The sequence below is a fragment of the Nansenia antarctica genome (assembly GCF_963989245.1).
Source record: "Nansenia antarctica genome assembly, chromosome: 9".
In the NCBI taxonomy this organism is placed as follows: domain Eukaryota; kingdom Metazoa; phylum Chordata; class Actinopteri; order Argentiniformes; family Microstomatidae; genus Nansenia; species Nansenia antarctica.
In genome coordinates, this window is record NC_137679.1 from 25252730 (window position 1) to 25313677 (window position 60948).

Consider the following 60948-nt stretch of genomic DNA (forward strand, 5'->3'; position numbering starts at 1 on the left):
GGGGGGAAACATTTTAGCAAAATAGACTTGAAACAAGCTTACCTACAGCTATCTGTTGAGGAGACATCCAGACCGTACTTGACCATAAACACGCACAAGGGCTTGTATAGATATAACAGGCTTGTATTTGGTATTGCATCCAGTGTTTCCTCCAGGAATTTTTACCATGGTGGCGGGTAGTGCTGACCGCGCGCGCGATTTTTTCGCGCGCACGCGCATAAAACGCGCACGCGCGCTCAAAACAACGACGTAATTTCAGCCAAAACTCGAGGATGGCCCCAAAAAATAAAATGTTTTCCTGTACTTCTCTCTTATTGTCTGTGTCTGCATGTTTTTCCAGCATGTAATTCCGTTGTCAATAAAAAAATCGTCTCCCCTTCTTTTCATTATCATTATGGAGGCTTTATGGTTGTTGTAACTATTATTATTTTAATGATACAAAAAAATCTTGAATCAGAATCTGAATTTATTTTACAGTACACAATACAAATCTTTGGCTGTGGTTCTTCAACATTAGCTCTGCAGCAAGGTACATAATCACAACAATACCATCATCACAATAATCACAAGTAAATAAGTAAATTAAGTAATGATAAGGAATAAAGTGATAAGTGATGGTAGTCGCACTACAGCAGAATTAAAGTGCAATCAATAGTGTAACATGCTGTGCAAAGTTCAACAAGATGAAAATGAAAGTGTTCAGGTATTTCTCAAGTAGTCAGGTAGTGTGCAATTCCTGTGTCCTAATGTTTTCAACATTAGCATTGCAGCAAGGTACATAATCACAATAATTGTACATGAGTAAAGTAAGTAATGCAGTTTTCTGGTAGAGGTGGATTTTTCTTAGGTGGAAAAACAGGGGAGGGTCATGCTTTTTTTGGAGGGGGGGGGCCTTAGTGGCAAAGTGTGCAGCCTGGCTGAGAGCACTTTATTTTTCTTTTCTTTTCGAAGAAGAGCTCTAAGGCTCTGTCATAAGGGAACTCGGTTATTGGCGGCCCGTTGATGCTCAGTATCATGCAGGCGGCCAGATGGTCCCCCTGCAGTCTGTTTCTCAGGTCAGTCTTCACCTGCAAATAGAAACAATGACAAAAATAAGATAAGTGGTATGTGGGAAGGTGAGAGAAATCAAACAATATCAGATTTAGATTACTTAGTAAATTACCCTATTCATTGTGGAAAAGTCCCTCTCACAGTTCACACTGGAGATGGGAACTGTGAGGGCAATGGCAGCCAGCTGACTCAGACATGGGTAGAGCTGTCCCCATTCATCGTGCTGGGATGACAGTTTACCCATCATAGTGAGCTGGTCCATGTTCTGAAACACATAACACAGTGAGACAACATTATTCTGGGGTCCTCAATTATCTTTCTGCAGAACTATTAATTGTGACTTTCAGATTTTACCTGGAATGCTCCAATCAGCACATGCTGCTTATAAGAAGGCCATTCTTGCAGTACCGGTACATTTCCTCCAGACTGCTGCAGGAATTTTGCAGACAGGGAGGTAAGATGTGCAATGTTGACGGCATCATCCTCCTTGGCTGCTTGGGGTCCCAGAACATGAAATGCCCCCATGATGTCCAGGTTCTGGAACCTTCTGTCCAGGCTATCCTGGAGGCCATCCAGATAGGGCTCCATTACCTAAACATGGCACAAATTACAGACTAGTTTGAGTGCTGGGAGTCTTTTACAGAAATGCCCTGTATAGAGGATAAACATACAATACTAGTGGAAGACTGCAAGTTTGGATAGCTTTGGAGTTTGGATAGCTTTAGTGGTTTTGCAATGAAAACTGAATGTCATGTTGTTTCCTCCAAAACACAACTGGGATGGCTACCTTAGTGCCTATCTGGTATTTTGTTTAATTTCCTCAGACTTATTATAGTACTTACTAGATTAACACTTATAGTACTAGACTAGATCAACATGTAACATCCAAAACAAATGTACCTGCGTCCTGAACCGGGACCAGAGCGCCTCCCTAGTCTGCTCCAGCTGGCCTCTGCGTCTCCTCTCCCTCTCCTCCTCATGGGTGATATTAAACGCCCCTAATCCTGCAGGGTTATCAAGCTCATTATTGAGCTGGGCCAAGAATGAGCCAGGGGGCTGTGCATCTCCTGCATCTCTGATGGTCCTCAGGCACGCCATCGTCACTGGGACCTCATAAAGGTAGTCACACAAGGGCCAGGCTTAATTTTTTTCCAGTAAGGCTATGATTAGTTCTATTGAGTTCTAGAGCAACATGTTAAAAGTGATTTGCCTTTAGGAAATACCTGCTCTTTGATGGCCAAGAAGTTGACATTTTCTTTCTGGAACATCTTGGACAGCCGAGCCAGATGTGGCAGAACATCCGCCTGCAGATAGACCGCTGCAACGAAGCGGTAGGTGCAGCAGAACCCATACAGGCCCTTGGCTATTGGGCACTTATGGTACTCTGTCTCATCAGCCAAGGCACCCAGGACTGCACTGAGGTTCCGCTGCAAAGTCATTACTGCCAGGTGCTGGGACAGCCAGCGTGTGTCCTTCACTTGCTGAAACATATTTCCGTCATGAGAGAAGACATTCAGAACACAGGAAGTGCATCTGAAGTACACAATCATGGCCAACATTACTGTTAAAAGTTAAAAGTATTTTATTATGTTTTTCTGTGATCTCACCTTCATTTTTAAGTCAGTGAGGCCCAAGGTCTGTGCTGCAGCTTTCATAACGGCCGTTCTGTTGGCGCTGTTATGAAAGTATAGATGGAGCTGCTGCAAGTGGTCCCTGAAGGTAGCCATGTAGGGGACCGCAGATGAGGCATCCCTACATGCCAGGGCGAGGCGATGGGCAGCACACGCCACTGGCAGCATCCAGGGGAAGTCGTCCTGCAGCTGCTTGGCCACACCATTCACCCGCCCTGTTACAGGAAAATAAATATAATCGAATCAAGACATGCAGATACCATTTCATGGTCAGTGTCTGAGCAACTAAAACATGCAGTAAAAATAAAAACCCATTTACAGTAATTCCACTTGCTCATGTTGTGTCTCATACCGGTCATTACAGCAGCTCCATCTGTTCCCAATCCAAATAACCTTTCGGTTGGAACCTTGTTTTTGTGCAGCACATCCTTTATGGCAGCCACTATAGTAGCTGCCTTTCCGTCAGGCACTGACACCAGATCGAGGAACTGGCTGTGGAGCTGGCCTTCATTGTCCATATATCTGAAAAGCACAAAAAGACATCCTCAACAATACAATATATGTATTACTCAGACACAATCAGTGTACTTTGATTTGAATAGTACCTGATGTGTATATCCAGCTGCTTCTGCACAGAGACGTCTGTGCTCTCATCCACCTCCAGCCCAATAGCCAAGGACGAGTGGATGTTTTGGAGGATTGGCTCCATGACCACTTTAGCCAAAATCTCCAACATTTCATCTATGATGACATGGGACCGGTAGGTGGTCTGTTTCCCTATCTAAAAATACATTTGATTATAGTTGGAATATTACATTTTGAAGATAATTTGCGAACAAGAACAAGAACAACGAACAAGAACAAGAACAACATAGCAAGCATGATCATTGTTTACCTTCAGCTTTTTGAAGTAGTCACACCCCAGCAACTTGGCAAGTTCAAGGAGAGCAGGATAATTGGTGTGGTGTGCCTGCTCTCGCTTGGTGAGGTAATAGAGGCATTTAAACCCCCCAATGATGGCCTCATGCTCTAAATTGATGACTGGGTTGAATGCAGTCACAACTGAAGAACCTATACAAAGCAGGTACAAATGGTTATTGCAACAAAAGCTGGTTATACCTGATAGTCCTTTATCAATTAAAATAGCTTCCTATATCTAAAGAAGAAAGTTTACCGTGTGCCACTGAAGCATGACACTTCACACTTTGTTTGTGGTGGTCTGTCCTCGCATGCCTGTCCAATTGATCAAGCCTATATTGTTGGCTGCCTGTCTCTATAAATGGCCGATTGGCTCCTGCTGGTCCTCCCTTTGGGGTCTGTTTATGTAGCCGACATAAGCGGCAAAACATTCCTGTAAGGACAGAGTAAATTGGCATTATTGGTCATATTGCACTGAAATATTCTGAAGTGCATGATATGGTGTAAATAGTATACTCACCACGGTCACTGTTGTACAGCCATGGGAACTTCCTGTTCTCTGCCCATTTAGGGTCCCAGCCTGAGAGTCTGTGTTTTCCTTTGTCTCCCTGCTTCTCTGCTGCTCCACTCTTCTCTGCTGCTCCACTCTTCTCTCCTCCACTCTTCTCTGCTGCTCCACTCTTCTCTCCTCCACCCTTCTCTCCTGCTACTCTTTTCTCTGCTGCTCCACTCTTCTCTCCTGCTCCAGGCTTTTTTAAAAGGCAATTTTAGCAGATTCAAAACACGAAATTCTGTGCTCACTACCTTTTCCAGTTGAACATAAACTAAACTTTTTTAAAAAACATTTTAAATGCTGCTATTGTTTGCGAAGTTACAAGATCGTTAAGGGCTCTGCACACAGCGTGCGATTTCTGTTGCGCGTCGCCGTCAACGTTCCATTTTGAAGTTTGAATGGAAGTCTATGAGAACATACAACAGAAATTGCATCGCACGCTGTGTGCAGAGCCCTTTAGCCCGCAGCGCAGAGCGCACAATGTATACGAGTTGACTCGCTGGAACGAGACAGGCCGCAAGACCACCACACACGTGCCATATCATACCGTCTCATCATAATTATTACATCGTATTTATCATCATATTTTTCACTATGTGTGGTTACCTGACCGTCTTCCTCATCTTCTGGTACTTTTCGTTTGAAATACTTTAACAAACTCATCTGAAAATGGAACCAGGAATTTATGAACACATAGCTAGCTAACATTGCTAGCTAACATTTCTGGCAATTACTTTAAGTAGTTCTAAGGTAGCGGAAACATAATTGTTTCACAAAATAGCCTGATTTAGTTGACCATGAACATCAGACTACATTACGAATGTTCATTTAAAATACTTGTATACTGAGCACTGGTATAAGAACACGAACCATAGAATGCAATAACCCACCGTCGTGCTGATGCAGTGTTGCTAATCAATCTGTAATGGATTGTAACACCTGAAGTAGTTTGTAGACTAGACGCAGCCTACCTAGATGTATTCGACCAATCACAAAACAGTTTTGCAAGCGCGTCGCTTCGCGCTTGTGGGTGTGTCTAGCGCTGTGAAGGTCTGAAAAGCGGCCTAAATCTTTTTTTTTTTTTTTGGTTGAGAAATCTGCATGGTGGCGGAGGAAATTCCATCGTGGCGGACCGCATGTAGAGGAAACACTGTGCATCAGCCCCGGCCATTTGGCAACGCACTATGGATCAGATCCTTCAGGGTATCCCAGGGACCCAATGCCTGTTGGATGACATGATCATCACTGGACAAACAGATGAGGAGCATCTGACCAACTTGGAGAATGTCCTCAGACGACTAGAGGAGTATGGACTACAGGCTAATTCGCAAAAGTGTGAGTTCTTCAAGGAGAGAATCGTTTTCTGTAATCGACAGCAGTGGACTGCACAAAACACAAGACAAGGTAGACGCTGTGGTTGGGGCACCGCAGCCATAGAATGTGACACAGCTAAGATCATTCACAGGGCTGATAAACTATTATCGGCGCTTTCTTCCCAACCTCTCCTCAGTACTGCAGCCCCTCAACCAGCTGCTGGAGAAGAACAGAAAGTGGATGTGGACAGAACAATGTGAGAAGGCTTTCAGAGAAGCAAAACAGCTCATCACATCTGAACTGGTACTGACACACTATGACCCGGAACTCCCAGTGAAACTGGCATGTGATGCCTCTCCCTTTGGTCTAGGGGCAGTGCTGTCACATGTTCTACAGGATGGATCAGAGAGGCCAGTGGCCTTTGCTTCAAGGGCATTGAATAGTGCAGAGAAGAACTATTCACAGATTGACAAGGAGGCATTGGCACTTGTCTGGGGAGTAAAGAAATTCCACACATACCTGTATGGCAGACATTTTACTCTAGTGACAAACCACCAGCCATTATTGTCCATATTTAGCCCACAGAAAGGTATTCCAGCAATGACTGCAGCCAGACTGCAGCGTTATGCACTCTTCCTATCTGGGCATAGGTATGACATTGAGTATAAACAGACAACCCAGCACACCAATGCTGATGGACTATCGAGACTGCCTTTGGCCACTGGAGAAGACGAGTCCAGGATGGACGCAGTGGAGGTTTTTCATGCCTCACAGCTGGAAGCCTTGCCGCTGACCAGCTCAGTGGTGAAACGGGAGACAAGACGAGACTCAATCTTATCTGAGGTGTACCAATATGCCATGTCCGGATGGCCTGCCACAGGCCACAAGGACCTTGCACCATACCTGCAGAGAAAAGATGAGATAACTACACACAGGGTTCGAGTTATAAGCTGATCTCTGTGGGGGTCTCCAAAATAACAGTGCGAAATGTTCTCATGCACGCGCGAGTCATGCCCACACAGCGATGGGACTTACATGTTTTAATTAGCTATAGGCAGTAGCGGATTAAGGTGGTCAGTGGCCCTAGGCTACTCCTTTGTGTGAGGACCCCCCGCCCCCATACACAAGCCTCCCCCCTCCCCAAAATATACAACTCACGAGCACCCTGCACACACACCACTCATAATGCTTTACCATAAAACACTTAAACACTTTAATAACACAATAACACAACAGTGTTAATAATGCAAAGAATAAAAAAAAAAGTTCAGTGCATTCAGTTCTGTCTCTATTGCTCTCCTCTCCCGTTGTCTCTCTGTTACTGTCCTGTTGTCCGTCTCTCTGTTGCTCCCCTCAGCTCTAAATGACAGAAATGAATTAGCTAATTAGTTGGCATGTAAACATATAGTTAGGGTTGGGTACAGTTTGGGTTTTATTCGATACCGGTGACAAATCGATACTTTAAAAACGGTACTGGTACCGAAACATCATCCTCATCCTCATCCTCCTCCTCAAATACCAACATATCCTGACGCTACAGCTGCAGGCTACTCATTTCACCACATCAACAGCCCCACATGAAACAACAGCTATAAAAGCGATAGTCACACATGTATCTCGGCCAATAATTGTGTTATTTTTGCTATACAGAAGGAGCGAAAAATACATGTACACTAGGTTAGTAAAAAGTAAAAGCCACCTTACCTTTACGGAGACAAGATAGACCTGTTTGGTCTGTTTTCAGTAGGCTGCGGTCGCGGTCCTGGAACCCATGATGCTGACGTCCGATGTCTTTTCTTTATCCAAGATTGGATGAACGGGAGAGGGTCAAAAAATGGCCTTTTTTTGGGCGGCATGGTAGCTACTGTATGTATATACTCCTGTATAGCTAATGAATGAATGTTTGCTTCTCAATAATAGGCTAGGTGCACGATCTCACTACTTCCTGAAAGGCAACTGGTATATGAACATATCCTGTCTCCCTCTATTGGTTTAATTGATTAATCAGCTGTGCACTGTGTGTTCCAACGGTTTACCGCACAGCTGATTAATCAACCTTTTGCTGTTGCACAATATTCTACTGCGCCCCATGGTGTCTTGGTGGTGAAGTGCAGGCAGTCAAAGGCCTACTGTCATTCACAGGAGATTAATGGTGCGCGTAGCTCTTTTGGAAAACGTTTATTTTACAATATTTATAATATAAATTAAATAATATTCATTACATTGACATTTTGATCAAATAATAGTTGTGGTAATGTATTATTAGCGACCCCCACAGATTTTTGATTTTACTGCCTTCATGGGAGCTCAGAGAGTCTCAGACCATCTCTATGGGAGCTCAGCTCCCATTGGCTCCCACATAACTCGAACCCTGACTACACACCAGGGATGCTTGTTGTGGGGCATGAGAGTGATTGTACCCAGTAAATGCCAGAGCCAGGTTTTGCAGCAAATTCATGAAGGCCACGTAGGGACAGTAAAAATGAAAATGCTGGCCCGTAGCCACTTCTGGTGGCCCGGAGTGGATGAACAACTAGAAACGATGACAAAGAACTGTACTGGGTGCTTAGAGAACCGCCACATGCCAGCACCAGTCCCTGTCCATCCATGGGAGTGGCCTACAGAGCCCTGGCAGAGAATACATGTGGATTATGCGGGACCTTTTGAGAAACACATGTTCTTGGTTATCGTTGATGCACACTCCAAATGGCCAGAGGTTTTTTGCACGGGAACTCAGACTTCAACCCAGACCATTGAGTGTTTGAGAACAACATTCGCTCGTTTTGGGCTTCCCCTTCAGTTAGTCAGTGACAACGCACAAACGTTTGCCAGTGAAGAATTTGCACAATTCATGGCGGTAAACGGGATCAAACACACAACCTCAGCTCCATTCCACCCAGCCACAAATGGGTTAGCAGAGAGGTTTGTACAGACCCTCAAACAGGGACTCAGAGCATCCAGACATGATGGAGGAACGCTGCAGACTAGACTGGCCCGGTTCTTGTCAGCATACCGGAACACGCCACATGCCACCACAAGTGAAAGCCCAGCGGTCTTGATGTTTGGGCGCACTCTGCGCACACGCCTAGATCTCATGAAGCCAAACAGACGCGATGAAGTCTTGAACAAACAGGCAAGGATGCTGCATGGCGGACGGGAGCGTCAAATCGCTACAGGACAGGAAGTCATGGTGAGAGACTATCGGCGGGGTGGGAAGTGGGCATGTGGGATAGTGCAAGCACAGACAGGCCCCCGAAGCTATGAAGTACAGGTGGGACCAAGCATGGTGTGGCGACGGCACATTGATCAGATGCATTCGACTGGAGAACAAACAGCACCGACAAAAACACCTGTACAGCCAACAATGGAGCAGGGACACTGCAGAACTACAGAGAAGGCAGACACAGCACAGCCGATGGGCATCCAAGAAGATACGGATGTAGGCGATGGAGATTCAGGGCATGAGACAAGGATAAGAGACGGTTCAGAGACTGTGGTACAGCCACCACAGGAGCCACCAGCGGCCTACAAGCGATATCCAGAGAGAGTACGCAACCCACCAGAAAGACTGGACTTATAAAGCCCTAAATAAAGAGGCCCTCGACTAGTTATGTTCAAGTAAAGAGGCCCTGGACTAGTTAGGTCAACCTAGTTATGTTAAAGAGAATGTGCAGAATGTATTGTGTTATTTGTCTAGATACAACTTAAATTGTAGAAGGGAGGAGTGTTATGTTCTAGGCTCCTTTAAGAGCCTACGTCATTGTGTGCGCCCGGTCGCACTCTTGTTGTTATACCGAGTCCTAACCACTAAAGCTGTAAACCAAACGTAGCACCTCTCTGTCTTTATTCTACAGTATATCATAGAAGCTAAGACACTACATGGGAAAATTAGGGTTAGGGTTAGGTGCAGTGGCGTACCGTCCGCAAAATCCCGAGGCCCCCCCGCAAGGTGTCGGCGGGGGCCCTTTCGCAACGGAGGTTAAAAAAAACGTGCGTTTTTTAGAGTCCGATGCGTTATTGACGTTGCGAAATTTCGCAATATTATGCACTCTACATTCTAAATGCTTGACTTAGCAAAAGGTACAAACAAGTGAGAGCAATAGCCTATAACTAAAACCAAATGGTAGACTACATCAGAATGTATTATAAAAATGCAAAAGGAAAAACACCCCTAGAGTCTGCGAGAGCGGGGGCGGAAGATGACTCATCGGCGGATCACACGGTAACAGACCCTGGAACGGAAATGACAACGAAGCAAATGATCAGCACGGTAGTTGACGGAGTAACAACACTGGCAGGACACAAGCTACAAAGCTGCATCTGTGGCTGGAAAAAGATAACATCAGAGAAGGGTCTCAAGATCCACCAGGGCAGGAAAAAGTGCCTAAGAGAGCTTAGCGAGGTGCCTCGCATTGACCGCTACTTCCTCAGAGGTAGGGCAAATCAGTCGAGTGAAGCCCAGTGGCAGGATATTCACCACAGTCCACAGGGTATCAGAACCCCAGACGAAGCTCAACCAAGCACAGATCCATCAATGGACATGAGTCCAGAGCCTATCCAGCCACAGACAGCAGTAGAGAGGAAGATGAATGGACGAAAGCCTCAAATCTTGTGGCCTAAAGCCTGCCAGAAAAAGGAGTGGGAAAACACAGACACAGACCTTGTCCATCTTCTAGAAGGTCTGAAAGGGGGCGTGGAAAGAAAACTGGACAAGATTGGAGAGATCATTTACAGCTATGGAGCAGAGAGATTTGGGGTGAAAAGTAAGAACCATGGGACACAGAAGGAACCATCAGCCCATCTCAAGTCCAGGAGACAACAAGAGATTGAAAGACTTGTGAAAGAAAGAAGGTGCCTGAGAAAACAGTGGAAGAAGGCCACAGAAGTTGAAAGGAAAGGACTTGAGGCACTACAGGCCGACATCAAGCAGCGTCTTGCAACACTGCGAAGAGCAGAATGCTTGAGAAAGCAACACAAGAAGAAAGAGCGAACGAGGACTGCCTTCTACAGAGATCCCTACAAGTTCGTCAAAGACCTCTTTGTCAAGGAGAAAACAGGGACCCTCAAAGTACCCATAAGGGAACTAGAGGAGCACCTGAGGAAGACCTACTCTGACAACCATAGGCATGTGCCAGCCAGCATTCCGGATGACATGCCACCAATCCAACCACCTGAGCACCAGATGGAAACAAGGCCCCCTACATGGAGCGAAGTTGAGAGCACAGTAAAACGGGCAAGAACAGCCTCAGCCCCTGGGCCCAACGGCGTTCCATACAGGCTATATAAGAACAGTCCAGGCGTCTTGAAGTACCTCTGGAAGCTAATGAAAGTGGCATGGGAAAAGGGAATCATACCAAAGGCATGGCGAAGGGCAGGAGGGATCCTGATTCCCAAAGAGAAGAATTCCTCAACCATCGACCAGTTCCGCCAGATCAGTCTACTGAATGTGGAAGGAAAGATTTTCTTCAGTGTTGTGGCCCAGAGGCTCTCAGTATTCTTGCAGAAGAACAACTTTGTCGACACCTCAGTGCAGAAGGCAGGGATAAGTGGATTCTCAGGATGCCTGGAACACACAAATGTCATCTGGCACCAGATACAAACGGCCAAGAAGGAGAAGAAAGACCTGCATGTGGTTTTCTTAGATCTTGCCAATGCCTTCGGGTCAGTGCCTCATGAGATTTTGTGGACAGCGTTCAACTTCTTCCAAGTCCCAGAGGGCATCACAAGGCTGGTCAAAGCCTACTTCCAGGACCTCCAGTTCTGTGTTACAGCACAAGCCAGTACAACTGCTTGGCAGCACCTCGAGATAGGCATAATGGCGGGCTGCACCATCTCTCCACTGGCGTTTACCATGGCAATGGAGCTCATTATTCGAGCATCCCGATGGGTTGTTGGAGGGGAACGGTTGAAGAGCGGGCTGCGTCTTCCACCAATCAGGGCGTACATGGATGACATGACGACAATAACAACAACAAACGCATGCACCAAACGCCTGCTGGATAAACTCCAGGGAAACATCAAATGGGCACGAATGGAGATTAAACCCAGTAAGTCCCGCAGTATCTCCATTGTCAAAGGCAAGCTCGCCAATGAGAGGTTCCACGTCAACAACGAGCCAATACCAACAGTTCTGGAGAAGCCCATCAAAAGCCTTGGCCGCTGGTATAGCGCAGAACTCAAAGACTCTTCGGCGTATGGGTAGTTGTTTTTCCTCTCCACTCCACCAGGCTCGGGGCCGAGGGGCTACCCTTTTACCACCCCGAGACCTGGTTGAGGGGCTCACCCGGGCTATATTTCTGGACACCCCTCCAGAAGCCACGTCATCGTCTCGTCATCTAATACCGACAGACCATGCATCCCGTTGGGTGGGTGGTACACCGGGCAATCCAGGATAATATGGTCTGCGGTTTGGTCCTCTGCGCCACACTCGCACGACGCATTTGGGGCCAAGCCCCATCTGTGCATTGATGAGCGGAAACGCCCGACGCCGGTCCGGAGACGATTGAGCCTCACCCAGGATAGCCTTGGCAAGTCCATCCCGAGGGGCTCAGCGCCGGCGACTGGGATGTGGTCGCGGAGTTTGGAGGTGTTAGCCTCCCACTCCGCGCGCCACATATAATCCGCCCATCCTGCCGCACTGATGTTGAGATCTCTGCATTGCTGCCTGAGATCCTGTGCGGCAGGCACAAATGGGTGTCTCGACTTGAGACGCCGGGAGGGCTCCGCTGTTATAGTGAGCCTATCATGGAGCAGATGGTTATTAAGCTCCGCGGCCCGGCAGGCGAGACGTGCTGTGGCTCCCATGCGGCGGAGGCCTGCGGGCTGGATGCCTGCTAGGATGGGAAGGTTGTCCACGGGGGTAGGACGCAGGCATCCTGTCACAATGCGCAAGGCTTCGTTTATAGGCGAGTCGATGAGGCGGGTGTGGGCACTGCGACACCATACTGGGGCGCAGTATTCACTAGTTGAATAAACGAGGGCTAGGGCTGCCGTGCGCAAGGTCCTTGCGCCGGCGCCCCAGCCCGAGCCAACCAGTCGCCTCATCAACGCCACACGAGCTGTTAACTTCTTGCGCAGTGACTCGAGGTGTCGGCGAAACGTGAGCGTCCTGTCCAATGTCACGCCGAGATAGATTGGCTCAGCGGAACATGGCAGGGGAGTTCCATCTAGGTGTACTCTAAGCTCACGTTTAGCCTCCCTGTTGTTAAGGTGGAAGGCAGCCGACACCGTCTTTGCCTCGCTAAGCTTCAATCTCCATTTCCGGAAGTATGCCACTAGTGTCTGCATGTCCTGGCTCAGAATCCCCTCCACAGACTGCCAATTTCCAGCAGAGTACACCACTGCGAGGTCGTCTGCGTAGGCGTACTTCCGCGAGAGTGTGTTGGGCAGGTCATAGGTATAGATATTATAGAGGAGGGGGGCCAGGACCGATCCCTGAGGGACGCCGTTCTTAAGGCGTCGAAGCCTGCTTAGCTGTCCGCGACCGGTGGTGAGGGTAAAGCTGCGGTTACGGATGAGCTCCATGATCATTCTGACCATGTGCCTGTCCGGCAGCAGGCGGAGCAGCTTGCAGGAGAGGCCGCGATGCCATACGGTATCGTAGGCAGCCGTCAGGTCTATAAAGACGGCCCCGGCCTTCTTTTTTGCCGAAAAGCAATCCTCGATGTCTTGAGTCATAAGGGTGACTTGATCTACGGTCGACCTCCCGCGTCGGAACCCGGCCTGCTCACGTGGGAGCAGCGGGTCGACAATTGGTTCGATGCGGGCGTAGATGAGACGCTCGAGGATCTTGAAGGGGATGCATAACAGAGAGATGGGACGGTAACTCTTAGGGTCCCCTTCAGGCTTATTCGGTTTAGGGATCGCAACAACTAGGGCTCTTCGCCAGATTTTGGGGATCTTGAGTTGGCGCAAACAGGAAGTGAGGAACTCAAAGACTCGAAGCAGGTGGAACAACTCAAGCAGGATACAATCAGTGGCCTCAAGCAGATCAACAACACTGCTCTCCCTGGGAAGCTGAAGCTGTGGTGCTTTCAGTTTGGACTGCTGCCCCGTCTCATGTGGCCAATTTCCATCTACGAGGTCACACTATCCCATGCCAACCGGCTGGAGAGACTGGTGAATGCACAAGTGAGGAAGTGGCTTGGACTGCCGAGAGGCCTTAGCAGCATAGGCCTGTATGGCAACGGAGCCCTCTCCCTACCAATCTCAAGCCTGGTGGAGGAGTACAAATGTGCCAAATCAAGGCTGGAAATGACTCTAACAGAATCCCGGGATCCATTCGTCAGAGGTGCTGCTCCAATCCTAGCAACGGGGAGGAAATGGAAGCCATCTGCAGCAGTTGCGGTGGCAAAGACCGCCCTCAGACACCGGGATATAGTGGGGCATGTCCAACATGGCAGAGGGGGCCTTGGCTTGGAAACAACAACACCCACATGGCAAAAGGCTACTCCAACCGAACGGCGGAAGATGGTGGTTGAGGAGGTGCGCCACCAGGAGGAAGCAGCCAGGTGCGCCAAGGCAGTCTCCCAAGCCCAGCAAGGCCGCTGGATGAAGTGGGAGAGCGTGGAGAGGAGGAAAATCACGTGGAACGAGCTGTGGAGCATGGAGTCTAATAGGCTAAGTTTCATCATCAGAGCCACATATGATGTCCTGCCCTCTCCTACCAACCTACATCTCTGGTATGGAGAGGACCCAGCCTGTCTCCAGTGTGCAGCCCCAGCAACCCTCAAACACATCTTGGTGGGTTGCAAGACCAGTCTAACTCAAGGAAGATACACCTGGCGCCACAACCAAGTGCTAAAGTGCTTGGCTGCCGAACTTGAGCACAAGAGGGTAACCACCAACGCCATGCCTCTCAATGCCCAGACTACCTTTCCACGGAAAACAACCTTCATCCGGGAAGGGGAGAAACAGCGGACCAAGCCATCACCTCCAGACTCAGGCCCACTGAACGCAGCCCGGGATTGGGAAATGCGGGTAGACCTCAGCCAGAGGCTCACCTTCCCACCCGAAATTGCAGCGACCAACCTGCGCCCAGACCTAGTCCTCTGGTCCAAGTCCTGCCGGCGTGTCTTCATCGTAGAACTGACGGTCCCATGGGAGGAGGCCATCGATGAGGCATTCGAACGGAAGAGGCTGCGGTATGCCAACTTAGCAGTCAAAGCAGAGGGGCGGGGCTGGAACGTGAAGGTGTGGCCAGTGGAGGTGGGCTGCAGAGGCTTTGTAGCCAGCTCCACCACAAGGCTCCTGAGGGCAGTAGGGATCAGAGGACAGGCCCAACGGAAGGCAATCAGAGAACTGTCCACTGCAGCAGAACGGAGCAGTCACTGGCTGTGGCTGAAACGTAGGGACCCAACATGGGCTCCCAAATGACCACGTGGTGCCACCGTGCGACACACACCCAGGCCTGATCAGCCTGTGGTGGGCCAACCTCGGCAGAGGGTGTCTTGTGATAACTGGCCGAAACACCCAATGAGGTCGGGGACCACAACTGAAGATGTGTCGTACTGGTGGCACCACGTGATCATTGCCAAATTCCACTCCACCCAAGAGGACATCTCCAACTCCACTCAATTGTTGTGCTGAATATTTAGGGATTTTAACAACCAGTCCTATTAAGAATCCTAAGTAGAAAAGTACAAGCTTTATTTCTTTTAACAAAGTGTGGTGTGCACAGCAGTGTGATATATGTAAACATACTATCTGTAGACTCTCCGCTAAGGGTTGCCAGATGGGATTGAGAATTTCCAACCTAACCAATCAAAAAACTGCTAAATCCACCAAAAACCAGCCCATCTGGCAACCCTGTCTCCGCTGCATCAGAGTCTACTTGTTGCGCATAATAGGCCAGGGTTTGTCAAATCCTTTGTTGGACATCTCGTTTCTTAAGTCCTGGTATATTGTGGCATTTCTTTACTGTTTGCCATCTGGAATACCCAGGGAGACGCAGACAGCAGAAGTAGAATAGAATAGTAGAATAGAAAAAGAAACCGCTATAACCAGCTGAATGATGTACCTGTATGATGCACTGGCAGTCTGTGACAGTGTGTGCACCTGCCCGGACCCTGCCCTTCTGCCTGAGTTTGAGTATGATGCTGCCCAAATGAATGTTATTGTTTCGTGATGCTGCCCAAATAAATGTTGTTGTTTAGTGCCGTACGCTTTCGTGGTATTATATTGTGTGAATTATCATCTGTATGTTGTTTTCTTTCACTCGAGAGTCGACTAACCGCCGAGATAATACTTGAGACATGTACTTCCGTAAGCATTAATCCAACTGTCCTGCAGTTCTAATTTGACGATGTGTCCCTATACTATATGGCGGAGTGGTCCCAACTACTATGGAGGGTGTATCATGCCGTATTTAAATACAATACAAACATCGGAATGCAATACACACATCGGAATGGAATACACGTGTAACACCAAATACAATGCAAAAATACGGAATGTTTGTGCCAAAATAAAAGCAATGTGTATTACATTTGAGCGCAGCGTATTCCATTCTATCATGTGTATTGTATTTGGTCACGAGTGTATTCCATTCTGCATGTGTATTACATTTGAGCGCTGTAGGTATTATGGCACTTGCAAATACAATGCAAATTAGTATCCGCCCATATGCAAATTAGTATCCGCCCATAGGTTCTGGGTACTCATTTGCATTGCTTTTCGATATCCGGTTACTCATTTGCATTGCTTTTCGATATCCTATGTAAATCCGATCTAATTTGCATTGTATTCCATTCCGATGTAGGTATTATGGCACCTACATCGGAATGGAATACAACCTTCCGGTTCCAGCCATAGGTTCTGCCCTTTCCGGCCATAAGTGGCGCTGTGATTCGCTATGGGAGCGGCGCTGTGATTCGCTATGGGAGCTTCAAGAGAGTATAAAAACTGTGACATCTGTAGAGTTTGCCCTTTCACCAATTGCTGCACGTGTTGCCTTTTGTGTGTCTCCAGCCTTTCCACAGCCTATAGTATAGTATTTAGTATTATAGCCTATTTAGTATTATTTATTACTATTTAGCCTATTTAGTATTATAGCCATTAAAAATGTCGACATGGCCAGATGTGCTGCGGCAGGCAGCTGATGCCTTCGAAGAGACTAGTCTCCCTCCAGCCCACCTTGCTCCCAGTCCCCGAGCACCGCCTGCTGAACAGCTGCTGATCCACCCTGGCCCTTCTAGAGCCGTAACGACAGCTCGTGGTGTTGTGCAAGGTATGATATTAGCCCCAGATAAATTGTCATGATACCCCCGAAATAACCTACGCTGTTTTTCGACGTTATTTTCCTATAACAGACTGTGTCTACCACCTCAAATGAATTAATTTATGCCCAGCCAAATCCATGTTTAGAGATAGCTAACATTACATTGATCATAGGCCTACTCGTAAGACTTTTCAAAAAAATGCTGGTCGAGAGAGCTGGCGCTGCCTGTTTTCACCACTTCTCCACCCGAAATCTAGATAGCTATACTTGCAGTATACAGAGTAGATTGTCCAACAAAGACACTTACATTTAGATTTTGTTATCTAAAAATGTATTAGACCCCTATACTTTTTTTGTTTTTGGTCCCTAAAATGCCGAATGTGAATGTCTGTTGAATGCCGAATATAAAAACAACTTTACCACGGTGTGACATACTTAATTGTACCCAAAATTACAGAGGATATATTTTAATCATGATGTTTATTGGATGTATGTGAGCTGTCACGGGTGTTTATGCCGTATCGCCGGTCAACGTCAGTTGGGAGCAGGGTTGTCCAGCGCAGACAGGAACAACCCTCAACTTACACCCACAACTTTTTCTGCCTGAGTGGCAGAAAGGACAGCCGTGTCCCTTCTGCCTATGGAAAGGAGGAACTCGTGGTGGCTGGTTTGGGCAACAGGCGCATAACGTTCCCTGGTAAAATTGATAGACAATGTAGCCTAATGTTAATTAAAATGTTTTTTGTTCTTTTTTAACGAGTAGCTTGTCTTACAGGGCTGTTTAATAACTTGTTCTTTGGACTTTTCCTAATAGTAACCTGTGTAATCTTTTAAAATATATATATATATATATATATAAAGACAAAAGGTGCAGTGCCCAGGGGTTTATGGAACAATTGACCTTGGTGTATCCCAAGCTTGAAGGCAGTGGAGGAATTGAACTACTCAGGTCACAGGGCCAGACCAGAACAAGAGCTCTGGATGTAATCCAATGTCCTGGTAGTGGTTATACTCCACTCTTTCTTTGTGGATGTCATCTGGGAACATCCACTGTTTATATCAGGCCCCTTCAGAAAGATCTGGATCTGGATCCTGTAAGTGAAGCAAGCTTTCTTAACACATCAGATTCCTCTGTTATGACATTATTCCTTCTTGATTCCCATGTCTGTGTGCTTGATGTGAGGGTTGGACACTTGCCTTTATATTATCGTGTACTGTATATTTAAATTAGTAATACACTGATTATTTCTGACTTGTACAGTAGTACCTTCATTAGTATTGGGACAAAGTGAAATTTAAGGATAAAACAGTACTTTATTGTCTGTTATTGTATCAAACTTGTAGCATATATCTGATTCGATCAGTGTTGTATTTGTCTAATTCTAGGTGCCTATGGATGTTGAACCATGTAATGGACCCATGGTGGGCTGTTTATATTGTGGTCAACGATTCCTACACTCAAATATGAATGAGCATGTGGACAGTTGTGTGTAAGTTTGACATTTTTGTTATTTCATATGCCAGTATTTATGTAACAATAGTATTGGTAATTTCAATGTAGTAACCAAATGTCTAAACATTTCTTCCTTCCGCAAGGGAAACCCCCATGCCCCCCTCCACCTCAGAGGGAACCTCCACGCGCCCCTCCACCTCAGGGAGAACCCCCATGCCCCCCTCCTCCTCAGAGGGAACCCCCATGCCCCCCTCCTCCTCAGAGGGAACCCCCATGCCCCCCTCCTCCTCAGAGGGAACCCCCATGCCCCCCTCCTCCTCAGAGGGAACCCCCATGCCCCCTCCTCCTCAGGGAGAACCCCCATGCCCCCCTCCTCCTCAGAGGGAACCCCCATGCCCCCCTCCTCCTCAGGGAGAACCCCCATGCCCCCCTCCTCCTCAGGGAGAACCCCCATGCCCCCCTCCTCCTCAGGGAGAACCTCCATGCGCCCCAACACCTCAGGGGAGGGAGCAATAGGCCACGAGCAACCTGCAATTGGTTTGTGTGTTTTTTTTTTTACTGTTCTGAGTGCAAAAAAAAAAGCAGCATCCACACACTCAAATCTGTGCAAAAATCATTGTTTATTGCGAGCTGTGTGACACAGGTGTTTTGTGCATTGGCTAATCAAGTGATGTTGTTTGAACACCTCAGCTAAGTCTGATCACGGATGAGCGGTGGTATTTTCACTATTTTGACTGTTGAAAAAAATGTATAAAATGTGATAAGAATAGTTGCTATACTAATCAGTAATACTACATTGTTATTCATGCATGAATTCCTTTTGTTACTGTTGTAAAGCATGACTTTTTAGACTTTTGAAGCTCTGGTTTTGAATGTAATTCAGTTTTGTTTTCACAGAATGGAAGACGGAGGAGAATATTGAGAGAGCAGCACTCTTATTCAGGCAGCATCTTCTGCGAAATGCTGAGCACAACCCTGTCCTCTGGGTCAGACTTGACATGAATGACGGTTCAGAAGATAAGGAGAGGAGTATTTTGGCTTTCTATAAGCAGCAGAACGTGAATTGGGCCAGTCCCCTGTTTGTTAACTTGATCGGTAATTTAATCAATCATTTAGTCTAATGTAATTTAATCTCTAGTTTCTAAATCTCTAATTTACTAGTCTACAATACATATCTCTTGTTTCAGTTACAATAAGTGTTTCGTAATGTTTAGGTGATGAAGCTGTCGGGCCGGGAGTTTCTCGGTTCTTTTTCTCAATGACAATCTCCAAACTCCAATTTGGATTTGATATCAGTCTAGGTACCTCTTTCACTTCCATATTAAATGTGCTGTTCCATTAACACAACTGATAAACTGTTGATACATTTATTTATTTAACCATGAGTATTCACACAAGGCAGTGTCATTTGCATCAGCAACTTGGTTTTCTCCCTAATTATTAACTAAATAGGCAATGACTACTGACTACATGAATTAACACAGGCCGTTTAGAATCCATTATAAGCAACCAAACAGATAAAATAATGTATTGTGCAACGTACTATGCACAGTTTTTTGTATATGTAAGCTATACATTGCCAAACTCGTAAGCCCCTCAAATTACAAATGGCAAATAGGTGTCAGATATGACAAAAAGCATGTTTTGTGCTTATTCATAAAAAACTATTGTGGATGATAAATGAAACTTGTTCTCATCTCACTCCATTTTCCAGGTGGACCAGGGAAGACCCTTTTATTTGAAGGGGAGGAAAATCATTTTGTGCCATCCACTTCCAAAGTCCTGCTTGACAGTGGGCTTTTTGTGGTTGTGGGCAAAATGATTGGCCATTCTTTTATCCACGGGGGTCCCAGGTTGACTGGACTGAGCCAGGCACTCTTTGACGACACTCAGCTGTCCTGTCTGGACTGCCCAGACATGGACATACGGGAAATGGTTGAGATTGTGAGTTCCATGTTTATTAAAAGATTTTCCCTCCATATCCTTGCTTATCATTTGCATTTGACGACAATGCTGTAATGGTGAACAACATTAATGTAGTTCGGGATAAGTGCCTGCTAGTAATTGAAATCAAGGGTCAACTGATTGTGTAACAACATGATAATATTTACATGTAACCTTTTAACAGGATTCGTGCTGCTTTGTTTGTTTTGTAATTCACAGCTTGATGGCCAGAGAAACCTCAGGGAGGACGAACAGCAAACCCTGCATGACCTGTGCCTGAACTGGGACCTGCCCCAACTCACTTCTGACAATAGGAAATGGCTGGCTGAGAAGATTCTCATCCATGCAGTAGGTTTCAGTATTTGCTGTTGAATCAATTGCCCTTTGGAGATTGCTGTTGTAATCAGGTTAGGCTCATGCCTTAACCAAGGCATTGGCCATAGAAGTGGATTCTTCTTCTAATAACTATTATAAATATTTTTCTTCTAATAACTATTATTGTAGGTCCTTGGCCGGAGAAGGGAGCAGGTGAAACAGCTGAGGAAGGGGCTGAAGGAGTGTCAGGTCCTTCACCTTTTAAAGGAAAGACCGGAGGCAGTGGAGGTTCTTCTTCCAAGATCGTCAAGCGTTAATGTGGTCCCAGAGGTATTAAAATACAGTGAGCACTCGATGCCTCACACCAGTCAATACCTGGCCTTGTCACTCCTTGCATGTCCAAGAGTACAGTATACTCACTATGTCCCATGTTATGGAAGTGTACATGACAGTTTTAACTGGTCCTATAATCCAAATATTTTGAGTAAAATCGTCTTATTTTCATAGATGATTCTAGGGCGAATTGTGTGGCCAACAGAAGAGAGCGAAGACTCGGACGACGACTACTCACCCAATATCTCGCTACTTGAAATCCAGTGTCGTGTGACTGGGTTCTTGAGGGAATATATTGAGAAAGGTAAGAAATCGATTTGTATTGCTATTTATTCTAGACCGTTGTGTACGTGAATGTTCTGTTGTCTGACTTGCAGGTAAATTGAAATGTCCAATTGTATTCGACAGAACATTTCAGGGAATGTAGTTACATTTTACAGCACTGTGGATGTCCAGTTGTCAATAGTCAGTTTGTTAAACGCGTGTCTTTTTTTCTGCAGCCACATCAGAAGAACTGAACCAGCTTTTGAAGTTCTGGGTAGGGTGGAGTGTTCTGCCAGAACAACTTCATGTTGAAGTTTGCTCGGTCCAGATGCCCACTTCAGCCACATGCTCAGAACTGTTAAAGCTACCTGGTCGCTACACATCCTTCCAGGATTTTGCAAATGATCTTGTGGCTTCTGTGTCCACAACTGACACTGGATTTGGACTTCTCTAGTCACTCCACCTGCCTGACCCCCAGCCTGTCACATTGCCACTGTGTAGATGTTAATAGGTAGGGTAGTGGTGGTCTAGTGGATAGTGAGTTGGACTTGTGATCGGAAGGTTGTGAGTTCAAATCCCGCCTGAAGCCACACCACTACTAGTGTGCCCTTGGGTAAGGCACTTAGCCCTCAGTTACTCCAGGGGGAATGTCCCTGTAATTCGTAATTGTAAGTCGCTTTGGATAAAAGCGTCTGCTAAATGGCAAAAAAAAAAAAAAAATAGAACTGTCTGTAACATTGCCACTGTTTAGATTCAAATGGCAGCTTGCCCTGATGTACCCTCATGTATGCTGTCCAAATGCGCTCACATGCACAACGATGTTTACTGCTTGAAGGATTAACGAGGGGGCACAGAAACCACAGTACTTTTCTGACCAAGTAGTGTGTATAAAGTAACTATCTGACCAGACAGGCCATTTCAGGACATCTCTTACCTCCTAGACCTAGGACAAATCTACTGTAATTCACAGAGCCATAACAGGATGGAACTCTTAACCATGTTCGCAAGGACAAACAGACTGAAGCTCAGCTTCTACCCCAGGGCCATTCAGGCCCTGAACACAGCAAAGACCTAGGTTCTAGGCCCTGGACAATCTAGACATTTGATGGCAGCTACTAGATTGAAATCAAGTGCAATACTGAAACACAACTGTGAACATTTCAAACCTGCAAACTGCGACACTTTAAATGAATGTGCAATAACACTATGTGCAATATGACAACCCTCGGGTACATAAGGTTCAGAGATAGGAAATGTTAGAATAGGTATAGCATAGAGTACAGCACAGTGTTTATTTGTATAGTATAGTATAGTGGACAGTGTACATAGCCTTTATTTATGTAAACCAGCTCTTTTCCCTTCTTGTTTTTAGTTTTCTTTCCTAGCACCAGGGGAGCCCCCCCTCCCAAATGTCGTTATTTGGTACTATATCAATGACATGTATAAATGTATTTATTCTTATTAATTTATTGTTATTATGATGTATGTTTACAATTTTTTACAAAAAAATAAATAAAATTCTCTGTTGCAGTCCTTTGTCTTCAAGTGCTCCTTTGTTCCACACGACTATCTATACTTTAGATCAGGCCTATTCAAATAGCCGCCCGTGGACAGGTGTAGGTGTGATAGAGTTGATATGGAGGGTTAGGGTCTGATAGTGTTGATATGGAGGTCTGATAGAGTTGATATGATTGATTGATTGATTGTACTTTATTGTCCCCGAGGGGAAATTTGTCTTGGGCATGGTACTTTCATGCTTCAAGTGCAACAGTGACGATACATACAACATACAGTAGACAAAGTAAACAACAGGACAGCAACAAACATTGAGTGACATTGGCAGCAGTTTCCACCTGGACATGGCATCATTTGGTATAAATATATATTGCACATAACCCTTCAAGTGGTGTTTTCGAATATTGCACATGGCCCTTCAAGTGGTGTCTAAGATAAAGTGCAGGTGCTGGTGATCATGTCCTAATCATCGTTTCTGCTTGAGAGAATTGATTAGTTTAATGGAGAATGGGACAAATGATAGTTTTAAGAGCTTATAGTTACATCTTGCCATGCGAAGCCTTCTACCTAGGGGGAGAACTTCGTATTCTGTGGAGAGCGGATGTTGGGGGTCTGCGATTATCTTGTTAGCCTTGTCCAGGACAGCTTTTTCATATAGTTTATTTAGGATCACATAGTCTCTTTCACCTACAATTTTCATGGCTGTTTTGTGAATGCTGACTAGTCTGTTTTTTTGTTGTACAGTTAAGTTGCCAAACCACACAATTATTCCATATCTGATTACACTTTCAACAATGGACTGATAGAAAATTCTCATGATCTGCTTTCTCACCCCATAAAGTCTGAGTCGCCTCAGGTGATAAAGCCTCTGCTGTAGTTTGTTACATAAGCTGTCTAAGTGTGTATTCCAGCAGAGATGGTTGACTAATTGAATACCTAAGTACTTATAAGAGGGCACCTGGATGATTGTTTGGTCTTTAACGACCACAGGCTCATGGTCAGTTACCTGCCTTGGGTCTAACACAACCTCCTGAGTTTTGGTGGGGTTTAAGATGAGATGGTTGCTGTCGCACCATTTGGAGGTCTGATATGGAGGTCTGATAGAGTTGATATGGAGGGTTAGGGTCTGATAGTGTTGATATGGAGGTCTGATAGAGTTGATATGGAGGGTTACTGTGGGGAACATGGCGCGTTCCGACCTGCAGGGGGAGCCACAGGACGGTTGGTGAAGGGATGGGGGCGCAATTGGCACCGGCTGATCACCAACCGTCCTGTGGCTCCCCCTGCAGGTCGGAACGCGCCATGTTCCCCACAGTTACGGTCTGATAGAGTTGATATGGAGGTCAGATCCTGGTGGACGTAACAGTTAGTCACTGGGTCAGATAGCTATAGCTAACATTATTACCTAGCAAGGTATTACCTAAGCTAATTAGCCAGCTTATCATTATGGAGGCTTTATGGTTGTTGTAACTATTATTCTTTTAATGATACAAAAAAGTCTTGAATCAGAAACAGAATTTATTTTAATAACATGCTGTGCAAACACAAGTAAACAAGTAATGATAAGTAATAACGTTTTGCCAGTCGTAGCATTGAACAAGCACGGTGCCATTCTCCAGGCCTACAAGCTGGGGGATGTTGCCGTGTTTCACTGGAGAGCTGTCCCTCACGACTCTAGCAATGTCATCCGAAGTCTAGCTCAACAGGGTAGTCAAGACTTCCAGTGTTTGCAAATACAAGTGCACCCCATAATCTTTCACTGTGTTATCAGGATGAGGGAGCTGGTCTAGCTCTGCCTGAGAAAGTTGCCGTGACAGTTGAATCTCAGGCACTTGAATTCCAGCAGCGTCTTCTCCAGGGTCACTGGGTCCAATCCAGTCAATGCCGTAGTTAATGTCCACCTAAACATCAGGTTAAACAGAATGGATAGGGTTATTGGTTTTGAGAGGTATCTGTATGACAGATGACGTCACAATCTCATGCTACAACCGGACACACACAGACGGACACATGTCATGTATAGAAGTGGCTGCACCACTTAAAAAGACGGTTACATTTTTAACAGCAATGTAATATGAGAATGTCAGCCTATTTCAGCATGAGTTGAAGGATCTTCCATTAGTGATCTACTGTTTCCAATAAACTCCAATGACAACTGTCTATTTTGGTATGATTTTAAAGGTATATAAAAACAGTGTATCCGCTCACTGTTTCTGTTGCTTGTTGGTTGTTATTTTATGTTGTATGTTGTATGTTTTTATAGTATAAATAAATAATAACAACATCTTTTTTTAATTAAGTGCTGCTTTTCTTGGCCAGGGCTCATTTGAAAAAGAGGCTACTGTCTCGATATGACTACCCTGGTTAAATAAAGGATTAATAAAAAAGTATAGAAACCTGCTGTAGATCTGGAGCGCCTGGGCTGTTTCGGAACCTGTGCCATAGCTGCATGGGTGACTGATTTCGGGCAGTGCGGATTCCATGGTGGTTCCACCCCTGGACAAAGAAGTCCAGGTGCATCTGAATCCTGGGCAGGAACACCCATTGAAGAGCAAAGAGGTGTGTCTCATCGTCTGGACACAAGAGTCCTTCACACTCCAAGTGCCAAAAGAGTGAGTGGAAGAGCTCTGTCACACCGATGAAGACATCCCTCCAGAGTCTCTCTATTCTGTTGGGGGATAAAATATACACCATATGTATGGTGTAAACCACAAAGAGGGATGCATATATCAAAATATACTGCATGGGTAGGCTGCTCATTAACCCTACCCATGAAATATATACAAACGCCTCAGAGTGCTTCATACCATGGTCACCATTACAATAATATGGGTAATAGGTGTTGAACAATTGTAATTGGTGTAAGGTGTTACAGAGTATTGTGAAAGAAATACCTCTGGTTATGCACACTTCTCCCAGCAATGTGGGAGTGTCTGTCGATACCTCTGTTGGCCACCATGTAGCTTGCTACATCCCAGTTCTCGCCCCCTTTATCGCTGCGAACCCTGGATGGCAAGCCGTGTGCATGGACAGCCTCAAGAAAATGGGAACAGACTGTCTCGGCACGGTTGTTGTTGGATGCTTTCAGAAACACAACCATTCTGCTGAAACCATCTATCCCTCCATGGATAATGATGCGCCACCTTCAGAAAACATAAGAAATGAGACACATTTATGATGAATATGATTTTGTTTTTCTCAATTACTTGTTATTCATCACTTCTGACCAATATTATCTATGGATACCTGATAAGCTTATGATTCCCATCAATGTGCCACAAGCAGTTTGGTGCGGGGACACTGTACACCCTTCTTCTTATTGTGTTCAGACGTAATGTACGCTCCAATACTCCCTCTGGGTCAATGCGTCTCATTGCTTGTTGGACTCGGAGACCTATGATCATAATATCCAATAACAGTGATCATTAATACAATTTAAAAGGACAATATGGTTACAAAATACATCACATAACCTTGTTTTGTGGGATTTGGAGCTTTGTATACTGTTCTGCACTAACAACACAAGCTACTTTCCAAATCCCCCTCCCTCAATACACTGTATACAGTCATGCTTGAAAGTCGTCATCAGACTATGGGACTCATATGAAGATCAAATAAAAGCATAAAATGTGTGGAAATTCCAACAGGGTTCACAAGCGTTCAAGCATGATATACGGATCCTGCTGTGGACTCATTTTCACCATCGACCTTTTTCAATGATTGTCCATTGGATGTAAACATGATTTAAACTTTCTTGATGGCAAATGTATTCATGTGATAAAACCTTTGGTGCCAAGATAGCTGTAGGTTTGCCAAACTCTGAATCAGACTACATACTCTGAACCCTGATGCCTCTCCCTTGAAGATGTCCTCGCACCATCTTGTACCCACAGTTGGGAAACATATGCTGGATATCAGAAATAATGGTGTCCAGGTGCTCATCTTCCACATCAGAATAGAAATCTGATACCCTATTGTGAAAAAAAGATATATTGTAATATTTATGACATACTTATATGACGTTACATACAGTTTACAGTGATGTCTGTGTGTGTCCGTTCGTAGGATTGATTGGACAAGAGGCATTCCATGACTGCTGATCAGATTTCCAGAGCGAATTTACGAACGCAGCCGAGTACCCAAGTACCCACTCGATATAATAAACAGCAGTTTAACGATCACAAAATACTCATACTTTGTGGATACGTTCGTTTGGGGCTGTGTGATCATCTAATTATGTGTAGTTATGTGTTTCTAGCATGTCGATGTTCTATCAGAATGTTGTGATGTTATCAAAATTAAGAAGATGAATGGCTGAAATGGCGCAAAGCGGGGAAAAACAGATACGACATCTAAAGTCTGGATGGAACGATTATATTTCAAAACAAACTTTAACTCCCCGAGGGCTCCGACTACTGCCAAGTCTATCTGGGTTTATTTGCAAGGACCTTCGCCTGTAGGCCTACAGTGTTATGGAAAACGAAGGTTTCTGCCGAATGCTGCAACACTGGAACCACGATATTACATACCAGTTAACACAGATATCTGCAAAATCATGCAATGCCTACCAAATACTGACATGTCAATCCGGACGGTAATATAATTATCAGAGTTTGGTTTTAGTTTTAGTATTCAGTTCAATGTGTGACTGACCTCATGTCGTTTTGCTCCATTCTTCTTCTGATCGTCCTCAGCGAAACATTGAGTATACCGGCAACATCTGTCGCTGATATGCCCAAGCTGACGTAGAACTCAATTAAACTGAACGGGACGTCCAATTTTGGACGGCCCGGTCGGCCAGTGGTGATGATCCCAGTCTCGGGTGCTGTTGCGTTTGGCATCGTTAATGTCACCAAATGTTCCTGTTGAATGGTAAACGATGAATTGAGAATCAAGGACCCCAATTGAAATAAGCCAGTGGCTTTCTTGGGTTTTTATCCTGTTAGTTGACCTTGTATGTAATATGTACTTTCATGTACCTACTTCAGCAAATCTTCTAATAAAGTTTTCAATCAATCAATCAATGGTCATCAAGGCGGTTACCGTTACTTGAGGAAATTCTACACCCATAGCAGCAGAGATTTGCCCCATTCTATCCAACAGCCACTCTACGCGGTAGAACACAAAATCGTTAGACACTGTGTTTTGCTCCGTCTGAAGTTGGAGGCCACGGATTTCTCGTCGTACAATCTCAAATGCGTCCATGTTGTTAACCTTATGATATGATAAAGGCTAGGCTAATACTATAAGGCTATTATAAGGAAAAGGCTCGTGGAAAGGCTGGAGACACACAACAGGCAACACGTGCAGCAATTGATGAAAGGGCAAACTCTACAGATGTCACAGTTTTTATACTCTCTTGAAGCTCCCATAGCGAATCACAGCGCCACTTATGGCCGGAAAGGGCAGAACCTATGGCTGGAACCGGAAGGTTGTATTCCATTCCGATGTAGGTGCCATAATACCTACATCGGAATGGAATACAATGCAAATTAGATCGGATTTACATAGGATATCGAAAAGCAATGCAAATGAGTAACCGGATATCGAAAAGCAATGCAAATGAGTACCCAGAACCTATGGGCGGATACTAATTTGCATATGGGCGGATACTAATTTGCATTGTATTTGCAAGTGCCTATTTGCAAGTGCCATAATACCTACAGCGCTCAAATGTAATACACATGCAGAATGGAATACACTCGTGACCAAATACAATACACATGCTAGAATGGAATACGCTGCGCTCAAATGTAATACACATTGCTTTTATTTTGGCACAAACATTCCGTATTTTTGCATTGTATTTGGTGTTACACGTGTATTCCATTCCGATGTGTGTATTGCATTCCGATGTTTGTATTGTATTTAAATACGGCATGATACACCCTCCATAAACAACTCCCAAAAGGCTTTTGACGGACGCGAAAAACGCAGAAAATCGATATTTACGAATCGAATATTACGGATTCGGTGTGCAAGCGTGATTGACACAACATGAGTTCTAATTTCTTTTTTTAACGGACGTAAAAAAACGCATTGGTGTGCAAGGGCCAGAAGCTGCATTGGGTAAAAGAAAAGATGACATTTTTCGAAGTTTCGCTGAATTTTGTTCCTTTTTATAGGAAAGTTTCAGTTTTTGCGCACCACTGAGGTATTTTCGCTTGCTCATTTTCGTGTGACGTCAAAGTCATGTTGCTATTGGATACGGCTAACTATGTTTATATTTTTAAATATAGGCCTATATATTAAAATTAAGGTTGACACAATGAAGGGCCACTTATTATTATTATTATTATTTATTTTTTAATAACAACAACAACAAAAAAGTGTGTATCCATCGCGATGTTAGGGGGCCCCCTAGTGGCTGGGGCCCCCCCGCGGTGCGTCGCTTGCGGGCCCGTCCGCTACGCCACTGGTTAGGTGCTATGTCGACTTGGTACATGCTGGCATGTCTAACCCTAACCCTAATCCTAACCCTAACCCTAACCCTACCGTAGCACCCTAGCACCTAACCCTAACTCTAGTTTTCCCACATGTACCGTATTCCCACATGTACCGTAACATATACACTACCGTTCGAAAGTTTGGGGTCACCAAGACAATTTCGTGTTTTCCATGAAAATTCACACTTTTATTTATCAAATGAGTTGCAAAAGTAATAGAAAATATAGTCAAGACTAACAAGCTTAGAAATAATGATTTTTATTTGAAATAATAATTTTGTCCTTCAAACTTTGCTTTCGTCAAAGAATGCTCCCTTTGCAGTAATTACAGCATTGCAGACCTTTGGCATTCTAGCTGTTAATTTGTTGAAGTAATCTGAAGAAATTTCACCCCAAGTTTCCTGAAGCACCTCCCACAAGTTGGATTGGCTTGATGGGCACTTCTTGCGTACCATACGGTCAAGCTGCTCCCACCACAGCTCAATGGGGTTGAGATCTGGAGACTCCGCTGGCCACTCCATTACAGACAGAATACTAGCCGCCTGCTTCTTCCTTAAATAGTTCTTGCATAATTTGGAGGTGTGCTTTGGGTCATTGTCCTGTTGTAGTGTCGTATATTTCCACACACATGCATAGATAGTATGATAGGGGGTCATGCTATTCTGTAGCCTTCATGTTTGCACCAGCGGGCACCCGGAAGGGTGACATCACAGTGACATCACAGGGGACGGCCCTCATGACCATCTAGATAAGGTGATAGGCTATGACCTGTGACTGTATTTGCATAAGAGGGCAGGGATCTAGGGGACTAGGGAAAACCAGCGAGGAAGGGGGAAAGCGGTCTCTTTTTTTCACCAGGCCCCAGGATCAACACGTGTATGTATAAATCTGTTTGTAACTCGGATTAAATCATCTTAAACTCACTAGCTGTTGTTTGATTCATAACCAATAAGAATACACAACAATGATGGCGAGCAAGCAACGGAGATAATATAGCTTAATTTACAGTATTTTGCAAACTTCAATCTAACGAAGAAGGTAGGGTTTCTGCAGAGATCTCTCTCTAGTCGATTGGTGTGTTTAAAATAGACTGTAAATCTCAGATAAGTTATAGTCAAAAGAATCTGTGTAACGGTAATCTTGTTGGAATAGAAACAAACTTTTCATAATCTTTGATGGGTGGGTGGTGAGAGCCGGACTTTGAAGCCCGTTTTTTGTAAAATATAGTGTTTGATGGTAAGGTATGTGATTTGTTTGTACGGTATTGGAATATCGTGTGTGTCTGTGTAAAATTCGGTGAGGTTGTGTTTATGTGTTGGAGTGTGGGTGGACTGGGTAGTCTGTTTTGTATTGTAGCAGTGGAGAACATGTGAGGTTCTTTGTCTGTGTGAGAGGACGCCATTGTGTGGGCGGAGCTTGGGCGCCATTTGCAGTGTACTGTCAGCGGAGCGTAGACGCCATTTGTATTGTCCTGTGTAAACGGAGCGATAACACGCACGCTCGGGCACGCGCGCAGACACGCGGACACAAAGAAGCCTAGATATCTCTGTGAAGAGACTGCATTGTAGAATATTTGAATGAGATAAATAATAGTCTAACTGGATTGAAAGATAATCGTGAAGTTGTTGTGTCGTGGATGTTGTGAGACTAATCTCTTCACAGGAGCGGTTTCCCCACAGAGCAGAAGGACAAAGACTAGCCCCTCCTTCCCCTACTCCATTTTACACGGAGGAGCTGGCGCATGTGCAATCGATACGCAAGTCGGTTGCTTGGCGCCGCCTGCTGGACAAAAAAGTTACAAGACATTTTTAAAACATTGGCTCTCTGTAAATTGATGAAATACAACCCTCCTTCATTGATGATGTTTGTAGATGATTGTTAGATATTACTTTAATTAATTTAATTAATTACTAATTGATTGAATTAATTATTCAGATCATTTCATTTTCTGTTTCACAGAACTTTGATCAATTGTTTTGTGATAATCTAATAATAACCATTTCTTTGTGTCGATAATAGTCGATTTCTTTACAGATTGTAATTAATAATTAATCATTCATTCTTTTCCAAATAACAAGTCGATTTCTTTACAGGTTATAATTAATATTTGTAATTTACATCTTTTATTTTAGTTAGGTCATTTCCACAGTGTTTGATTAAGGAATAGCAGAATAGTACATATTTGATAGTTGAGCAGTAAAAGGGTTTTTGTGGATCAGTGAATACTTAGGTGTGACCAGCCTTTGTGATTTAATAATTGTGTTGACCAGAACTGTAATTAGTATTGAATGAGTAATCAAGTGACACATATTCATAAACAATTAGGAAACACATTTAAGTATAAAGTACTTACAAAGTGATTAGATTTAAGTTAATACTGCACTGACATACACAAGAGGCAAATCTGTTGTTCTGGGTTGTAGTGGTTTTGTGTGGGCGGTTAATACAGTTATATTGGACTAGCATTTGTTTAGCAAACAAGACAAAATAAGGTGGGTTGTAAGAAGCGTACACCTTATCTAATATAGAATATTGTCAGCATATTGAGCAAAGTAGAATGGGGTCGAATTCAACGAAGCTGTTAAAAGATATTAGTGAAAAATCGTGGAATGTTGGCTACGTTATCCCCTATGGCTATAGTGGAAAAAATGAATCCTCTTGTTAGGGAAATTAGCAAAATGTCAACGAAATGGAATAGCCGTTGGGCATACATTGAACAGCCGTGGCCGAAAGAGGGCAGCCTTAATTTACAATTAATTGCAACATTGGAAATACTTATCAATGGGCACAAAGCACATCAAAGAGGAAAGATTAGATCAGAGAAACGCAAGTTAGAGTTAGCTATTTTAGATCTATTTAAGGTAGAGGGACAGAAAATAGCTCAGATGGAACCGGAAAAGAAAAAAGAATTGGCCAGAACACTGGAACAGAAATTGAACATTTCATCCCCAGACCTGTGTCCTGCCTCCAGTCCCCCTCCATATGCTAAGGCACTGGAGGATCATTCCCAGAAGAAGAAGAAGGAGCCAAGGGGAAAAGGGGACGACAGGAGTGACGAGGAAGATGACAGCGAAGATGGCAGTGAAGACTCAAGTGATGACGACAATGCAGATGGAGGCTACAACGCGCAGGTCAGGAAGATGATAGCCACAGCCGAAAGGAAAGGTGGGAGAAGACGCCCGGAGAAAGAGGGAGATTGTCACCGAATGTCATCAAATACATTAAAGAACTGTCCAGTGCTGATTCGGGGTAACAAGATGGAATATCATCCGTGGCATCATACAGATCTGTCTGAAGTGATCGAGAAACTCCCCGTTCTTCAAGAGGGAGGACATTCGTGGACGCGAGAGGTCGACGTGATACTGACAGGAACGCAGGCCGCGATGGGAGACCTGAAAAGACTCTTAGCTTTTATTGCAGGATTGGATACAATGCAGGAAATATTGATGAAGGCAGGACTTCATAGATATATCAATACATCAGTTTATGATCCAGAGCTCTTCGCAGCAAACAGAGGCAGGCTGTGGAAAGCAATCAGGGAGATCTACCCTACTCACATTCACCCAGACAATATCATTGTGAAGCCACTGGGGGGGGATGAGAATCCCAGGGGTTATGTTGCCCGTGTGCACTCTCAATGGAGAAGTGTGACAGGGAAAGACGCTGAAGATAACCCCTTAGAAAAATCCATAATCAGGGAAAAAATACAAGAAGGGCTTCCTACCCCAGTTAAGGATAAGCTAGCAGAAGTGGTGGGGCTACGACACATGAACAAAGCTGTTTATATAGACCACGTAGCTCATCAAGTTGAGTTATATCGAAAGAACATTCAGATACAGAAGGCACGAGACGAAGAATCCCTCAGAATATTGACTCATTTGCAATTGACTGAAAGCGAGAGGAACATAGAGGGAGTGCAGGCTTTAGCCCCACAGCAACAGCCACCTGGAGTGCAGACTGCTACTTACCAGTCCTACTCACAGGGGCCACAAGGGGGGTATCCTGCTACTTACCAGTCCTACCCACAGGGGCCACAAGGGGGGTATCCATACCCACAAGGACCACCAGGGGTGCAAGCGGTTCCATACCAGATGTACAACCAGCCTGGCCAAGGACCACCACCAGGGGGATGGACAGAAGCAGGGAAGAAGATGCTAGAACCGTGTTACCAATGCGACCAGAATGGACATCTAGCCTGTACCTGCTGCAACAGGCCCCAGGGGGGCGCAGGGGGGAGCCAAGGAGGAGGATATTGGCCTCCTACTATACCTGCTCCAGGAGTGATGAACCCTTACGGAGGCCCAGCAGCTGGCCTATAGGGGTGCCCGGAAGATCCGAGTGGGAGGTGCCAGCTGGTGGTGACACAGAAGCCTGAAGGCGCCACGCACCTCCCTATGTCTAGAGAATATGTGAAGACAATCGGATTTGAGGGAATTAAACAGCTGATTCCTACAACTGAGCTTGTAGACTTAGAGTACAAGGGACAGAGAGCAACTCTGTCAACATTTGTGCCAGAACACACGCCAACAGGGCTGCTAGGGAGAGATGCTCTATGCCAATTGAACTGTACAGTAAAATGCACACCTGACGGCTGTCAGGTGACGATGCCATCCGGTGCTCAGATTCCATCGACAGCCAGAGTGATTAAGCATAGAACAGACCTACAAGCTTTGCCTTTAAAGGGAGCTGATATAGAATATTGGGTTGATGGGTCTTGTTACGGGGTAGGAGAAACTTTGTGCGCTGGGTATTCCTTAGTTAAAGCACAGAATTCAAAGTTTATTGTAGAACAGGCTGAGGCAGTTCCTCAGCCTTGCTCAGCGCAGTTGGCTGAATTGATTGCCCTCACGGAAGCATGCAACTTGGGAACCGGACGGAGAGTGACAGTGTACACCGACTCTGCCTATGCACATAATGTTTGTCATTTTAATGGAGCTGTATGGAGGGGGCGGGGTTTTAAGAGAACTGATGGTACGCCTATACAGCATCACGCACAGATCATGAAGCTGTTACAAGCCATGATGAAGCCAAAGGAATTAGCCATAGTGAAGTGTGCCACACACAGGTCTGACTCATCACATGTCACACAAGGTAACAGGGCTGCAGAAGATGCAGCCAAAGCCATTACAGGAGCAGACAAGGCAGGTAAAGGTCTTCTGGTCACACATGAAAAGCAGTTACAGGGCATGGTCACACTTGAGGATTTATTGATGTTACAGAGTAGAGTAACTACGTTAGACAAGAACGTTTGGCTAGCAAGGGGGGCAAGTCAGGATGACACAGGTCTATGGAGGAATCATGAGGGGTTGGTTGTAGCACCCTCAGATTTATTAGGCATGTTAATACAGGAAGCTCATGGATTAGCACATGTGGCTAGGGGGGAGGTAAGACGCAAGATCACCAAGAAATATGGGTTTTGGAGTCCATATTTGATGGAACAGATTGACCATGCTTTAGGTCAATGTGGGGTCTGTTGGAGAAACAACATCAGAGTGGGTACACCAGTGGTGTCTGGGCATATCCCTACCCCAATAGGGCCACGGGTGGTGGACAGGGGGGTGGATGTACAGAGTAGGCAGGATGTTGTGCCAACAGGTGCCGAGGTCCCCAGAGAACCTGAGAAGGAGGAGCTACGAGGAGATGCTGTGGTGTTGCCAGAGCCAGTGGCAATGCCAGTGTTACAGCCAGTGACATTACCGGCAGTGCCTGAAACCGAGGGGACAGTGGAAAGCTGTCCAGATGCCAATGAACCAGAAATCAACGAAGCAGAGAGTGTTGACAGTCTGGAGGTCCAGCCTGGGGGTGTCCAAAGCCTGGACACCTGTGCTACTGGGGATGCTGGCGAGTGCCTGCACCATGCTTCAGATGATGCTGAGGGCGACTCCCCAGACCTTAATCAGCGTGGGAGGGGACCAGGCGGCTGCCTGAACCTCAATGACACTGACGGACGACGACCAGTTAGGAAAAGATTAAAGACTATGAATAGGGTAGTGAAGCAGCAGATCAAAGGGAACGACGGGAATGGACAGCAGATGATAGCATGGCTGGAAACGGTCTTAGGGGCATGGGAAACTTATTTTGCTAAGATAGGAGCACCTATTATAGCAGACATGATTTTTGACTTTCTTAGAAGGCAGGGCCTCATTGACTGTTTTTGGAAAATCAGTCACTCAGTCCACGTTAATGAACTTTTCAGAAGACTAGTCCTCACCTGAGGTGAAGATCTATGCATTAATGCATTCCCTTTGTCCTGTGCTTACTGTTGGGGAATTATGTGTTATGATAACTGAATGTCATTATTTGTGTATTGTTTGTTTATTTCTATATCGTATGTGATTGATGTCAGTTGAGAAGTGATGTAGTGGTTATGCAAAGATAGGAAAGAGGTTCTGTTCCTAGCGCAACGAAAATGGAAGCTGCTGACTATGAAAGTGTTATCAATCTGAGACAGCGGTAAAGGCTGTTCTCCAACTGGGTACAAGTGCTAGTAACCTCTGACCCTGACGCTTCAAGGACAAAGAAAACATCGGTCGTTGGAAGTTGCTGTATTGATTTGTGCATGATGAACTGTGTTTAGTTTAATTGTGATTGTTATTTTCAAAATTCTTTTTATTATTGGTTGTTTTCTATTTTTTGTTTATGATATCTTTGGTTCCTAATACTGGTCCTGGGTTGGTCTGTGTTATTGTGCTTCTTGTGTTGTGTGTTGGTGTAGTTTTTCTGTCTGTTGTTGTTTATTTTTTAATTTTTAATTTTATTTAAATTATTTTTTTTTTTTTTTTTTTTTTTTTTTTTTGAGTTAGTTTGTGGGGTTTTGTGTTTTTGTTTTTGTTTTGTGGTCGTTTAGTTTCGGAACACCCTCTGGGTGGTCCGAGGGGGGATGTGTCGTATATTTCCACACACATGCATAGATAGTATGATAGGGGGTCATGCTATTCTGTAGCCTTCATGTTTGCACCAGCGGGCACCCGGAAGGGTGACATCACAGTGACATCACAGGGGACGGCCCTCATGACCATCTAGATAAGGTGATAGGCTATGACCTGTGACTGTATTTGCATAAGAGGGCAGGGATCTAGGGGACTAGGGAAAACCAGCGAGGAAGGGGGAAAGCGGTCTCTTTTTTTCACCAGGCCCCAGGATCAACACGTGTATGTATAAATCTGTTTGTAACTCGGATTAAATCATCTTAAACTCACTAGCTGTTGTTTGATTCATAACCAATAAGAATACACAACAGTAGGAAGAAATTGGCTCCAATCAAGCGCTGTCCACAGGGTATGGCATGGCATTGCAAAATTGAGTGATAGCCTTCCTTATTCAAAATCCCTTTTACCTTGTACAAATCTCCCACGTTACCAGCACCAAAGCAGCCCCAGACCATCACATTACCTCCACAGATGGCGTCAGGCACTCTTCCAGCGTCTTTTCACTTGTTCTGCGTCTCACAAATGTGTGATCCAAACACCTCAAACTTCGATTTGTCTGTCCATAACACTTTTTTTCCAATCTTCCCCTGTCCAATGTCTGTGTTCTTTTATTGGCCAGTCTCAGATATGGCTTTTTCTTTTTCTTCTATGCCACTCTGCCTAGAAGGCCAGCATCCCGGAGTCACCTCTTCACTGTAGACGTTGACACTGGCGTTATTGTACCATTTAATGAAGCTGCCAGTTCAGGACCTGTGAGGCGTCTATTTCTCAAACTAGAGACTCTAATGTACTTGTCTTCTTGCTCAGTTGTGCACCGGGGCCTCCCACTTCTCTTTCTACTCTGGAGCCTGTTTGTGCTGTTCTCTGAAGGGAGTAGTACACACCGTTGTAGGAAATGTTCAGTTTCTTGGCAATTTCTCACATGGAATAGCCTTCATTTCTAAGAACAAGAATAGACTGTCGAGTTCTCTTTTTCTGGCCATTTTGAGAGTATAATCGAACCCACAAATGTGATGCTCCAGATACTCAACTAGCTCAAAGGAAGGCCATTTGTATAGCTTCTCTAACCAGCAAAACTCTTTTCAGCTGTGCTAACTTTACTGTGCTAAATTGCACAAGGGTTTTCAAGGTTTTTCTAATCATCCATTAGCTTTTTAACGCGATTAGCAAACACAATGTACCATTAGAATACTGGAGTGACGGTTGCTGGAAATGGGCCTCTATACACCTATGTAGATATTCCATTAAAAAACAGATGTTTGCAGCTAGAATAGTCATTTTCCACATTAACAATGTATAGAGTGTATTTCTGATTAATTTAATGTTATCTTCATTGAAAAAAAACTGTGCTTTTCTTATAAAAATAAGGACATTTCTAAGTGACCCCAAACTTTTGAACGGTAGTGTATATACAGTATGGTACATGGCAGTCCTGCGCGCCCGTCCCGCTCCAGTTCTGCATCCAATTGAATGCAATGATTCATGCAGATCTATAGACTCGTTTTCAAGACGGGAAGCTCACTGAGTGGTCACTGGTGTCTGCACCCCGCTATAACAGGGCGTAAGTACAAAGCTCATTCACCTGCGTTCAATTTCAAGTATTTTGGTATTTATAGAACGACAGACACAATTTTAAACAAGCGCAGCCCGTTGTATAAATAATGCTTACCTCCGTTTAGAAAAATTTGCTTACGTGCAAGTCAAAGATTATTTATTTTACATTTTTTACAGTAAATGCACATTCACGGTCCACATTTAATTAAAAACAGACACAAAACAAAACAAAAACTAATTCCTTGAAAAAACTTGATCTTGCACAGTCAACCATTAATCGCTTTATTTGAACATTTCTATCAATAACATACAGTATGTACAGTATAATAACATGTGCAGAGCATACATAACAAAACAGCTAATATTAAATAATCAACAGATATTTCAAATAGTGATTGTAGCTGTAGGAAAGCCTAAAATACCACAAATTCAATAAATCAATAATTTGAACAAAAATCACTAAAACAGTATATATACTGTAACACTTCTATTAATTTTGAAGTACTGTATATTGTACCAACAGATACTGTTCGTGAGGGAATATATCTGTGCCATTTCTATCTGTAGTAATTTCACATACAGTATAAAGACAAAATAACATGACTGTGATTAAGTCAGTTGACACATTTCTGTAAGTAATTAAAGATGGGAGGCAAGAGGGAGGAGGGGGTTCTTCATCAGATGTCCTCCTTTGTAACAAGGCAGTAGAAGTCTGTACGGACTCCATAGTTGCGTGAGCCCAGGTCAGATATGTCGATCTCAGAGGACTTGAGCTCAGCCCCAGGTGCTGTGGCAGCAGGCAACACAGGGGCTCTGGAGAAAGTGAGGGTCTTGTACACAGGGAGACGCAGCCCTGGAAGAGAGGTAGGGAGGAGAAGAGAGGGTGAGGGAGGAGGTTGTAACTGTAAATTTGCAGGTGGGCATCAGGACTGTATCATCTAGCTACAGACAATATTTCTGCCTATGCTTCAACCTATGCAAGCAATTATCATGAATGTGACACATGTATCATAGGATCTCTGAACATGTTTGTAACATTGTAAACTACCCAAACATCAACATGGAGGACCATGACCCACCCTGCGCTCTTACCCAGGTCTCCTGCAGGGTCTGGGTCTGGGCGACAATCCAGGTAGTCTGGGTTCAGGGTGAGCATGGGGTCCTGGTCGTCCTGGAGCAAGGTTTGAGGGTCCCCCGCAGACTCACTGTGGTAGACCACCCTGCGGGGCATGGCCAGGGCCAACTCCTTCCAGAACACAGAGGACGGGGTCTGTGGAGAGACAGTACACACTCATCTACTCAGTATGCACATCAAACTCTACAACTGTGACCTCATTATAAAAATGACTTTCTTTCAGACAATGTTACAATGGCAAACATCTGAAACTAAACATCAAACATCTGAAACTTGTCCATCCCTGGCAGTTATCTTATTATGACCTCACCATGGAGTGGTGCCCCCATGTGAGCACAGTGAGGCGGTGCTGGTGCTCTCTGAGCTGGTGGGTGATCTCCAGATTCATGTGTTTGGGCTGGCCTGCCATCACGATGAAGATAGGCCGCTGGGATAGCTGCAGCAGGTGCAGCAAGCCCTGCCTGAAAACAAGGACATTGTCAGAGTCAATAAGACTAGACTGTTATATATTGAAACTGAATATACTGTTTATTTGAGACTAGATTGATATCATTCTGTCCATTTCTAGAACATTTCTAGACATTTCTAGTAGAAAGAACTGGAGATAATAATGGTTCTCTGAATATAACAGCCTATTCTTCAACCTTTTTACACAAGACATGATATTAATAACTTGATGGCTCTGGTGGACAGAGAGGGTGATATGGGGCATTTTTGTGTGCCTATCAAACATTGCAATATTCATTGTCTAATCTAAAATGTATTTTAAGTGTGCCCACTTTCAGTCAACATGTTTCCAACTTGACTTGTGACAGTCACTTGAGCTGGACCATGGCCAGATTTAGACTAAGGCCAGACCAGGTTAAGTCTAGGATATAGGAGAAGCCTTGCCTAGTGGTCAAGAGTTAAGGGTCAGCAGAACACACATAGACTTCCATAGGATAGAGCCATGTAAGGAAGACCATGTCAATATTGTAAGTTACGACAGACAGATGTACATCTATTCTCTCTGTGTGAACTAGTATAAAGGGAGACAACTTCCTTCAACACTTCGCTCTGCTTCCAACTGCCATAGCCAGGCTCGACTTCTCTTGTGTCTCTACCTAACGAAGCATGCTGCCTTGTAAACATCTGTACAGCCACCTAACGAAGCATGCTGCCTTGGAAACATCTGTACAGCCACCTAACGAAGCATGCTGCCTTGGAAACATCTGTACAGAATGTAACCCAGATCTGTATAAATCAATGATTACGATTCAACCTGAGTGATCAATGTCATCTCCGGCCACCTGACGAGGACAATATCTCCTTATAACAGAGGGTCTGACCTGAAGTTGTTGGAGCACCAGTCGTGTTCCAGGTAGGCACGGGAGAGCACCACGATGAGACGTCGGCAACGGCTCACATTCATCAGCAGCTCAGCAGAGGGCTCTGAGGAGGGAGACACGTGATAGGGTTAGACACAGTCAAAGTCAAAGTGGGTTTATTGTCACATACTCTGCGAGCAGAGCAATGAAATGCTTGATTAGCACAGGGCCTCAACAGCATCATATATAACATACAATAAACTCACTTTAATATGCAGTAGACACAGGTATACAGCCACCAAGGGGGATAAAGTCAGCCAAGACATCCACCCTCTTTACAGTCTGTTCCATGCCAAACTAAATAGTTTCCTACTACACTACATCAGAACTTTACATGTGACAAAGTTACATGATACAAAGTTGAAGTGAATGTTAAGCCCTCTTACTTCGTTATTGAGTCATTCATTACCTGAGCTAGGAAGGATGTCATTATCATTGAGGTGGAGCTTGTGTCCATATTTGTTCTCCAAGTGGGGTTTAAGAATGAAATTGACAAACTTCCTGTCATAGTCATTGCTCACATAGGAGATGTAGGCATCATACATCTTGCCGTCTGATGACATAAGGAGAATAGAAACAAGAGACATAATCAGTAACATTACCCGTTATCATAAATATTTGGACCAAATGACATTATACTGCTGCAGTGGGATCCTCACCATTGAGCTCATAGTCTCCATAAGAGTTCTTGTACCACAGTTTAAGGTTGAGGCGGCACCCAGAGTACACCATAGCAGCAATGGCCAATAGGACGAGGAGGGTGATGGCTGAGATGACAGCTGCAGTGTGGCTGGGGTGGACTATTCACACACGTACGCATGCGCACATGCACGTGCATGCGCACACACACACACACACACACACACACACACACACACACACACACAATCCAATCTCTGCCCAATATGATGATATAATATGAAATGTGTAGTATATAACCTCAGGTACCCATGACCGTGAAAAAACACTTTGCCTAGATATATTCCTAGCATTTATGGTCTGAATCTGCTATGCTCTTACTTGTATTCTGGAGGCTGAAGTCAGTGGAGATGTTCCTCACCTCGCAGGAGTAGAGGCCATAGTCAGGCTGCTCTCTGAGGTGAACCACCAGCACGCTGCTCACCATCCGCTGGGATTCACTAGGGTTCCTGGAACAGGAAGCACTATTCTAACACTGTGGTTCCAGATACTGTATACTGCTTTCACTGGTGAAATGTATTGATACGTTCAGAGATTAAATTGAATCATATTTTCTCCTCCGCTTTTATATCAGTTATTCTCAAAAGCTTTTATGCGTCCACATTTTTTTATTATTACAATTGCAAGCATCTGTACTTAGTATGGCAATGTGGGTGGCTACACAGTATTACAGTATTTAATGATCTATTAAATAGTTATTACTGTACAGCCTTACACCATCTAGTAGCACCTTCTGTATTTCTGTCTGCATCTAAAGGGGTTTGTTCCCTCACTCACCACATGGAGATGTTAAGGCTGTGGTTGGACAGTTGACTTCCATCATGGCTCCAGAGCAGGTTAGCATCACACAGTGGCTCCCTGGGGTCCCAGCCCAGGAGGGCAGTGCAGTTGAGGGACACAGTGGAGCCCACGGTCTCCCAGTGCTCAGACAGGCCCCCACTGGGCTTAAACTCTGGGGCTTTGGTGCACAGAGGCTCTGTGTGAACACATATAAATACAAACCACTGCTATAGTTGCTGACGACACACATTTTAAAAACAATAGGGTCCTTCATGTGCACAGCCCAACCTTGTTAGGCAGATACAGCCATTTCATCGCTGGAAGGCACACTGAAACCAAATGCCTCTTTGCAGGTATACCAAATACCAATTCCCCTCCCCCAAATCCAAAATGAAATCTAAGTTAACTCTAGGAGGTGTGACAATAGCTTACTGAGTTGGCCACCTTGAGGATATGCTATTACATTACACTTGATATTACCATAATCTTTACATTTGTATTTAATTGTATAATGCTATGATACATATGATTTGACAGCATGATAATTATATTGTGGCTATTCTGAATGGTCACACTCAATCTGAAGGTAACAGACCTTCAATAGTGAGTTACACAGTGAATGAGACTTTGAGATTGTCTGAGACTGGCAAACTCCAGGAAGGCTCTGCCCTTCTGATTGAGTATGACCCGGGCAGGGCTGGAGGGGGAGCCCCATGGCAGCAGGGAGCAGTCCCTCAGCCAGGTCAGCTGGGGGGAGGTCTGCAGCAGGCCAGACTCCAGAGGACAGTCCAACTGATGTGGACTATATACTATATACTGGAAATTAAAATATTGGAAATACTGGAAATTACACTCATCGTTTGGTTCTAATGCTTTGCATACTGTAGTTTGTGGACATAGAGTCTCTGTGTATGATTTAACAGAAGAGTATTGGCTACACATTGAATGCTGGTGAACCTAATTGTGCATGAAGGTGAACTTTCACCTAGTTTTTTAGAAACAACATAGTACAAATGGGTACTTTGCTGAGTTTAATAAAATCACAGAAAATGTACTTTATGGGGATGTTGATCCCCTTTTCTGTGGTCACCTGTTGTTTCACAGAAGCATTTTGTCAGACCATACTACCGCAGAGCAAACACTAACTGATAATGCAGTTATTTGCAAGCATGTACTGTCTTAATAATGAGTAACATCGGAGTCCATTGGAATCTGCATCAAGCTTGAACCCTTTTATTCACAGGAGACAGGTAGCCTACACACAGGACAACAATGCAAATACCACCAGAACTGTCAAACTAGCTCTGTCCAGCATACTACATACTACAATCACCAGTTCTACTAGCCCCAATGTGTGAGAGACTCTATGTCCAGAATGTTGCTGACATCAACAACATCCAAATGTAAAAACTAGTATGTCTAGTCACAAAGTGAGGCTACAGTTCTACAAAATATTCACAGGTAGTGAAACCTGGAGAAACTTGTCAAACTCCTCAGCTCCTGGACCCATTGTCTGTCTGCTTACCAACCTAATGTCTGTTTACCATTACTTAGGATGCATTAACATATAGGCACTGGGCATATCCTGGTGCAAAGTCCAGATTGGAGCCTAGGTCATTTTTGTCTGATGAATTACAGTGTGGCACTGATACATTGAGAGTAAAGATCGCGTGTATTGATTGCTGATTGGCTGTTTGTCTCTACTCCAAGCATTAATTCAGTTAATGCAGTTGTTTCTTTGAGGAAGTCTGCTGTTAACAAACGTAAATGTGGATGACCTGAGTAGTAAAAGTAGTTACTATTATTGTAAAACTGACTATTAATTAAGTGTAGGCTAGGTAACAACTGCATTCCATCAATACATTGAAACGTCAATGGATGGAATCTTACCTCCAGCAGACACCAGGAAATTGTACCACAAATTACACGCCACTATGAAAGCAACTAGTTTCGATGACATTGCTGATGTCCTTCTTATTCCATATGTTTATCCCTAGACGACGGATAGAAAACAGATGTTTTATAATGTTGTTCAGCTCCAGTAACTTAATAACGATCTAATAAACATGGCATAAGTGCAAAGATCGGAACATCTGCTGCACTGCTCTAGAATGACTTCTTGGATGTTGCGCATGTGATCACGTGATATTGGCTCACCTGTTCAAGGAAACTTTCAGAAGTAGGCTACCGGTGTATCTGCTTACAGTCGTCTCGTCTCAGACACTTATCGAAACAGTTTTTTGTTTGTTTAGAGTAAGAGTGCATAATAACAACAACCAATAAATACAAGTCATGTAATGTATCATTACAGCACCTGTGAACAACACTTAACAATGTGTTTACCTTCCTTGGCCCCGCCCCCACCTAGCCAATGAAAAACATAGCCTCAACAGGTCATTGATCAAATAAAAAAAGAAAGCAGAAACAAGTTTGTCTTATAACATTTGTTTTTAATTAAAAGTAAAGAAAACATTGTATTTCCTGTCCTTCAGTAAAATCTGAAAGCATAAAGGTATAACATAATACGACAAACCATGTCATAACATAGTATTCATATCTGTAGCTACTGCATGAAAACACAACCAGGGTGATTCACCAACAGTGCAACAATATAACAGTGCAACAATACAATAATAGAGACAAAGTCCTGTCCCATAAAAGCTTTCTTTATCTGTTTTTAAATTCATATCAATGGCCTGAAATCAAATGACCAGCATTTTGACATCTGACACAGAGCAACAATAATAACAAAGAAAAGGAAGATAGTCATGAATGCTCTTTACACACACACTCACTGAACCAGGTGGGTATTCCATCAAAGTCGCTAAAGGAAAATCCAGGTTTATTCAAATTACATTATAATTCTGATTTATTGTGATAAATCTCGCGAGAGTTATAAAAATAAGCCTGGATTTTCCTTTAGCAACGTTGATGTATAGTAATGATGATGATGAGAAGATTCCTTAAAGGTAGACTCTGGGATATGACGTCATATCCAGGAAGTCACAGCTACTTTTACCAAATATATTTTAAGTAAAGATGTGAACAATGGAAGGGACTAGAGGTGTACAGAGATGTCATCAACCATCAAAATGATCTGTATCAGCATCTGTATTTGGATAGAAGACCGGAAGTGGGCGTATACCGGAAGTCACCTTAACTTGGCAGCATTTTCTAACCTAATATTCATTGGCAATGCAATTTTTGTGCCTTCATTTTATGAATTGATTTCATATTGGCATATAATTAATGATGAAATGTATTTCCATATCTTCATACTGTACTTGTCATCTCTCTCTCTCTCTCTCTCTTTTTTGTATTATTTTGAAACTAAAACATTTTTTTTCTCCAAATAATAACAAGCAACGGGTAGAATCTGTATTTGTTTCCAGCTTTTTGTGCTTTCCCGAATAACATATTCATATTCGGGTACATCCCTAGAAGGGACTTGTTAGACATTGGCCCATGCACATTACCGCCCCTCTTTTATTTAATCTCCCAGAATCTAACTTTAATGTAGTCTCATCTACAGTACAGTATGTACTGTAGATACAGTGGACACATCATGGGGACGTCATCATTGAGTCCGTCCTGCTCTGAGACAGGCCTCATAACACTGTCTCAAGGTTCTTTTACATCCGATGACCTGTCAGAATTACAAGCACATGTTAGTTTGTTACATCATTTTGTACAAATTATACCCTTTTGAAAATGTCAAGTGGAAACTTTTTTCTGAATTCATTCATCCAGAGTGTAAGTTGACAGTAGATGACATTATGCATCACTGTACTGTATCTTACAACAATCCAAACAATTAGGGACCCTTTTTGTATAAATAACAGAAAAATATGTATTCACTAATTTCAGTTAAGTATTTTACATTTACATTTTTGGCATTTAGCAGACGCCTTATTCCAAAGCGACTTACAATCAATACATTTGAATACTAAGCATGTGAATCAGCAATCCACCATTCGTTGCAGGAAGAGTAATCTAGCTCGGGCCCGGGGCCACTGATAGAAGGAAAAACCTTCTCCCTATCACCTTCTTCTAAAACCTTTTTTTTTTATCTATATTTTTTTTTTTTGTATCAAATCAAAGTCTCACCTCAGCTCCTGCTTTAACCTGTTGAGTTTATCAAAGAGCCTGTCATTCTTCACTTGCATTGGAGCACTCGGAACAAACCATGCTGCAATGAATTTGCATATGACAACCACGTGCTGGAGATTGAAATAGTGAGATGGGTCCAGGGAGGGAAAAAGGCATTAAAATTGTGTTTATATGACATTTGTGTATAGTCAACACTTATAGTGATTAATGATCAGCCCAACCAATATGCTGAATTGTACAATAGCACAAAGAATGTTCTAATCATTTCTTGCTGGGTTAAGATAAATATGCTATGAGTAAACGTACCTCAAACAGGATAACAAAGGCAAAGCGCACAGCTAAGATCAGCCAGAACTGTTGAGTGAAGCTGTAGTCCTCATTACTTCTGTAGTCTTTATAACTGTGGTTAGAGAATACAAGCATTCTTAAAGACATCATTACACATTACAATGAAATAATAAAACACAATAGACTGTATTTGAACAGGGACATTTTGCTTGAATTTGATCAATCATAAGGGTCATCACTAGAGATGTTGCAATGATGGGTGGGAGTACAGAGGTGAGTGATAGGGCTTTCACAACCAAGGAACCGTTCCCGTTCCCGTTCTGGAACCTCCAAACTTTGGTTCTGTCTGGGGACCAGCCCGCGTTCATACGAGTATAACCGGAACCATAAGCGTCATCAACGTTGAGGGACGAAGGGGCAGGATAAACAAAAATGTCACAACAAGATGGCAGCTACTTCAATGGAAATTAGGATAATATCTTCCACTACAGTATCTGAAATAAGTAAGTAAGTAAGTAAAACTATTTATATAGCGCCCTTCCCAGCACGAATGCACAGGGTGTTTTAAATAAAAAAATATGAAAAGTGCAAATTCAAAACAAAAAGGGGACAACATAAAATAAACAATTTTCTATAAAAAAAAAGACACTTTCTAAACACGTTCTCTTACTAGCCAGCTGCTTTGTTACTGGAACAGAGTTTGCTGAGCATGTGAGGAAGATAGAGAGAATGATGAAACTTTTTTTTTAATCACTAAAAAGAATTAGATTATATTATATTCCTTCCTTCTTGCTAGTCTTCACAGCCTAGAATATGACACACCCACGGACGACATCATGGTTCTAGTTTTTGGTTCAGGCTGAGAACCACTATTTTCTGGTTCCAGCTGCGAACCAACTTTTCAGGCTCCGAACAAATTTATTTTTGGTCTGAATGCACCAGCCGGTTCCAGACTAGGTTTGCGTTCCCGAACTGGCGGTGTGAAAGCCCTATGACTGAGTGGTAACAGAGTGGTTCGAACCTGCAGGAGGTGACGTTTACCATCTGGTCAGGAGAAAACTCATTGTAGATGCTCCGGTCACCCAATCGTACAATGGACAGAGTGTTGTTGATGTAGCCTGTCATACAGCTGGGAGAGAAAAGACAAACAGATCGTCTTACAACTGTAGCGCTGAAGAAGAAGAAGAAGAAGAAGAAGAAGACATGGGTGTAGTAAATTAAGTACCTATGTATAGTAAATTAAGAACCTATGCTGAGTTAGCATCTCAGAATGGACAAACAAACTCACTCCATATCTGTCACAGTGCCATTGGCACAGGGGCCATAATGGTAGCGGTATACCAGGCGGGGAATGAAGTCTGAAGTTATGCCAATGACCAGCCCATTGGCAATGACTGCCAGCACACCAACAGCCTCTAACACATCAGTCCACACACCTAAGGAAACACAGCATTTATATTACACAAACAATCAATTGTTTATCCATTGTCGTAACATATACAATGGCTTATTTTCATTCTAATTGTTTATGAACATGAACTATTTCCATGTTACTAAGCACTTAAATGTTCCTCACCAATATCATTGGTTTTCTTGGGCACCATTCTGCGTTCAAGACTGACCATCTTGATGGCATCCAGGCGTATCTCAATTATGTTATTGATGAGAGCCAGCAGAGGAGCGAGGGGAAACGCTGCCACAAAGATAGTGGTGAAACTAAACTGTATCACTGTGGAGGGAAAACACAACATTCAGTTCGGTCCCAAACTCCTGTATGTTTGATATGTAAGATTTGTAAGACGTAGACTGTTTAGGAGACATGCTAATCAAGCCAATCACTTGGAACTGGTTTTCACCACACCCAGTGATTGTCAGTGATCAAGTTAGGTGTGACAATAACTAACAGTTAACATACAGGTTGGTATACCATGAGATGTTAATGGTTTGTATACTCTTTCAGACTGGGTAATGATCAAAGGGGTAAAACACTACAAGAGTGAAAACTCAGTTCTGGGTTCAGACCACACAGCTGGTCCCAGAGTATGGACTTGCTCTCTTGCCTGATACACCAAGTAAATGATTCCCTAAACACAAAAGTTGTAACTGTCCTTACATATTCAATATAAATAACATCAACAACAAGTCATACTGTAGCTAGCTAGCTGCCCAGTACAGTGGAGGTCTCATAGCTATCCAGTAGCCATGTTTGACTTTGGCTAGCCTAGCTAGCTCGTTATCTTAGCTAGCTCAAATTTAGCAGCATCATTTAGACTCAAATGGCAAATGTTAGTTAATGGAATAAGGGATCCTGCATGATTTGGATGACAATTGGTAGTCCTAGATTATCTATACTTCCTAAATGGATTGGAAATATGTGTAAATACTTCTCTGTAATTGAATGGGGGTCATCCCTATGTTCCCACAGCCCAATGGTCCCTCAGCCCAATGGTCCCAGATTTCTAATATTTCAAAATTAGGCCCTATGTTCCCACAGCCCAGTGGTCCCACAGCCCAATGATCGCACATTTCTAATATTTCATAGGTGGGCTAGGGATAGGGTTAGGGTCAGTGTTAGGGCTAGGGTTAGGGTTAGGGTCAGTGTTAGGGTTAGGGTTAGGGTCAGTGTTAGGGTTAGTTAGATTACTTAGAAATGTGGTAACATGCATTTTTAACGAACTCCCAGCTAAGTCAAAACACGAAAATCTGCGCTCACTACCTGCAGTGCATACACACCGTCTCCTCTCAGCTGTCCTGCATCGTGTAGTCAGCAGGGAGAGCCCGCAGCACAGAGCGTATAGCAATATGTCTAATTGAGTTAACTCGTATTATGCTTACCATCACCAAGTTCTCCCATACTGTGCTTTTGGACTAGTATAGTATGTTTATATCAACGGTAATCAAGTGCTTTAGTTGGCGAGCGAACTTGGTCAACATGAGTTGACTCACTGGAACAGGACAGGCACATGAGACTGCCATATACCATATATATGTCTGCCATATATCATACCTCCGTTTTATATGTATTTATCATCAGATTTTTCAATATAAAACGGAAGTATGATATAAATGATGGCAGATTATGGTATATGGCAGTGTCACGCATCTGTCTCGTACCAGTTCTGCATCCAGTTGATTGCATGATTCAAGTACCGTAGATAGTGCAACCCGGCAATGCCGACATGTGTGAAAGGGACCAGCATGTCAATCTACCGGTATTTCACTCATGTGTGTGAACGATGAAAATGCCGGGTTAACACAGGATGGCATTCTATGGAATTTACAGGGAACTATGTGTGAAATGGGCTCAACTCATTCCAATAATCCAATTCCGGTTTGTCTTGTCAATGATAATTCAGTTCATGCTTGGAAATGCTGGCTTTGGGCGCGTGCACAGAGTAATAAGCAGCCCAGAACAGACGATTGTCGAAAAGAAGATACTATGACTGGAAAATGACAGCCCAGCGCTCTGCTTATGGAGCTTTATGAAGACAAAAAATAAGTAAGTAAAAGTAAAAAAGGGCAATACTGGCACAATTAATGAGGCGAGGAAAATGGCGTGGCAAAAAATTGCTTACAGATTAAATGCGTACGTCAAACTAGCCCCTACTTAGTTTAATAAATTAACATTCACTACTGTGGATATATTGGCTCAAAATTCCAGCCAATCCCTGCTGCTGATCTCTACACTCGTTGCATTACAGTACCTACCCATCTCCAGAAACTCATTGAACAGGCTGAAGGAGTCGACATCATTGAGGCGGTAGTTGCGGAGCCAGTCTCTGAGCTTGCAGTTGTCACACAGCTTTGCTCCATGATTGATCTCTGAGTCCCCTTTCAGGTAGCAGTGGGCACACCTCCTCTGCAGTTTATTGGATCTCCTCCTCTTCAGCCACCTGCAAAACCAGCTGCTCACAAATATACACACACACACACACACACACACACACACACACACACACACACACACACACACACACGCACGCACGCACAGACAGACAGGCAGAAAGACAGAGCCACAGACACACAGACAGACAGATATGTGATGGACCTAGGCTACCAGTTGGACAAACCAGTCATATACTGTAGTGTACATACTGTGCACAATGCACATACATTGAATACATAGTTGATTGTACACTTACGGGCCAACAAACTCAAAGACATTACTGATGGTTTGTTTTAGCACCATGATTATGGCCATCTGGATAAAGAGGTCGGTGAGACAACCACTGGGATGACACTGCAATGTAAAGAATGCAGAGATGTTTATATCAGTGAAATCAGAAATCAGACACTTTGGAATATAAATTCACAAAAGTCCCACAGAATTTCAATAAAGTATCCATATCCAGTTTTAACTATTTGATGGTTATGCTGCATGTTTACTCACTTCTTCAAGCCTCCACTTCCCTGCTATCCTCACATAGCCACCAGGATGTCCATTTATCCTAAGAGGTTAACAGCATTACCATATTATTACCATATTATTACCATATGTCACTCTGTTATACCGACAAGCCAAATACCTCTAGAGGAACAGATCATACCTGCCAAGGAAAAAGGCAACATAGAAGAGTGAGGAGAAGTAGGTGAAGAACTGGAAGGTGAACATCTTGACAGTGAAGCTCCTCTCGGTGGCAGCAAAGGACCGCGTTTCTTCTGAGAGAGAAAACAATGCCTGATGACAATGGTCATGTAATTCACACCTAGACCAAAATATGGCACAGTCTCTAGAGCAGTGGTTCTCAAACCTCTCCTCTAGGACCCCCAGCCGCTCCATATATTTGATCTGTTCCACCACCAGCACACCTGATTCAACTAATCAAGTACAAATCATAATTGCTTTGTACTTGATTAGTTGAATCAGGTGTGCTGGTGGTGGAACAGATCAAATATATGGAGCGGCTGGGGGTCCTAGAGGAGAGGTTTGAGAACCACTGCTCTAGAGTGTTTGAATAGTAGTTATTAGAGCATCCATATCAAATCCATTGTTTTGCGGGGCTACAAATGACTCATAGATCAACAATCTCTGTCTACTGTAGTAAAAATGCACCTTATTCTTATTCTAGTCACTAAAATACCTATACCCTACCTATCTCACAGAGCTTCAGGGCCACCTTCCTGTTGACCTGCAAAGATGGAGAGTGGGTCAGAGATTCCTATAACACTAATAGCAGGATCACACAGATTGAATGTGGCACATTTTTGGACGGTCCCTGTACCCGGGTCATGATGGTGATGGTTAAGTAGTGAAGTACAGCGCCCAACATCACTGCTGCTGTGTTGGAGTGGTCACTAAGGAACTCCCAAGATGCCTCAGCTAACAGCACTGTGGCCACTACCCGGAACACCACCAGGGCATGAGCCAGGCCGATGATCAGCAGCATCTGAGGACACCCACACGCACATGCAAATACACAGGCATGCGCACACACACACACACGCACAGGCACACATGCACACACACACACACAGAACTACAGTAAGTACTTTATTCAGATCCACTCTGAAATAAACATGACCGTAATGAACACATTTTTTTTTTCATCAATGAGTGATTGTGCACTACCCATTGATCAACCCATACTGTAAAGTACAATCTATAACAAACTCATGTACCAGACTTGTACTCACCATGAGGGTGACTAGAATCAAAACAGAAGTGCTGCGCAGATAGGAGTGCTTGTATGGCTTGGACTCACAATTTACATTGTTCACAATCTCCAGGATCAGCTCATCCTTCATGTAAAGACAACATGTCAAAACTGAAATGAGATGGTTCTGCATTGTTGCCTTAAAGCAGGCAACCACCAGTTTCAGAGGACTAAGCATTCACAATAACAGTAACATGCGCACATTTAGCATTTAACACAATTTCTCGAAAATCTACATTTAAAGCAATGGAAAATTAAAGCATGGCAACGAGACTATGAGACCATAGATCATGTAATTAATTAGTATGTGAGCAGCTTATATTGCATACACTGACTAGACGATGATTTGACTAAATCAACCAAAGACAACCAGTGGAGCATCAGTTTAGCATACCTCCTCCTCACACCAGTCATTGACCTTCCATTCACACACGTAGGAGGCCCGGTGACGTTTCCAGAACTCCAAGAACAGCGTGGCTGTAAAAGAACATGCTAGATGTTTCCAGGATTTTCATGGAATTAGTCCTACTAGTGGCTTTCTCAGCACTCAAATATACAGTACCATATTCATTTTCTTTAGGCTCCTACAGTACACACAGTATGACTCACCCCACACCGCCATAAACATGGCAAAGGCCACTGTTCCCTCGTTGTCAAACAGAATGTTCACCTGTAGAGAGACACAACTATATATCAGCACCAACCGAACACAAACACATGCACACCCACCCGCACGCATGCACACACACGCACACACACACACACACACACACACACACACAAAAATCCATGTCAGTGGATGTGTATTCTACCTTAGCATAGGTGCATGTGTCAGACAGCTGCCACACTTTGCATCTGTTGTCGCACAGGGGGCACATGACAATGTCCGCTTCACAAACCTCCTTTCTACAAGAGAACAGGAGAAACATATTTAACCAAGGGGTTAATTCAGGGATGGGCTCATTGTAATGAATGGAATGAAAGGTATCAAACATGTGTTTGATACCATTCCTGATTCCTTTTCATGCATTACAATGAGCCCACCCTCTGGTTTCTACCTCCACCAGCCTCCACTGCTGTACATTGTAATACCCCAAAACAGTCTGTCATGTCAGAGTGGTGTGGAAACTCACATGAGAGGAGAAGTATTGAAGAAGGCCAGACCGTAGAGGAACACTATGACCCCCAGGATGGCAGCAGGGATCAGCAGGCAGGTGTACCAACCCAGCCACAGGTAGTACAGGGCTACCTTCTCTCCAAAGTAGTTTCTAACAGACACATGTGACAAGGGTAAGAGCATGGAACATTGAAGAGCATTGCTGTCTAAGTAAAACATTCTCAGCATGATCCTGAACCTGAGTCTACAGCAGGGTTTCCGTTAGAAAAATTTGCCGTCGGACATCGTGTCCGGGACGAATTCGATTTACCGGACAAACGTGATATATTCCGGTCATCATATTAAAATATAATAAAAAAATTTTTTTTCAAAATCATATTTCTTTTTTTCAAATCTAATATAGCTGTTTGTCGCGGTGATTACTGTTGTGTAGCGGCCTATATATGCCATTTAATGTCTATTTCTCATCCGATACGATTAGATGCGAGCTATATAATATATAATAATATAACATGATTTGACGCATGCGCGCTATGCCATGCGTCAAATCCAGCGCTGAACGGGCGCCTCACTGGGAACTGAACAGACAGCATCGATCAATGAACGGACTCCACATTACGTTAACTGAAGTTTGTTAAATTGTTTGGGATTAATGTGAGTTTTCTATTTTCTCTTTCCAGTTTTACCCTTTTTTTTAAATCAATAAAACAACGTCATTTCTATAACCAGGTCTCGCTGGTTGGGAAGGCATTTCGTTTAGCTCGGGAGTATGACAATGGGGAGAACATAACTGTTTATTGAGAAACAATTGATAGGCAGTCTGGGATACGTATATAAAGAAATACCACAATGTCTAGATGTATAACATTTTATTGAACAGTAACAGTGCAAGCATGTAGGCTTCTGGCGTGACACGGCTAGCCTAATTTCCGTTCATATGCCTTTTATCAGATAAAATAAAATAGAATAAAACTCTTTGAAAATAAATAGGCTTTAAATTAACTTGCAATGCGTATAGGCTAATTTCCGTTCGATGTTACAGCCTAGGGCTAGGCTATGCCTTTTCTCAGATAGATAGGGGATAGCCCTGTAAGCTCATACGGGTCTGTATGTCGTCCTGAAGACCGGCTGTTAGATCATATCGCTGAAGTTTGTCTCCATCTTAGTGTAAATGTTGTCCGTTTTGTTTGTTATCCTTGTTATTGTGCGATAAAGTTAAAGCGCTCCGCTTCGGGACACCATTTTCAGCTGAGCACCAAACACACACACACTCGTGTAACACTGCCCGAGAGAGAAGGACCCGCCCCCTTTAGTTAGCCTATAGCCTATAGGCTAACTAAAGGGGGCGGGTCCTTCTCTCTCGGGCAGTGTTCTGTGTGTGTGTTTGGTGCTCAGCTGAAAATGGTTAGAGGGAATTATTTTCACCGGACATTTATGTCCGACGAGTTTTCAACTTGTCGGACTTCCACTAATTTTACCGGACAAAGACCGGGAATTACCGGTTAACGGAAACCCTGGTCTACAGTACACCCAAATACCGTGAAAGACATCAGTGTTGTGACCTGGGGTGGTCCAGTGATATAGCACCATAGCCTATGGTGTACACATATGCCCATGTCGGCATTGGGTTTGAATCTGGCCCATGCCCTGCTGACACACCCTCTCCTCCTTTCTTTCTCTACTATCTCTATCCAATAAAAACTTAAATGAGAGTGGGACTATCACACTCCAACAAATACATCAGATATCGACCAATATCGATCATAATGCACAGTGTTTAATGACAGTGAATATATTAAATAACTAATTTCCAATCATTATTTATTGATAACAAATATACTGTGATGAAGTGGGTCTAACCTAACAGCAGTTATGGGTTGCCCCTGGAGACAGGCACTCCATCGTGCCCAGCTCTTTCTCAGTTCCTTCTGTTTCTTTCTCTAAAACCACAAAGAGCAGAAAGTCAGTGGGGAATTAAGAAATACACAGACACACACAGACACACACAGACACAGACACAGACACAGACACACACACACACCTAAGTTCCTTTTGATGACTCAATATACTGTATTAGTATGACACATGTTTTGAAGACCTTCCCAAAAAAGAATTAAATGCAATAACAGATACACAGCTAACAGATATAAACAGATACTCTCAGCTGTCTGGTACTCTGCAATGACAATAAAGTTGAATCTAATCTACTCTTCAGAGGGATGTTATCATGTGCTCTTGACAGGTTTCATATCACAATTGTAATGGTTCATTTCAATAACATAGTCTAACACGTCAATGTCAGTGACGAAAGTAACTGGGGAGAGTTATCTGTATGATCATGTTCCTATCTTTAGCTTGTGGGTGTGCCATTGTGCAGGGCAACACACTGGGAAACAATGGCAGGTATTCATTGTGGTTTATTGTCATCTCTCGTTTTGACCTTTGGAGAGAGTGATTGAGACTGAACTACCTCACACCTCATGTCAAACACATTAGCTAGACATACCTACATACCTATCAGGCTCGATCATCAGCTAAAATTAAATATAATTATTCTCTCAGTAGTTCAATGTTTGTATAAAGCCCAGACATTTCTACACTGTGCATGACCCCATTTCCTTCTGGGTACGACCAGTGCCTTAAGCTCTTTGCATGTCGGATATACCAAAAAACAGGAAGAGATCAACACCAGAGAGACAGAACGAAGGAAATAGAATTCTTGAAATTCATGAATTGCCTTTAAGAGCACTAGTAAAGCACTATCTTTACCTCATGCAAGCAGAATTCTGCCTCAAACACCTTCCTCTTCATGAGATCCCTGAGGTCCTCTATAGAGATGGACAGATGACAGGGAGGGGAGCGTCAAAGAGGGTCCAGCGCAACAATTGGGGGACTGGGAGCTAAGTACTACTCACCTCCTGTGTCAGTGAGGGTATGATTCAGGATGAAGTGAACAATCCTTATTCTGAAATGAAAAGACATATGACTGCCATCTTGAACATGTACAGTAAGTATGGTATGAGCATGGAATGAGGAACTGCATAGATTATAAAGGAGATGGCATTGGTGGCACACCTACACTAAACCAGTGTGTGGTCATTACCTGGTGGAGAGAGGCACGATGCCCTGATGTTCACAGCTCCAATTACAGGCATCAGACACCTTCAGCAGATATCTGTACTTCTCAAATGTTTCTTTTGGAGCTTGGATCCCATAGAAGACTATACTGTCATCTATAATTTTCTAACATGTAAAAACAATACAATTACCACAGTTTAGTAGATCAAACTCACCATTCGGAATTTAAATTTGGAATTTTATTGCAAAAATCTTACATAAGTCGTACATAAGTCCACACAGATAGTTTAACAAATCAAATACAAATTAATGCATTTTACAAGACCTCAAAAGTGGTTTATCATTGCTTGCTATCCATGGAATAGTAATTACTCACAGTTATTTTCAACTTCTTCCTCTTTAACGCCTCAATGAAAGCCTCTTGTTTCTTGAACGACTCTTTCTGCTGGTCATCAATAGCTTTAGCCACCAGGATGTAGTCGTATGATAGTGGAGTATGCTGTGGATGAATTAAAGTAAAGTCACACAATCACTGAATCCATGCAGTGAGTACTGTACAGTACTGGGGAGGCTGATGGAGGTAGCGGGCTCATTGTAATGCATGGAACGGAATTAGGAATAATATCGATACATTACAATGTGCCCATCCTCTTTCTCCACCACCAGCCTTCCTTGGCTAGTATGTCAACAACCAGTTGTGTTGATCAAAGGTGAGTGAGATCTCCTACCACAAGGGTTGATGATGATGCATCACAGCCATTCTCTTCTCTTCTCACCACTCCAATCAATTCCAGAAGTTCAATGCTGGCCTACAACAAAAAAATAACATGACTGGAATATGTATTTTTCCAGGGAAAATCTGCTTCATGACCAGTGATGCCGGTAACGCGATACTAAGTAACGCGATACTCTAATCTGAATACTTTTCCCAGTAACGAGTATTCTAACGCGATACTATTTCCAAATCAGTAATCTGATTAAAGTTACTTATTCAAGTGGCTGCGCGTTACTATTGCGTTACTACCTCATAACTTAGGCTAAATGCAGTATTTCTTTGTAATGTTCGATAGTAAACAAACATTTCTCGCGTCTTGGGGAGTGACGTCAGTGCCCACGTTTTCAACACGAGGTTACTATGGAAGGCCATGCCCGCAAAAAACGGCTCTCGACTATCGCGAGATTGCAGCAGAATCGCTCACGTGTATCACCACGCTGATTGCACAGTGTAAACAGAAGCGTAGCCTACACAATGGAGCGAGAACAGAGATATGCGTTAAATAGCTGGAAATATAAGGATTATTTTGAGTTTGTGTCAGCAAAGGATGACAAGAACATAAATGTTGATCATTGATAAACTAAATTGATAAGACTCACCCAGTTTAGGATTAGGATTATATTAGGATCATATCTGAATGGTCAGGGTAGGTTTTAGGTTTTGTGAAACCACACCTTGCTAGTTACTGTTAAATAAAGATTATATTTATTTTATTGTTTAAAAACAAGTATTTATGTTGGGTGAGGCAAAGAAAGACTCTTTATTTTGTTGTTTTAAGTTATTGTTTAAAGTTTAATTATGTAATTTAAGTTACTGTTAAAATAAAGTGAGTATTGGCAAAACCAGTTTTCATTTTTATGTTGCGGGGGGGGGGGGGGGTCGGGTGCCTAGGCAGCTGCCAATAGTAACTAAAAAAGTAACTAGTAATCTAACTTAGTTACTTTTAAAATCAAGTAATCAGTAAAGTAACTAGATTACTTTTTAAAGGAGTAATCAGTAATCAGTAATCAAAATACTTTTTCAAAGTAACTGTGGCAACACTGTTCATGACAGAGTGCGTTATCAAACAAACAATTAAACAAACAAACACTAGGCTACAGCCTTAAAGCCTCTAAGGTTCTCAAAAAGAATGATCACAATATCCTTTCGGCTCCTGCACCTTATTTATAAAACGTTGCCCAGGACTGACGTGAAGAGGATGCGTATACGAAAGACAGAAAGTTTAAACACAAAAATATTCTGATTTAGAACACAGTGTACGTAGGTCCCACGCCGGTTTACCTTTATCAATCACAATCAACTCTACATTTTGCGTGAATGAGCGTCTTGTCCCACCCTTTTAACGCCCATAATTGCCGATAAATGGTCAGTGAACGCCCCTAATGAATATGAACCATAATAAATGCATGACGACAATGAAGGCAAATCCCCATAGAAACGCAAAAAAAAAAACAAGTTATCTATATCAGTTTTAAACATAATTTGTCATACTGTTCACGTTATTATTTATGTTAATGTCCGTTTGTATTTATTATCCTAAATCATGTTTTTGTGTGCACTCCAGGGAACTCTTCATATATAATACGTGAGAGGTAATATTTCGTTTTATTTTACACAATTGTATCTATTTTCATCCATCTGCCATCGGAGTTGCAGTTGCTAATTTCTCCACTTTATGTGCGTACGCGTGGATCAGAGTGTCCGTGTAGGACCGCACATTCTACCGGCAAGTTTGTTTTTTATAATACCAAAGTTTGCTTAGCTTGCCATGGTAAGTGGCCCCATGTCAAACAAAGTGGCATGCGCCTCCTTTTTTGCCTACCCAAGCTTTATAAATGAGGCTCACTGAGCATCATTAGCAGTGTCTGAGAGGTGGTCAAGGAAGGTTTGCCTGACAGCAAGACATGTCAGTGTATTCTCCCAGCCATCCATGGTAACCATGATCTAGGTCAGGGCAGTGTAGAGGTAGGCTACTGTATTAGCAGAGACATCTAAACCAGTCACTTTGGGAAAACCCCAGCATATCATGTTAAAACCTGGAGGGTCTATTAGAGAGATCTACCTACTACTATTAGGCCTATTAGACTGTGGTCTTTATGCTACCCCTAGTGTCTGAAGAGTTTGACTGCCGGTGTTTCAGTTGCCAGATCTCGGCTCTGTGATCATCACAGCCCTGAAAGCTACACCAAGGTTCATTTCTATGCATGTGACGATAGGTGATGTGGTTTTGTGTACTGAAACATGTTGAGAGGACGTGATTTCATTTTACAATGTTGCAATTAAATGAAGAATGTAAGATCACTACACCATAATTGTCCTTTGTCCTCACCACGCTCTGGTGAAAGCATGACCAAATGCCCTCAATGTAAAATACCCTAATTACATACAAGATAAATGAGATAGACTTTTTCATTTATGTATTTAATGAGACACAGGCCTACTACGCAGACAGACATAGAGTTGACATGCAGGTGAAACCTATGGTTGAATTAGCCTGAACCTACCTGCCTCCTATGAGTGTAGTGGGACATGATGAACAGGTGTTGAATCCAAGAGCGACGTCTCAGGCTACAATGTTAAACCCTGTTAAATCATACAGGGGTTCTATTGTTTCCTTTTACTTATACGAAATAAACTTGTATGAAGTATCATTCGTGCACTAGAACAGGACAACAACCAACTTCCGTACTTCCACAAGGAACAGTGTTGTGTATCTGGCTCAGGAATGTGAAAGCGACTTTACCTGTTATATGTGATGTCAGAGGCTTTGTTTTATTTATCTCGCGACCTTTGAATTGGTATGAACAACTCAATCTCAGTGAACAACCATCAATATATTCGATTCATCTCCTTTTCCGTGTGAAAATGTTTTAGTCACGTTGCTGATCAAACTCGCAGAATCAAACTCTAGCCTACTTATTTAAGCATTATACAACAGTTTGTTCCGACCAAGTAATTTGATTGGACAAGAGGCATTCCATGAGTGCTGATATACAGTATAACAGCACTGGGACTTTTAACTATAGATATATCACTCCGAAATAACCGTTAATATCAAAGTAGCTAGCCTGCAGGGGTCGGTTGCACCACTTCTTACTAAGTATAAACTAACCCTAGTTATAGCGTACAAGTATTACTAAATCAAGATTTAGTCACTACTAAACTTGAATGGGTTGCACCAAGCACACTAGTTATGACGTAGAGCTTAGTAACTACTAAATATGTATTCATCAGAGCAACGCATCCGGGTACTTTGGCTCCCGTCATGTCCACGCCCCTTTTTGGGTGATAGAAGTGTAGAAGTTTGACTGGCGGTCAATGGAAATTTCTGGTCTTTGCTACTTTAATCCGATAAAATAAGAAAACCGTAGTGCTTTTTAGATATTAGGAGCCCAAATCCGATGGCCAGTTAGGCAAACTATTATATAGTGTCATTGCCGATCAATGATCGACGTCGTTATATAGAGAAAATTAATGAAATAGGGGTTGATTCATCAGAGCAGTCATACGTCATCTCCCTGTCATCAGGCATTTGTAGTTCTTCATTTGATTTGCCGTGTAAATCCCCAGATGAGAGTGTTACATTAGTTTTCTTAAGATAGGATAGTAAATAAATCTGTTCAATGGGCATTTGCCAAAGTAGCCTACTGTTAATCAGTATTTATCCTGTATGGTGTATTCAGGGGTGCTCATTACGTCGATCGCGATCGACCGGTCGATCGCGAAGGTAGTGTGGGTAGATCACACGGCATTGAAAAAAAAAACACACACACACACACAAACACACACACACACACACACACAGACAAGCACACACACACACACACACACACACACACACACACACACACACACACACACACACACACACACACACACACACACACACACACACACACACACAGACAGACAGACAGACACAAGCACACACACATGCACACACAGACAGACAGACAGACACACACACACACACAGACAGACAGACAGACAGACACACACACACACACACTCCGCCGCCCGGAGACGTCGATGGCACCTGGCTTGGCACTGGCCAGTCTGGTGTAAACCACTCAGAGCTCCTGAGTTAATGTTAATGTTAATGGACTACCAGTGTGAATATTTGTTATATAGTTTAATAAATCTCTTCTTTGATTTTGAAACAGTGTAGCGTGGCCTTAATTTGTTATTATTACAGTACATTTTTGTGTTCGCAGCAATGGCAATATGTTTTATTTGGTTGGTAGATCTTGTTGAGCTGGTAATTTGAAAAGTAGCTCACAAGCCTAAAAAGTGTGAGCACCCCTGGTGTATATGAAGATGTTATGACCATTCATTCATTCATGACGTTTTATCATGAAAATAATGAACAGCAAGCTAGATCCAAAACTAGGGCCGATGGAGGAGGGCAAGTGTCACATTGGACAGACTACCAAAACAGACAAATAAAGTATCTTAACGACAGCAAAAATGATGGATGTCAGAAATACATTACCTGGAGATTCAATAAG

At 43.5% G+C, this 60948-nt stretch overlaps 4 protein-coding genes across 4 annotated transcripts; all 4 read right to left on the reverse strand.

The window, feature by feature from the left end:
- Window positions 1–893: 893 nt before the first annotated feature.
- LOC308165501 (zinc finger protein 862-like) lies at window positions 894–3417 on the reverse strand (the record flags this gene model as incomplete). The annotated part of the gene is made up of 8 exons (XM_080539653.1): window positions 894–1067; window positions 1163–1315; window positions 1459–1641; window positions 1951–2160; window positions 2274–2531; window positions 2658–2896; window positions 3034–3203; window positions 3287–3417. 8 exons carry the CDS (start codon window positions 3415–3417, stop codon window positions 894–896), a joined length of 1518 nt encoding a protein of 505 aa, XP_080395779.1.
- Window positions 3418–24202: 20785 nt separating this feature from the next.
- LOC308165502 (uncharacterized protein) lies at window positions 24203–27349 on the reverse strand (the record flags this gene model as incomplete). Its single annotated transcript, XM_080539654.1, has 6 exons — window positions 24203–24409; window positions 24906–25176; window positions 25403–25651; window positions 25755–25902; window positions 26346–26479; window positions 27162–27349. The coding sequence occupies 6 exons, from the start codon at window positions 27347–27349 to the stop codon at window positions 24203–24205; spliced, it is 1197 nt and encodes a 398-aa protein (XP_080395780.1).
- A 10765-nt stretch (window positions 27350–38114) lies between these two features.
- On the reverse strand, window positions 38115–42928 carry sigirr (single immunoglobulin and toll-interleukin 1 receptor (TIR) domain; the record flags this gene model as incomplete). The annotated part of the gene is made up of 10 exons (XM_080539655.1): window positions 38115–38290; window positions 38530–38707; window positions 38883–39033; window positions 39901–40003; window positions 40349–40492; window positions 40599–40739; window positions 40960–41087; window positions 41416–41614; window positions 42063–42234; window positions 42890–42928. The coding sequence occupies 10 exons, from the start codon at window positions 42926–42928 to the stop codon at window positions 38115–38117; spliced, it is 1431 nt and encodes a 476-aa protein (XP_080395781.1).
- A 2593-nt stretch (window positions 42929–45521) lies between these two features.
- On the reverse strand, window positions 45522–58971 carry LOC308165504 (anoctamin-9; the record flags this gene model as incomplete). The annotated part of the gene is made up of 23 exons (XM_080539656.1): window positions 45522–45638; window positions 45835–45928; window positions 46838–46945; window positions 47105–47252; window positions 47393–47545; window positions 49525–49721; window positions 49959–50056; window positions 50207–50264; window positions 50364–50475; window positions 50909–50945; window positions 51039–51203; window positions 51451–51555; window positions 51865–51947; window positions 52080–52140; window positions 52283–52376; window positions 52604–52738; window positions 54448–54527; window positions 55357–55415; window positions 55503–55552; window positions 55691–55830; window positions 56042–56164; window positions 56394–56474; window positions 58945–58971. The coding sequence occupies 23 exons, from the start codon at window positions 58969–58971 to the stop codon at window positions 45522–45524; spliced, it is 2325 nt and encodes a 774-aa protein (XP_080395782.1).
- Between the last annotated feature and the right edge of the window lie 1977 nt (window positions 58972–60948).